This window comes from Podarcis muralis, chromosome 1 (assembly GCF_964188315.1).
Source record: "Podarcis muralis chromosome 1, rPodMur119.hap1.1, whole genome shotgun sequence".
In the NCBI taxonomy this organism is placed as follows: Eukaryota; Metazoa; Chordata; class Lepidosauria; order Squamata; family Lacertidae; genus Podarcis; species Podarcis muralis.
The window spans coordinates 54,989,579-55,061,667 of record NC_135655.1 but is presented as its reverse complement, the minus strand read 5'-3'; the positions used below and the strand labels follow the sequence as shown (position 1 = coordinate 55,061,667).

General features: G+C 42.6%; 1 long non-coding RNA gene across 1 annotated transcript; it reads right to left on the bottom strand.

Annotated features, from left to right (window-relative positions):
• Positions 1–29,609: 29,609 nt before the first annotated feature.
• Positions 29,610–41,724, bottom strand: LOC144327494 (uncharacterized). Its single transcript, XR_013392561.1, has 3 exons — positions 41,598–41,724; positions 29,996–30,071; positions 29,610–29,703 (listed from the first exon to the last, which is right to left on the bottom strand). It is a non-coding gene; the product is annotated as an uncharacterized LOC144327494 (long non-coding RNA).
• Positions 41,725–72,089: the final 30,365 nt, after the last annotated feature.

The window sequence follows — 72,089 nt, the reverse complement described above, 5'->3', positions numbered from 1 at the left end:
ATCTTGGGCCACCAAAAGTCTCTGGCTACGAGTTCGACAGTCTTTTCTTTGCCAAAGTGCCCTGCGGTGGGAGCGTCGTGTAGCTGCTGCAGGACCCTTGCGCGGAGGTCGTCTCCCGGCACGTAGAGTGCTCCCTTGTGGAGGAGCAACCCATCGCGGATCTGGAACTCGTCGGCCCTCGCTGTGCCCCTGTGCACCTCCTCCATCTTGGCCCGTGCGAAGGGGTCTTCCCGCAGCGCGCGACGTACGGCGTCCAGGTCCACGGTTGCCGACGCGCATGCCCACGCTTCCGGTGCGAAAATGTGTTTGGCCGCCGACGGTGCCGCCTCCTCCAGGTATTGCGGCTTTCTGGACAATGCATCCGCCATCACGTTGTTGTCGCCTGGGATGTACTCTATCTTGAAGTCGAAGTCCGCGAAGAACTCTGCCCATCTAATGTGTCTCTGGTTGAGGAACCTAGCCGTGCGCCAGTACTCCAGATTCTTGTGGTCCGTGTGGACCTGCACTGTATGTCTGGCTCCGATGAGGAAGTGCCTCCATGCCTTGAATGCTGCATGTATGGCTAGCAACTCCCTGTCCCAGATAGTGTAATTCTGCTCCGACTTGCTGAGCTTCCTCGAGTAGAAGGCGCACGGCCTCCAGTCCCCCTGCTGGTCTTGTTGCAACAGGACAGCTCCCACGGCTCTGTCTGAGGCGTCCGTCTCCACCCTCATGGGTCTGCTGGGATTCACATGCAGCAGCTGCTCTTCGGACGCGAAGAGACGCTTGAGTTTCTGAAAGGACTGCTCCGCTTGCTCCGTCCAGATGAATTTCTTCTTCTTGGAGCTGAGCGTGTCGGTGATGGCCGCTGTCTGCATGGCAAATCCCTTGATGAACTTGCGGTAAAAGTTGGCAAAGCCGACAAACCGCTGGACTTCCTTCCGATTGCGTGGGCTCTTCCAGTCCAAAACTGCGCGAACCTTGGCGCTGTCCATGGCGAGCCCCTTGTCCGACAACTTGTAGCCCAGGAAATCCACCTCCGTCACGTCGAACTGGCACTTCTCCAGTTTGGCGTACAGCCTGTGCTCCTTCAGTCTCTGCAGAACTTCCCTGACATCCCTCTCGTGCGCCTCTCGCGATTCTGAAAAAATCAGGATGTCGTCCAGGAAGCATACGCACTTCTTGTAAAGGAGCCCCGCCAGCACGTGATGCATAAAGGCTTGGAAAGTGTGAGAGCCATTTTGTAATCCGAAGGGCATAACTCTGTATTCGTAGGTGCCCAGTGGCGTGAACATGGCCGTCTTCCACTCGTCTCCGTCGCGCATGCGAATCAGGTTGTACGCGCCACGTAGATCCAGCTTGGTGAAAACGCGTCCTTTCCGCACCGTCGCGAGCAAGTCGTCTATCTTGGGCATGGGGAAAGCTGAGGGCTTGGTTTTCGAATTCAAGATTCTGAAGTCCACCACCAGTCTTTTTTGGGGCGTATCCCGCTTCTTCACAAAGAATACTGGGCTGCCTCCCACCGCTTTCGACTCCCGGATGAACCCACGCTTCAAATTGTGATCTATGAACTCCCTGAGTTCTTGCAGTTCATCCTCAGACATGGAGTACAGTTTCCCAGTTGGCAGCGTCGCCCCCGGCAGGAGGTCAATCTTGCAATCATAGGGTCTGTGAGGGGGTAGCTTGTCCGCCTCCTTCTCGCAGAACACCTCCAAAAACTCCGCATACTTGTGGGGTACTGCTTGCAGCGTGCCCAACTGCAACTGCGGGTCCTCCTCTTCCCCTTCCGGGCTGGGTATAATGCAGTGTTCTGCACAGTAGGAGGAGCCAAAAGTCAGGTGGCGCTGGTACCACGCCAATGCTGGGCTGTGCCTGTGCAGCCAACTCATGCCTAATACTATAGGCGTGTCGGACAGCTGGGTGACATTGAAACTGATGACTTCCCGGTGATTCCCAATTTGCATCACCATAGGCGGCGTCTGCTGCACCACCTGCCCCCCTAGCAGTTCCCTGCCATCCACCGTGACAACCTTCAGGGGCAGTGTGGCTGGCAGTAATGCTACGTTGTGTTGTTGAATGAACTCCAATCCTATAAAGTCTGCGTTACTGCCAGAGTCAATTGTAATAGGCACTTCTAAGGTGAGTCCATTGGGCAGCTGAAGGGATGCGGTTAGCTGCACCACTGGCTTGGGCGGGAGGGGGTCTGTGGGCTGCAAAATCTCTGGGGACTTCCTCACTGACTCGTCTGGCTGGGCCCCAGTGCCTCCTCTTCCAGCCAGACCTGGTCGTTTCCCTGCTGTGGTGCTCTCTGCTGAGTTGTTTCCAATACTGTCACTGAAGCTGCAGTGTGCTTGAAACTCCTCTGGGGACACTCTTTCGCCATGTGCTCTGCACTCTCACATATATAACACTTCCTGTTCCTTCTAGGCAGCTTCGATTTTACTGCTCCCGGCGTTAAGGCTCTGGTAGCTGAGTGAGCCCTAGCACCGCCAATCTCCATCTGCTCCTCGCCCCCTCCCTGTGGAGGCGTGGACTGCGCACGCGCTGCCTCTCTGGGCAAGAGGGAGGGCACTCTCGCTGGTGAACGTCCCCAACGCCCTTCTTCTTTGCTCCACGGACGTTCTTCCTGCCTCACCCCAATAGACAACGCTCTTTCAACCACTTGCTGAGTGGTGGTGGGTCTCTCACCCCTTGCCATCTCATCCTTGATCTGTGCATTCAGACCCTCCCAAAAAAGGTCTCTAACCGGCGGAGAATCCTTATCCCAATTCAGCGCGTTGACCAATGCAAAAAACCGGGAATGATACTGCCTTACGCTGGCTTTCCCTTGTCTTAGCCCAAATATGTCCCTCCGGGCAATGTCCAGGTCTATTTTGGATAAGAAACAGGAGTCCATCGCCTTAATGAACGCATCTGCGCTTTGGAGCGCTGGATCCTTATCTCTCCACAGGTTGCGCAGCCATGATTTCGCGTCCCCATGCAAATGAGACAAAATAAACCCCACTTTTTCCCGCTCATCTCTAAAGTCTCTTTCCAGCAGCTGCAGCGCAAACAGCACATCTGCTCGGAAATTGGGGTACTGCTGCAAATTCCCATCAAAATGAGATACAATGCTGCCTCCTCTCTTCCCCAAACCGATCCCCTCTGACCTGGGTGCTGGGATCCCCTGCTTTACAAGCCCTTCCAACCTGGCTTGAAGATCTCTGCATGCAGCTGCCGCTTCTTCCTCTCTCTTCCTGGATGCGATTATTTCAGCGTTGAGTAGCGTCACCGCTTCTTGCAGGGAAGCTATTTTCTGTTCTGTAGTCATCTTGCCTGACTCTTGTGAGCTCGCAAGGCACCAGTCTTCCACCCTCCCTGCCTCGCTTCCTTAGCGATGCTTGAGGCGAAGAAAACCGATGGTAACTGTGAGACGAGGCTTACTGTCAGAGACTGCCTCCCGGTCTCAGCTCACAGAAGACCAACGCTAGCCATTAGAACTGTACAGAAGTCTTTATTGGCATTTAGTTTCCATTTCCAAACACTAGCGTGCGTCTCTACGTCTAAACCCTAGACCAGCGAAGCCTCGTCTGAGTCTCCGCCCCCTGTACACCAGCTTAAGACTCTAGCCTTACTCCACCTTCTACGTTTCTCCTTCCTCCTCTGGGTCCTACTACCCCCCTGGGTGCCTTCTTTCCGGGATGCCTCGGAAGCGGACCCTTCGGACTCCTCCCCTTCTCTCCGGCGGGCTTTGGGACCCGGCTCTCTCTCCGGACTGCCCATAGCGCCCCCCTCCTGTACATTTGAACTTGGCGCGCGCGCGCTGCCCCTGACCTTCCTTTTGACCGTTACCTCGCTCTCTGATGCAGGCGTGGCTAACCCTGACTCATGTCCTTCCGCTGACGGAAGGCTGCCTGCTGCCGATGTTTGGGACTCCTCCCCCTTACTGCTCTCCGGTGGGAAAGTTGGTCCCGATTTCCAGCTGCTGCTCTCTGAGTCCCCTCTGGCCCCTCCTTCCTGGGGTGTTCCCTCTGGCAACCCCCTGGCTCTGACCACTGGGGCCCCTTTCTGTGAATCCTCTGATTCACTGGAGAGACTTAGAGACCTCGGATGGCTACCCTCGCTGACTTCTCCCTCAGATTCCTCTCCCTCGGTCTCTACTTCCTCCCTCTCCTGTCCCTCTGCTCCTGAACCCCTGACAGATATGAAATAGTATTGTGTGTGATGTCTGTTGAGGCAAATGATCTTACAAAATAAAGAATATCCAGTGATCTTATCAGTTACAAGTTGATAGGATGGCATCCCATATCAAAATATGACAAGGCCTTGTTATTTAAACGAGGTCCCTCACCAAAGGCTCTTGAGCAAAGTTAGCCATTACAGGATGTGAGGAGAGGGTTCCTGGTGGATGAGCAACCACCTAACAACAGGGAGCAGTGCCACCATTTGTCCTTGTCTACATGTGCATTCCGCAACACACATTCATCTGGCTTCTTTTCTGTGAGTCAAGGTCTCCACAACACTCAGATGTTGTGAGTGTTCAGCTAACTAGGGGCAAGTTCCCTTCACCCCCCCCCCAATAAAATATTTGAGGGAGCCAGGCCACCCCAAAGTTGATGGGCATTGCCATTCAAATGGTGTGTGTGTTGCGTCTTGTGATCAATTATGCAGGACGGGGCTTATCTGCCCCCCCCCCCATATTTTATTCATGTTAGCAACCCTGCATCTGAGGAAGACACCTTAACATCTTTAGGCTAGAGCAGTGGAAGGGGAAACCATTTTCAGCCTGATATTCCTCAGGAATCACATGCCAAGGGTGGGTTGGGCTGAATGCATATGTGGGCAGGGCAATGGATGTGACCCTTACCTTTATACAGTAGCCTACATTCCAGACATTCAAAAGTCATCTTCTATTCTCCATCCAGGTGAGCAAGACAAATTATTCCAGTTAAAGAGCACATTCCTGCCCAGCAAATGCTTTAAAGGAAAGTTCAGACTTGAGCTAGAAAGGAGGTGTGGCCTGGGGAGGAGTATCCTGAGAAAAGTCAGGTCTAGAGGGTCAGATTCAGGGCACAGCACTGAGGTTTCCCACCCCTGACAAGGGGACCCTGTTTGTGTGGTTTCTCTTCCCTTTTTAAGGGTTGTAAAATGTGCAAATACAATTTCCACATCTGAGTGTTGTGGAGACCTTGACTCACAGAAGAGAAGCCATTTGCATGGTGGTGGAGTGGGAACATACTGTACATCCTTCATCCAACGTGCTAGTATACCATTATACCATCAAGTCACACCAAACGCATAAAGCAAAGATCCAAGGCAACTCTGAAGACATAGGGACAGTGAAGCAGGGAAGCCAAGAAGTCAACACAGGGTGATATAAGGGAGAATCATGGTTTGAAATCACCAGGAAAATGTTGGTAAGGTCTCAGCTAGATAACCGAACACACTATGCAAAATTCTATTAGTGTGAGGCACAGATGGCTCATAAAACTGACCACTGCACAGCAGAATGTACATAAAATAAAATTATACTGCATTATGAGTATAATTGTATGAGAAAAAATGTATTCTACATTAGATTTTTTAAAAAATAAAATATACAATAGTTTCAAATCTAATTCAGAACCTTCCCCCTCCTGTACTAAGTTGTCCTAAGTGATGATAAGAGGCTGCAAGGCTAGAAATCTCTCGCCCTCCTCACCCCACCCTATAAAACAAAACTTCCTTTTGAAAAGTCACCAGCCAACAGCCCAGCCTCAAAATGACAAGGTTAAAATATCAGCCATAATCTTGAATTCAGCAGATGAGGTTATCTGCAAAGTAATTTCTAACAGAAGGTGCATAGCAAATCTCTTGATCAGAAAAGGAAATTAAAGTACAATGTACTGCATTATGGCTATGATGAAACCTTCCGCACATCATCTCAGATTCATCACATTGTACTATGCTTCAGTCATCCAGCTCTGAAACACCACTGGAAAGTTTTTGTGTTCTTGGATCCCTGGCTGAAACAAAGAGGACTGTGATAGATTTTCCCATTTGCAGCAGAACATTTGGCTATGTGGGGCTGGGTTGTGGAGAACACCATGTCCACTCTCTGGTAGGGATGGATGGTTCTATCAACATCAGTTTCTCATCTTCCTGCCCCACCTCCCACAATCATATGTTAAGTTCTCCATGGCTTTTTTTGCAGCTGGAACTTGGCAAAACTCAGTTCCGGCATCTCTTAGGTGGCTGCCATTGCCATTATAAGAGAACAAGGGAGGTGTTCTTTGGGAGGTCCAGCACCTCCTTTCTAGGAAAATAGCACTGAGCTCTCCACATTTCCATGGGCATTTTTTTATAAAGTAGATCTTATGAAAATTCCAAAACATTTTTGTTACTCCTATATATATATATATATATATAGAGAGAGAGAGAGAGAGAGAATTGAAAGCAAATTTTCCTACTGCAATGCATGTTTGCATATTCTTTTCATTAATATGTGAGCTTATGTACATTTTACCTTAATAGCTGCATTTTTAGACACACTATTTGGTTGGAGAACTGTTTCGGAGAAGTGCAAATTTTGAAGGATGGTTGCATTTCAGGGCAGGAGGGTTGTTCTTTGGTTTATGACAGTCCTGAGCACATGCACCACTGGCCTAAATATGGAGACCTAGTAGCCTCCTGATTGGTGAATCCCCAGCTTGGTGGGCTATCTCACCCTTCTTTGTAGTTGGCTGTGGAAAAGCCTAGAGGCGGGTCACAAAATGGAGAAGTCTTTCTTATGTTGAGGGAGGGGATCCTGTGCAATGGGCTGCAATCACCGCCCAATCTAATATTGGGTAAGTGGTCATTATGGGGTTAAAGGCACTCTCCCCCCCCCCATGCTGCCTTGGCCTTGGGTCCTTTGGAGTGCCCTTTAGGTTTGGGAGACACATCAGGTTGAACACCAAAACAGTGGGGCAACAGTGTGCTTGTTAGGTTAACATATCCATAGCGAGGAGGAAGAATATATGAAACTAGCCTCTCAGAGAAAAGCCTAGATGCATAATCTTTGGAAGTAGTTTGGCAGAGCAGAATATGCATGCCAGCGTAACATCAGAGGACACATGTTTCCCGCACTGTGATTATCCTGTTAGCATACCAGCAATTTTATAGAAACACAAGCTTTTATCAGCAAGGATTTCATCAACTTATACACAACACTGACAAGCTTGTGAGGTAGTCCATAGGACTACATTAATAAAATTGATTTTCTGCACATCTGAAATGACTCAGTTAATCACACTGATCAGAACTACTGATGAGGTAAAAATATACCATTGGGAGGTAACGACAACAACATGTAATCTACTCAAAGCTAAGGTCCCATTAATGCATATGTGAAATATATAAGCATTTTAACTCTGCCACTAATATCAGCAAGGGTTAAAATTTCTTAACTTCAGCTAGACGAAAGCCAGCGAGTCTTAAAATGTGTAACTTTGAAAGGATCCTCTTCAATAAATTTGTTCAAACAGAAATACAGCAGGATCAGGAGTAGAAAGGTGAGGTTAAACCGAACAGACAAACTCACTCTCTTGGATATTTCTCTTTTACCATCTACTTTTATCCATTACACGGGTAAAGGACAATCCAATAGGGATAGGCAAGACTAAGGGCGCATTCAGATGTGGAGAATATTCTGTTCTCAGATGTGGAGAATATCCTGGTCATAATGCCCGCATTTCTGTTCTAGTTCCTAACATTTCTTTTATAGTGCATTCCTTGTTGCAATATGGAACTGTAGCTTTCTGAACAATATACCACCATTTTGTGCTAAATTTCATTTGTAACAGTGTGTGTGTGGTGTGACACAACACGTTATTGAACATGTCACCATCCTTTATGTGCATACATGCTTCTGTTCCTCTATGATTCACCCAGGAAAGAACTGCCAGAACACAGCTCCAGATTTCATCATATGCCATGATTCATCCCTAGACTGGATGGATGGGAAGTGCCTGCTCTTGATGGGGTTACACTCCCTCTGATACGCAGCTCGGGGGTACTTGTGGATCCCTTTCTGTCACTTTCAGCTGAAGTAGCCTCAGTAGTGTGGAGTCCCTTCCATCAGCTTTGGCCGGTGGCCCAGCTGTGCCCTTATTTGGACAGGGAAAGCCTAACTACTGTTGTCTATGCTCTGGTAACCTCTAGGTTAGATTACTGCAGCACATTATATGTAGGGCTGCCTCTGAATAGTTCGGAAACTTCAGCTAGTGCAGAATTCAATGGCCAGGTTGCTCATCAGAGCAAGACTGTTTGAACATATTACACCAATCATGGCCTGACTGCAATGGCTACCAATTAGTTTCTGGTTTTGACCTATGAAGCCTTAAATGTCTCAGAACCGCAATGCCATATGAACATAGCTGGATTGTCTTTGCTCTTATTTCTATGTTGTATTTTTTAATGTTGTGAACTGCCCTGAAATCTACAGGTACAGGGCGGTATACAAATATATTAATATTGATACTATTATTAACAACAACAAGAGGAAAATTACAGCACAACAGGGCATCAATGAGGTTGTAAAAAGGTATTTTTCTGGAAACAATTAACATGGGAATTATCACTAAACACTTGCCACATTTCACTAGATTTCCAGAAGTGGCTTTTACAACTTGTGACAGATCACATAAAACACAGAAATTGTGAGGCAAGAAAACATCACAGAAATGGAATAAAGTGTTGTCTGAATGCAGGTCAAGTAATCCTTTTGATACAATCCAATCCATTGTATTTCAGTGCTAAATTTTTAAGTGCTAAGCTTCCACTAGATCCTGTTAGATTTCCAGGATAGATTTTTACATCATGTGAAAGATCACATAAAACGTGAACACGATCAGGTAAGGAAAGGAAACAAAATGGTCAGAAAATGGAATAAAGTGCTGCCCGAATATAGCCACAATCTAAAGAAGGGGATGGGAAATGTCCTGAGTGCAGTTAGCTCTATTCTGGACTGTGTCCTTATTTTATGGTCAGTTTGGATTATATGTAAGGTGATAACTTCACTTTGTCCGCATCCCATGAGATTGCCAATCTGTTCTTTCACCAATAGTTGTCATCGCCGATTCTCTAGAAACAGTATTTCATTATGCCCTAATCCAGGGATGAGAAACCAGTGACCCTCCAAAAGTTGTTGGATTCCAGTTCCTATCAGTTCCATCTTGTATTGTCAATGGCCAGGGTTGGTGGGAGTTTTAGTCCACCAACATATAAAGGATGAGTTTTCCCATCCTTGATTCCTTATATTTTCTGGAATGTGAGCAGAGCCAAAATAATAAAAATCTTGGCTCTGACCTGCATCCAAAACTGTTTAGTATTCTTTTCATGCAGAAGTTGTTGTCTGGTCATTAATCATGTTTAGTTGCACCTGCAATTATTTTTTCATATCCTTAATATGCCAATTTTATTACAGTGAATGCTCTCAGGAGGTTTATAACAGTGATTAAAGCTCTGTTAATTGTTGCATGCATTTCTGGATTGCTTCAAAGTCGCCGTGATCAAAGAGTAGATGGGAACTAGGTAAACGACAAGGTTACTACTGACTGTAGAAAGTTTTGATTTATATTTCTAAACATGTTTTCAGTGCAGTACACAGGGGGTCTGTCTCCACATTTCCCAAGACTGGGAAATTTATGTTTTTCACGTTAATACCTTTCACTCCAGATGATACCCAATCAGTCTTGTATATGTAGATAAATATGGGAAGTGGGTGGATGAGTGGGAGAGAGGCAGTTTCCAGAACATGCTGTGCTATCCCCAAGTGCGTGATAATATCTAGCACAGCGCTCTCTGTTATTTGTCCTTTTACAAGCAGCAGGTAATTTTAGACCAGGCAGAATGATTAATTTGATAAAATCATTGATCCTAGATGAAAGTAAACCAATCTTTGTGGAGAAAACTAAATAAAAAATGTGTGTGTGTGTGTGTGAGAGAGAGAGAGAATATTAAAAATACAGCTGTCTATTGTTGTATATCCCAACACCTGTCTTTCACTTTTCTCGGCTGTTGATCTCAAATGATGTCTCTGCCTTACCTTAAGTCAGGAGTGGGGTATCTGTGGCCCTCCAGATATTGTTAGACTACAACTCCCATCATCTCTTACCATTGCTCCTGCAGGCTTGGTATGATGGGAAATGGAATTGAACATCTTCTAGGGTGTCATTGGTTCCCCACCTGTGTTTCCTTACGTTAACTTAGGCCTCCTATATGTGATGCAAATAAAAGGTTCTTCACTGAGAACCTTTGAAGCACAGACATTCCAAGTGTCTCTATTTTCCAGGGACAGTCCCAGATTTACAGAAGCCACCCGGGTTTCTGATTTGATCCCAGAATGCCCCACTTTTCCTTCGGACATGCCTATTTTCATCAGAGAAATGTTGGAGGCTGTGGAGTTATACAACCCCCTGAGCCAAGAAGATAACTATACAACCTTTAGAAGACATCTGAAGGTAGCCCTGTATAACAAAGCTTTTTAAAATGTTTTATTATGTTTTTATATATGTTGGAAGCCACCCAGAGTGGCTGGGGCAACCCAGTCAGATCTGCAGAATATAAATAATAAAATTATTATAATTATGGAATAGGACATCCTTATTTTCATCAGAGAAATGTTGGAGAGTATGGAGGGTGATTTCACTTCCACTTTATACCAATGGTGGTGTCTACCTTCATAGAATCATAGAACTGTAGGGTTGAAAAGGGACTATAAGTGTCATCTAGTTCAATCTCTAGAAATGCAGGAATATTTTTGCCCCATGTGGGGCCCAAACCCATGACTCTGACATTAAGAGTCTGATGCTCTACCAACAGAATGAACTCTTGAGATACACATGTAAACTTCAAATGACATATTTACTATGACTTTCTCCCTGCCCCCTAGTTAGTCAGTCATTGTGCTAGCTTTTCCACATCAAAAATGTAACATAAGAATTGGGCCTTGTTCCTTTTCCTGACACTAGAATTTTTCTGTGCTTTGAGGTTGCCCAATATAACTACAAGAAATAAAATGTCATCACTGGATACGTGTCTTAAATGAAAGCGTGTGTAAAACAAAAAGGAACTCATTCCTTTTCATTATTAAATAAATACAACAGAAATAAAGTAGTTCAAAATGAGTTCCTATGCATTCATTTCCACATGTTTCTTAATTTTGCATTGTTTTCTATTCCTCTAGGAGCAGCAGTCAGTTTGAGGTCAAGAGGGGGCAGGAGGAAAGTGACACGGTAAATTGTTCGAACTTTACTTCAAAAAATGTTGCACTATTAGTATTCAGAAAACAGGTCTTCTCTGCACATTAAACTTCCTTTCACAGAAGATAGGGAGGGGGTTGCTTTTTTCCTTCCTAGTGGTGTGCATGTGAGAAAAATTCATCTCAGTCACTTAGTCCATTGTGTCATTTGTTTTCCCATGTATTTCAGTAGAAGATGCAGATGATCTTGAGTTGTCTGTACTTTGACCTTCATCCAATTGGCACACCCCTTTCAAGCACTATAGTACCCCTTGAAGGGATCATATCTGCCAGATTTCAGAGAGGAGCACAGGAGCACCTGTTTTATAGACCATTAAAAAAAGCAATATAGACACAGATGGATTTAAGATCCAGAGGCTTCACCTTTCCTTCCTTGGAAGAATGGTTTTGGCACCAGTATTTCTGGCTTTTCAGTGTAGTAGAGCTGGCCAAGCCAACACTTTTTTTTTTAAAGCTTTTAGTAAGAAATCTTATATATTTCTAGAGTCTGAATCAAGTTCCGATTTCTGCTTCTGATAGATTAAAACACTACTGGCAAATAGCAGTCAGTTTAAGTCTTGGTCTCTTGACTCTGCCAATTCCAGGTGGGGTTGACCCAAGAGTTTCATCTGAACTGGTCATTTGACCTGGTGAGATATAAATTGGTTTTTCTACCTGGAGACAGATGGGAGAGACCTGCTGGCCATCGAAGTCCATTTGGATTGATATTGGCAGATGTTGCAGTGAAATGAGGATTTAAAGAAAAAGATCCAGGTATCTGTCTACATTGAAACGAAATATGGAAAATTGAGTGGGACAGACAAGAGTGCGGCTTTGAGATTTGGGACGGGGGGTGAGGCTTAAAAAATTGCTCACCAATTCACTTGGTAGTGATGCACCAGGCATCACTGACTGGACATACTAGTAAAGTGGTGAAATTCAATTAAACAGTGGTCATGCACTTTGCATGGTTTCCTTCCTGCCAGCATTGCTGTAGACGTGAGAAGGGCTCTGGGTAGAACATAAAGCTGCCATATACACCATACCATCCAACATTCCTCAGATGAAAATAGGGTCATCTCATATTTTAACTAAATGCCAGGAGTTGAAAATGTGACCTTCTGCATGCAATGTATGTGCCTTAAAGGTAAAAGTAAAGGGACCCCTGACCATTAGGTCCAGTTGCGAATGACTGGGGTTGCGGTGCTCATCTCGCTTTAATGGCCGAGGGAGCCAGCGTACAGCTTCCGGGTCATGTGACCAGCATGACTAAGCCACTTCTGGTGAACCAGAGCAGCGCACGGAAACACCGTTTATCTTCCCGCCAGAGTGGTACCTATTTATCTACTTGCACTTGGACGTGCTTTTGAACTGCTAGGTTGGCAGGGGCAGGGACCGAGCAATGGGAGCTCACCCTTTCGTGGGGATTATTATTATTATTATGATGATGATTATTGCCTTACCAGTAAGCAATAGTTTCTCCCATAAAAAGTTAGCAAGAAGTTGGCTCTTGCTCTTTCATTCTGGAGTCAACTCAGTCTGGCTGCCCTGTGAACTGTAATGAGCTATGGAGAAACCACAGTGGGCTGGGCTGAATTTGCAAAGTCACATTATCTGAGCCCACTAACTGACAGACCCAGATGCAGGAAACAGCCGGGTTCGGGTGAATATGAAGGTGTTCTCTCTCTCTCTCTCTCTCTCTCTCTCTCTCTCTCTGTGTGTGTGTGTGTGTGAGAGAGAGAGAGAGAGAGAGAGTGCATGTATGTGTCAGAAAGAGGGGATGTGTGCATGTGTGTGTAAGGCTATGAGTAGCATTTTCTACAGACTTAATTGGTTGAGTTTAAATAAATACAATGCCTATTGTATAATTTGTGGCTAACGTGGCTCACTTCCTTGAATACATTTTGAAAAGATATGCTTTGAAAGGATTCATGCTGTGGCTTGGCTCATGTCCTGAGTGAAATTTATGCATGTACTTACTGATTGTCCTTCCAAGCTGACTCTTGTTAAGACTTAGCATCATCTCAGGGTGAAAAAGGAAGGATAGAAGATTTGGAATAGACACAATCCTGTGTCTGGATGAGTTATTTTTAAATAAAGCATGTGAGTCTCTGTAAAAGATGTGTGTGGAAAGATCCCCCCCAAAAGTGAACAAGCTTGCAGACTTCCTGTAGGTAGCAGGTAGCAGGTTGGCCACTGTGAGAAGAGTCCTTTGCTCAGATCCAGCAGGGCTCTCCTTATGCTCTTAAGCAGAAAGTGTCAGCTACTACATCCTACTGCTATGCTAATACAATCACGCTAAAAGCTTGAGTGACTGAATGGAAAGGCAATATCAAGATGACCTTATTATGATGGTGTATACATATGGTATGCATAGCATTTCCCCATATGACTTTTTAAAAAAAGAGTTGGTGGTGAATACTGATTTCCAATAGAGCTTTGATATCATTTTCCACCGCAACTAAAGCACCCCACTTAGTGTCTCAATATCAACAAATATGTTTCTCCCCTTTTCTTTTCTTTGGTAATGGGTATAAGTGCTAATTGTTCCTAATTTGGTTTTGATGGGTTCTTACCTAATTAGCACTTAAGGCATTTTTACAGACTTAAAGAGATGTCCTAATGAAGAAGACTAATTACCTTTCTTCATAACAGCACAAAAGATTTCAAATGACAGGGAAATCATTTTCATATTCCTGCCTGTCCCATCAAGCACTGTGATTTTCAGATCTCATTTAAGACATCTATCCCTTTGTGAGCTCATGGATGATGCTTTGTTTGTTTGTTTCTCTATGTGTGTGTATGGTGGGGGTTTTATGGGTGTGTGTGTGTGTCATTTTTCTAATCTGAAGAGCTGTGCCTTGATTGCTCTGAGTCCTAATGAATGTCTGTAATTATAGCATTTCCCTAAAATAATAGAGATCTGTGGAAGGGCAATAGTGCTTAAAAGGAGAGAAACATGCAGATTCAAACATTCTGTTGGATGCTGGTGATACAGGAAGTTCTGTTTTGTAATATATTCCTTTCACAGATTTCAATGCAATTTAACCCCCTTTCATTATTTTGATTAAAAAGATTAATTAAGATGGACCCCCCCCCCCCCACATACCCATTCATGGGAATTGAAACCTGTATTTGTGCTTGGGAGTGCAGAATATGGAACCATGGAAGGAATTCAATCTATCACTAATGAAACTGTTTCATCAGGCAAGCAGAAATGTTTGCCCATGTGGATCAATGTCCCCTCTTCTCCCTCTGTGCATTGTCTTGGGGGTTCTCCTTATTATGACTTGTAGAAGTCAGTTGGCCCATAAGCTGTTAGACTTGGGCCCACCATCTGTTGTTGATACTACACCACACATCATCCAGTGTCACCAGCAGAGTGTGCACAGCTCCAGCAGAGTCTTACAGCTGAAAATCAGTTTTCCTGCTTTCTAGCTGTTGGCCTATTCCACAGTTTCCAGTTAAGAAAACTCCTTTCCCACTCAGTTCTGCCAAGTGTTTATTGGCTCATGCCACAAGACAAGCATAAACACACAAGCTACTTAAACTTTAAGAGATGTTGGTGCATCTACTATAACACAGTTCTTCTGTTCTTAGAAGTGAACCTTGTAAAGATATACAGAGAGATCCACCAGCATTTTACCATGTGACCTCACCATGCTCAACTGAACCATAGGACATGTAACTTTCAGCCTCTCTGCCGATACCTTGCGTTGAGCAAAACCTCTTTTTGGAGAATGCCTCATACTCCTCCCATTGCTGTTGAATGCAGCCTTGGCTTTATTCCTGCTTCTGTGTGTGTTCATATTCCTTAGAGAAAGGGAGGGTTGCCGATTCATGTTACAGACAACATTTATGCTTGGACTGTTTCTAAGCCACCCAATTCAGCTGGTGTGCTAGTTCTAAATAGAATCCAGATGCAAAGGATGGGCTGCTCAAGACATTTGGCATAATTTGGTAAAATTGCACTAACACTCCTGAGCTCACAAGCCAATATGTGTGTGGGGGGGGGGGGGCCCTGTCGTGCTAGCAGAAACTTGTGTATAGGTGAAACCCCCATTTTCCTCACAAAATATATTGCTATGGCTTTTAAAAACAGTTTTCAGTGAACAGGATTATCACTGTGGGTTGCCTTATGGCAATACTTTGACTAAGACAACTGTATGTTAGCATTCATGCAGTCTGCTTCTATGGGACCTAATAGTTCACAGTGCCTGTCCTCTTCTGTCTCTGAACTAAATATTTTACACCTGAGGTTTGCATATATTTCACTTTATTGAAATATGTTGATTTGGCTCACCTACTTTAAGCCAACTGGAGTTTTCCTACTAATATCACTTGGAAGGGCCAGAGTTCTTGTACCTTTTTCAGTTGTGTATCAGGCAGATAACAGATAACACTTTCCATGACTGCATTGCTATGTTAGGAGAAACATCATGCAGTTCCTAAGGACAGAGACTTCCATTTGTATAAGGCTTACTTTCAGAAAAAGACAGATCACTCTTAATCATTTAAAGAGTGATCTGTCTTTTTCTGAAAGTTACTTTGTTTTTTGTTAGCTCCCCATGCAAGAAACCTGGAGCCTCAACTTGGACATCTGACCTCATGACTCCCCACTTATACATCTGAAATGCAACAAAACATATTAAAATGGGAAATAAATAATAATAGCATGGAAAAATTGTCTGCTTTGTCAAACACAGGTAGTGGTGCTCCACAAATGGATAAATAGGTGAGTAGAGTCTAATCTATTTATCTAGTATCTCTGCAGTAGTGGCTTGCAGGATGGAGCAGGGTAAGGCAGTGGTGCTTACCTAGCTACCCAGTGCAGAGGTAACCAAGAAGAGAAGGACTACAAGGCAGAAAGGTTGGCACAGTGTAAGCACATTAGCAGAACCAATATGATCCTCCCCCCACTGCACCCACATCATGACAATACTCCTGCTGCTTCCCATTCTCTGTTTTTAAACCTTGGCCTACCTGGCAGCAAGTCAGTATGCCAAATCCAAAGTCCAGAACTCAGTTCACACAAGTGAAGTCCAAAATCCAGGAAACACAGTCCAGGGTCAATCTAAGTAGCCATGTCTGAAGTCCAGGAATCAGGATACAGCCCAGAGTGAAACCCAAAGCATAGTACAGTCCTGTAGAGGTCTAGGAGCATCCAAGTCAGGGTGCATCAACATGGGCAGTTGTGCAGACCCAGCACCTCAACTCCGCTTCCCTTGTATATTTCGCATAAAGATTGCAGCGTCAGGGACTTGATGAGGCATGTGACCCTCACCTGTTCCAAGCCTACTCCAGCTGACGAATCACACACCTCCTTCCAGAGCTACCAAGCACCACCCGGCCAGCTAGTGAGCTGGGCTGTGAGTTTCTGCATGCTTCAGCTTCCTAGAGGGCCCCCCCATTGTTCCCTACACCTCAGAGTCCACTGTGTTCATGGAGATGGGCCTCTCTAGCTCCTGGCATGGGTTCTGCAGCTCAGGTTCCTATGCACTGACCTCCATTGCCTCACCATCTTCCATCACCCTGTGAGTACTTCCTTCCCTATCCCCTCCTTGCCCCAGGGTGTCCCAGCCCCAGCTTCACCTCTCACTGGGATCCTCTTCCTCTTCCCTGTCGTCCTGCAATTTCATGACATTTCCCTCTTGGTTACCTCTGCACTGGAAAGCCGGGTAATTAATGTCCCTCACCCTGACCACTACTGCATCTATCACCTGCAATTCCCCAGTGTCAGTAAAGGTTCCGTTTGGTGCTGCCAAGTGCCATCCTAATTTCTCCTCAGTAACTCGAACCATCTTGTGTTGGTATTTATTTTTGGACAGTGATTTCTTGCTTTTAAAAAAGAAAACTTATTAGATAAATGTCAACAATTCTACTATCACAACAGTTAGCATGTGTTGCTAATTAATTCTTAAGCAGTTAATCAGCTACAAGTGTATTGTGAAACCAGATGGCCTAAGATTTTCAAGATATCTGGCAGGTTGATTTTTATTTTTTTTAAACCACCCTCATTATAAATTCTGTCCTCAGTCCAGGTCTGCTAATAGGCATTCAGTGTGTGTTCTGATTCAAGGTGAATTAAATAACTTTAAAATAGGGGAAATGGGGCTAAATTGCTTGGCTGTGATGATACACCGGCAAGGACAGATTGAAAATCAGGAGTCCTGGTTCACAGGCTAATCTTAGGAAGATCACTTTGCCCTTCAGGTCTGCATATATCTGTCCTTGTAATGGGCGAAGACCAGTAAAATACAGGTAGTTTTGCTTTCAGAGGAGAATTGAATAGTCGCAGAGAAATTCAAGCCTTTCACTTTGGCTGCATCATATGCCCTAGAATGGAATGGTGAGCCATCCTGGTGGTTCACAAGTAAAGTTTTGATGGATGCCTGCTACAGGTGTCAGTCAAACAAAATGGGTCACATGACTGAACACATGAGCTAAGATGGCCAAAATGCATCCGTTTGCCCATTCTTTAGTAATGTTACTTACATGGCTTGGTCATGCATGATACCACAATAGTATCATTGGGGAAATCCAGCCAGATGGATAATAATAAAATTATGATGTTGATGTTAATCATAGTAGATGAACAAAGAAGAAGAAGAAGAAAGGATGAATTCAAGAGGGGGCAGTCTTCTAATGAATTTTAAAATGGGAATATTATTATTAGTGATAGGCAGAATGCCCTCAGATGAATTTGAAATCAGCTTAGCACTTATGAGCTTTACATATATTTGGAAGTTCTCTCACTAGATATGTTGACTAAAATGGAAAAGGCTGTAGCTCAGTAGTAGAACATCTATTCAGCACACAGAAAGTTCCAGATTCAATCCCTGGCATCTCTAGGTTTGCCTCAGAGAGACCCCAGGTTGAAACTCTGGAGAGCTGCTGCTACTTACTGCTTAAAGTACTGGGTTAAATGGACCTATTATCTCACTCAGTATAAAGTAGATCCCGACATTCCTTTGGAAATTGTAATTCCCACGGTTGAGAAATTGAAAATCAGTCTTCCTACCAAAATAAAGCTAACAGGGGCAAAGCAAAGGTTTACAATTCAGGGTGTAGGAACAAGGAACAATCAAGAGAATGGACTCAAGAGTTTTTTCACCCAACAAAAGGCTGCTTGATCAAGTGGTCTGTTCACATAGCATCAATAAGCATTTCACTGAGGGTGAGAGTATAATTTATGTGTGCATGCTGGCATTGGCTACCTTGCTTTGCTGACTACATGAGCAGAATCTCATTTTATATTCCAAGCCAACAAAGAATCTCTAGTGAAAATAACACTCAGTTTGGAATACATCCAAGCATTTCAAGCAGGTGATATTTGTATTTCAAACCAGGTAATTTAAAAAATTGGTGACATCTCTAATTATTACTGAAGCAATTTGAAAAAAACACTGCTTATTTCTAGTCGAGGGCTGTTTTCAGACATGCGGTTCCTTACATTACCCTTCTGCTGTAAGCTGCAAATGGGATTGCAGCTGACTTTTAAGACTATCAATATTATTGCACTTTCCCCCATATATATTGTCCTGCCATGTTCCACCCACACTAGTGGGCATGACACAGCTGCTGTTCAGGAGGCCGTCTTTGGCTTAGCACTCATTCATTATAACTAGTAGCTCATGAGCTGTGCAGGTTCATGGGCCATAAACTGAATGAGCAGGCTGAATGTCCAATCAGCAGAGATGTTTTGAGTGCCTGTCATTTTATGAACCACTTAAAAATCATTCTTTCAATTATCTCTTAACCCGCTCCCCTCTCTCACACGCACAGAGGAGAGAGAGGGGAACAGGGAGGCAATGTTCTCCTCCCCAACCATCCTTCCTCATTGTGTGAGTTATAAGAATGCTTGAACTGCGCTAGTGCAGTGGTTCTCAAAGGTTATGGCACACCACAGTGGAGTGGCAGGAGAAGATGACAAGTGGTGGGAAGATTCAAGGACAATCAAGGAAACATTTAAACATTTCAGTGTAGTGTAGTACAGTATAGTATAGTATAGTATCAAAATAACCCCAATGTTGTCTACAGAAAAAGTCAACTGAGTTAGAGATCCCTTTGTGAATTGCAGCTGTTCAGGACTGACATTGGATGATGATGAGAAAATGGCCTGCATTTCAAGTGATCACACCTTGAAAATGAAACATGGGAGCATGCCACTGGACTCTTTTTGAATATACAACCTGAAACAGTATCCTTGCCTCTCTTCAAGAACATTAGCTATTCTTCTACAGTTCTCCATGACATATTGTCATCAACCGGGATTTTCTACTCTGACAAATATGAAAGATCAGAAAGGAGAAAGGCTTCTTTGTGATGATGAGGAGATGAGTTTGTTTGTCTCACATTAGACCAAATATAAATGAGATTGCCTGACAAAATGAAGCTCACACCTCTCATAGAGATTATATACAATGTACATATTTAAGGTATATATGTAAGAGGCTGGTTTATAATTATAGTTTGGGAATGAGTCATGTTCTTATGTAGCTTTTTTATATTTTTGGATGTCCCATGGTCATATTACAAAGTAGTTGTGTTCTATGTTATAAATCAAGCACTGCTAGGAGTTGTTTCTTTTTGTTTTCCAATGTACCAATAAAAAAATTAGTGTGGCACAAGCCATTTTTTATTCTGAAAGTGTAGCCCAGAGAAAAAAGTTTGAGAACTACTGAGATGGTGTCTCTCTTGATAGTGGAGTACTGTTTCATTAGCACTGAAACAGATTGTTTAAATTCTCCAAGCTACCGTAGCTAGTTCAGAGCAACATAGATCTGGTGGATCTGTCTGTTGAGAGCAATGTAGTGGATCCAGATGGTTTACTTTTCTTAAAATGCTTTCAAGGGACAATACATCTTAATGAGCAAATTATGGGGAGATGGCTTGATTACTGTTCTGAGATCCAGAGCTAAATCCCTACCACATCTTTGTTTTAATGAGACTGCTATATGCTCAAACACCTGTTCCTGTTGGACATTCGGTTTGCTCATTAGCATGTCATGATATAGGAGTTTTTGATCTATGACTTTAGACCTGCAAAGCACATGTTCTACCAGTGAACTATGTCCCTTGTGGCAATTACATTTTGACATCCAGCTCTTAATAGAGAATGGCGGCTCAGTGGTGGAACACATGCTGTGTATGCTTAAAGCGGTAGGATTAATTCCATACCTTTAGATTAAAATGGCCCTGCAGTAAAAAGAAAAAGAGCTTATGTGAGACCTTAGAGAGCCAATACCAGTTAGAGTAAGCAATATTGGGCTTGAGAAACAAATGGTCCAACTTTGTATACAGCAGCTTTTTGTGTTCATATAAGTTGAACTTTTTCTAAGCATGTTCCATGTTGCATTATTAGAGTGATGACTAGAGCAAAATAGAAATATTGAGAAATCAGATCACAGAAAACCAGCGGGGTGTTCTATTACAATAAAGAGAGGGGCAGCTGATTGTACCTGCCCTAAAGATATTTGGTAGCAAAATATTTACTCAAATGTTCTATGATGTTGAAATCCGGGGCTCTGATTCATACTCACTCCATTAAAGTTTTGGAAACTGTTCCGTCCTGAGATTTCTCTCAATCTGGATAGCATGAACAAAACTCCACAAAGCTCTCCAAACATGCATTTTATTGAAGTTCACAAGGCACATGTAGAGATATTTACTCATTGCAGTAGGTTGTTTTTTGGCTCTGAATGAATGTGTTTAGGAAGCTCTCTATGGAGTTTTCTACTGAGTTCTGTAAGAACAAGTGAGTTTACCCCTCTTCCTAGACATGCAAGAACTAAAACAGAACTAGGTTGCAAAGGGGAGAGGAAGGTTTTTCCTACCCTGGGAAAACTAGAATATTACCGTACTTTGCCTTCATTTCCCAGCCTGCCTTGAGGTCTGGAAAAGGTAAAGACACTACCTTGTCTTAAAGGAGCAGCATTATTATTCTACATAATACTAATACAGTGGTACCTTGGGTTACAGGCGCTTCAGGTTACAGACGCTTCAGGTTACAGACTCCACTAACCCAGAAATAGCACCTCGGATTAAGAACTTTGCTTCAGGATGAGAAGCAAAAATTGTGTGGCGGCAGTGGGAGGCCCCATTAGCTAAAGTGGTGCCTCAGGTTAAGAACAGTTTCAGGTTAAGAACGGACCTCCAGAACAAATTTAGTTCTTAACCTGAGGTACCACTGTACACCAGCTTCCTCAACCTCGGCCCTCCAGATGTTTTGTGACTACAATTCCCATGATCCCTGACCATTGGTCCCGCTAGCTAGGGATCATGGGAGTTGTAGGCCAAAATATCTGGAGGGCCGAGGTTGAGGAAGCCTGTAATACATTGATTTGCTATCACTAAATAACTGAATCCGGGGGTGGGGTGGGGTGGGGCAGAACAGAAACTGCACAATAATTTCTTTTCCCCAAAAGCTATTCTCTCTACCATCAGGAATATCAGAAGCTCTTCTTCACATAGAATCTGGGTGGCCAACAATTAAGGCAAGAGCAGACTGCACTTCAGTTAAAGTATATTAGAAGAATTGCTACTTTGCCAATTGAGCGTTCTCTGTTTAGGAAGGTATTCAATGGTCAGAGCTAAGTAATTTATAAGACCACTGTCTCACGCCAGTGGTGGGGAACCCTTTTCAACCTGAGGGCTACATTTCATCATGGGCAATCTTCCAGGTGTTGCATACCAGTGGCACTCATGGGCAGAGTCAAAAAGTGGGCTGGGCATCTGATGTGCCTCTTCCTTTGCGCTGTATAATAATAATAATAATAATAATAATAATAATAATAATAATAATAATTTATATATACTCCACCCATCTGGCTGAGTTTCCCCAGCCACTCTGGGCGGCTCCCAATTGAGTGTTCAAAACAATACAGCATTAAATAGTAAAAACTTCCCTAAACAGGGCTGCCTTCAGATGTCTTTTAAAGAGAAGAAAGCTGCTTATTTCCTTCACATCTGAAGGGAGGGTGTTTCACAGGGCGAGAAGGCCCTCTGTCTGGTTCCCTGTAACCTCACTTCTCGCAATGAGGGAACCGCCAGAAGGCCCTCGGTGCTGGATCTCACTGTCCGGGCAGAATGATGGGGGCGGAGACGCTCCTTCAGGTATACAGGACCGAGGCCGTTTAGGGCTTTAAAGGTCAGCACCAACACTTTGAATTGTGCTTTGAAACATACTGGTAGCCAATGCAGATCTCTCAGGACTGGTGTTATGTGATCTCGGTGGCCACTCCCAGTCACCAGTCTAGCTGCCACATTCTGGATTAATTGCAGTTTCCGGGTCACCTTCAAAGGTAGCCCCACGTAGAGCGCATTGCAGTAGTCTAAGCGGGAGATAACTAGAGCATGCACCACTCTGGCAAGACAGTCCGCAGGCAGGTAGGGTCTCAGCCTGCGTACCAGGTGGAGCTGGTAGGCAGCTGCCCTGGACACAGAATTGACCTGCACTTCCATGGACAGCTGTGAGTCCAAAATGACTCCCAGGCTGTGCACCTGGTCCTTCAGGGGCACAGTCGCCCCTTTCAGGACCAGGGAGTCCCCCACACCCGCCCGCCCCCTTTTCCCCCAAAACAGGACTTCTGTCTTGTCAGGATTCAATCTCCATCTGTTAGACGCCATCCATCCTCCAACCGCTCTAGGTTTCTACACATACCTCTCTCCATCCAGTCAAGTAAAAGGCATGGTCACAATTCAGGGACACATTCTAGGCAGGCCAAAGCAATCAAGGGTGGAGCAAGACCAGTGAAGGGTATGGCCTGGGATAGGGTGGGTCCTGGAGGCCAGTTAGAGATAGCTGGATGGCCACATTTGGTCACTGGACCTAAGTCTGCCAACTGCTGATATACACACTTAGCTGAGGTCAGCAACACTTAAGAAAGTGGATCTTCCAAATTGGGGAGCAATACTACTTTGTCGATTTTCTGCACAACCTATGTTCTGCAAAGGTTAGTTGGTAACTCTGGAAAGTATGATTCTTCTTAACAATAACATGCACCCACACTGGCAAAGCTGGGATATATATGTAAATGCATACAATTAATTAATTTACCAAGTTTTGGCCTGCACATTTTTATTTTTAACAATTCCTTCATTTCCCTACCAATTTTCAGAATCCATCATTCTTATGTGTGCCATATAAAATTAACTGAAGTAAAAATGGTCCTAATCTATACATAAAAAAATGAACAAAACTGAAGCCCCCTTTTAAAATAATGAAAAAAACCAAGCTAATCAGGATGAAAGGACAAAAGAAGCACATTTCTATCTATTTGACTCTGTCAACAAATCCTCAGTGAAATTCAATCATTATTTGCAGCATGCAATTTAATACTGATAGTTTAGTGTTTTGCTCTATTTGAAAGATAATTAATCTGGAGTGTGTTGACACACAAATATGACTTTCTGAATGTTTCTTGAACACAATATGGTAGTATTGCATTTAGAAAAAGAAAAAGAAGAAAGCTATCCATCAGAGAGTTGTTTAGATAGAAATTTGAAAAATGTACTAAGTCTTAAGACGTCATTTTTTGGTGTTGGTTGGTAGTGTAGGAAGAAAACCAAAATCCCAGCCAGAGAGCAGTGGCACTGAAGAGAGTGGCAGAGCTGCCACCACATCTGCTCATGCTGGCCAGGGAATGAGGACAGGGAAGCAATTTTCCCCTCAATTTTTCCTGTGACAGCTCCAGGCTGCATAGCAGAGATCTGGATCATGCCCCTCTCAAGGTGCTGGACAGGCTTGGGATCCAGGGGATCCTCAGCTGATCCAATCACTATTACTGCCCCTAAAATGCACTTCTGGTAGCTTTCTGTCCACGAGGTAACAGGACTGTAACAGAGGCCTCGATGGGGTCAGAGTCTCCCACTTTCTGGTGAACGCCAAGAGAACAAGAAAAAGGAAAACTCCTGTTGCACAGCCAGTGTGGTGTAGTGGTTAAGAGTGGTAGACTTGTAATCTGGTGAACCGGGTTCATGTCTCTGCTCCTCCACATGCAGCTGCTGGGTGACCTTGGGCTAGTCACACTTATTTGAAGTCTCTCAACCCCACTCACCTCACAGTGTTTGTTGTGGGGGAGGAAGGGAAAGGAGAATGTTAGCCACTTTGAGACTCCTTCGGGTAGTGATAAAGCGGGATATCAAATCCAAACTACTACTACTACTACTCTTCTTCTTCTTCTTCTTCTTCTTCTTTCAGCCATGGCTAGGATTGCTCTGCCCAAGGCTATTTTATTATAATTTAATAATATTTTCCTTTAGTAGTCTTAAGGTGGGCGAAAAGCATTCATTCTGTGAGTGCAACATATGTTACCAGTGCTTTTTTTCTGGGTGTACGCAGGGAGACGCATACTCCTAAACATTTTGTGAATTTTTGTACTTTTGTCCATTTACTGTATTTATTTTCCCCGATTTGAACTATAAAATAGTGATTTTCTTGAATCAAAATGAGCGTACCCCTAAACATTTTTTATTAGGAAAAAAAGCACTGGAACAACTATACCACTATGTGACTTTAGATACATTGGAAATAACCCCATGTTAGTAAGCCATTTGAGGGTTTCTAAATGGTTGGACAGATATACTTGGAATGCACCACTGAATGGCAGGGGGTTGTGGGGTAGACCAAAACAGAAGGGCCCCAGATTGGTTCATCTTCTCTACAGCCTCACTAAGTATGTTAGGTTGAGAGAAAGCAACTTGTCCGATTAAATTCAAAATGCAAGAATGAACTTGGGGATTCAATGTCCAAATTGAAGGCTATATCCATGGTTGCCTTTTCAGTATTAATTCAGAATGTAATTGATTTCTAGTTAACATATCAACTGTCAATCCCCCAAACAATTCCCTTTTAGCAGATTTTTGCATTTGTGGTGAAGTTTTCCATACCTAAGGTTATATCTGCCTATAGTTAGCTACCTGTTTCCCTATTTCAGCTTATCTTTCATAGTTAGTTAAAGGAGGCCACATGACAGTGTTTGTGAGCATTGTCACTTTTTCAATGTAGATAACTTGATCCTGAAGCTTTCGCATTTGAAAGATGTAATTTTATTTTATTTTTTGCAAATCCTCTCTTTGGAGACAAACCCCATTTATATCCAGATATAGAAGCTCTTTGCACATTCAGCATTTTATGTGTTGCAGCACAGATATGCCTTGCTATCAATTAATAACATGGATTTTGATGTATTAATGCCTTCATTCATGTGCTTTATTGGAAGCAAAGGTCTTTATTGGCAATTATATAAGAAAGGAAAAGAATAAAAACAGATGAAGCGAATTTAACATAAGAATAAAATGTAAATGGAATTACTGTAGCAAGGATATATTCCATTATTTCTACACTTCAATTATCTCCCATTAGTTTATTATTAAAATAAAATGACTGATTTGCCAGTGGTGGATCGCATCAACCGAAGATTAACTATTATTAATATTCTATCAATCAGGGATGCATTAACAATGGGTGCCTAGGTATGCATGGAACATTTGCGTTTTAGGCAAGCAATATTTTATCTTTCTTCAAGGACACCATGTAACAACAGGGGAGGGGGAGGGGAGTAACCAAGCTGTACAACTTGCAAGGGACCAAATCTAGCATTTCCAAAAGCAATCTAAGAGGTTGAAACCAAGTACCCCAAATAGAGGTCTCAACCTTTTCTAGAAAGAAACCCTAGCTTTATTCAACAAATCTCTACTCTGAATAGACCTGCTGACTAACATAAGGCCATTAATTTGAATGGATTCAGTCTGCATGAAAGTTAGTTTAATATAGCCGTCTATGCTGCATCATATAAAGTAATTTACAGTGGAATCCTATACATGCAAACACAAATTTAACTCCTATTGGCTTCAATGGAAATTACACCCAAGTTAGCATGACTACATCTCAGGACTATGTATATTTATGACCAGTTCATTGGTTCTACACACTGAATGACTTTTATTACAAAAAAATAAAATAAAAGAAAATTAGATGGGCTAACATGCCATAGCAACAAATGTTTTTATTTCCCTTTTTCTTTTTTGAAAAATAAGCTGTTTGACTTGTGCTAGAGTTATTATGAAGTAAAGAAAGCTAAGCAAACAAGTGCTTTTATAATGTGTTAAGTTGTTTCTAATTCAATGTTGAATGTATCCAAGAGCAGGCTTTTAAACTGTCTCACGTCCAAAAAATGGAAAACGGCATCAATGAGCAAACTCCTCCTCCCTCAATTCCTTCCTTCCTTCCTTTAATTTCTATGCTATTCTTGCCTCTGGGCTCTGGTAAGTTTCAACATTTTTAATATAAAGCAGAAGGAATTACTCCAAAAAAATGCCACACAGAGAAGCAGACTCATATATCCTAGTTGTTAATCAAGATTTTAATATGCTGCACTTGCCTGTTATGACTTTTATATAAAATATACAAACAAAATAGACAAATAATAAGTTTTGCCCCATTTCCTACACTGCATCAGATATTTCACAGTGACAATGCATAGAAAATAATTATTGTTATCCTCCCTAGATTAAACAGATTCTGAAGGTGTAAGAATATATGCAAAACATAAAAAGTTACATACATTTAAGCCCCGTATAGAAAGGGGGTCATAGCTAAATGATCAGTGCCAGTACAAAGAACTTGCCCTCAGCCAAATCCAATGCTTTTAAACAGTCTTCATCAGTTTGGTGCATTTCAGATACTTTTGGACTCCAGTTCCCACCAACCCCAGCCAGCATGACCATTGGCCAGGACTGATGGGAATTGTAGTCCAAAAGGAGGACACCTGGCTGGGAAAGTCTTGCTGTCCCAATTCCTGCCTTCATCTATTCCTCCATCATGGTGCTGCAGGAAGCTGGTCCTTTCACTCAAGCCCCATTAGTGGTCAAGCCCCATTAGTGACAAACCTGAACATTTCTTGTGTAGAAGGTCCCCAAATTCATTCCCAGCTCCTCCAAAGATGTGCTGTAAAAAACTTTCACTTTGCAGGCCCATGGTCAGAATAAACCAATACTGTGACTTAGTATAAGGCAGCTTCATATCCTTATTAAAATTTTGAGTACAGTGGTAGCTCGTGTTAAGAACTTAATTCATTCTGGAGGTCTGTTCTTAACCTGAAACTGTTCTTAACCTGAAGCACCACTTCCGCTGCTGCCGCGCTGCCGGAGTACGATTTCTGTTCTCATCCTGAAGCAAAGTTCTTAACCTGAGGTACTATTTCTGGGTTAGTGGAGTCTGTAACCTGAAGCGTCTGTAACCCGAGGTACCACTGTACATTAAAAGCTTTTGCCCCTTTTGATTTCAATGAGCACCATGAATTTTTCATAGGCATCCAATAGCTCTACATCAATTTGAGAACTCACATTATGTTATAACTGGAAATCATTAGTTTTCAACAGCATGGTTAAAAGTTGTACATATTAGGTGATATCCAACATTTGTATCCTGTTAGTGCAAGGATTTCTGCTATGGATAAAGCCCATATCATGTCAAATGCATATCAAACATCTGATGTGAGAAGAGATGTGTGAGAACCGTTAGCCAGCTGAGAATAATAAGGATGGCAACAGTAGCATCCTTGTGTTTTATCTGAAACATTATAAAATTGCGTCAGCACTACCCTTAGATTCTCGTTTTGTGGGGGAGGGGGATCTGTGACTATGGCCAACCCACCGGCAACCATTTACTTTCTTGAGCCCTTGTAAAACCTTTCTTAGGAAACAGCAAGTAAATCCTTTCACAAGGTCTCAGAATTGTGGGTTCATTTGTTAATTAAGGGTCATTTTTATTCTGTGATCTTGATAAGTGGTTCCAGCTTTTGGCCCGCTTTGTGGCTCCAGAACTCCCTAGGCCTCATTATTGTGCCATTAAACACATTGCGTTTCTGGACCACTGACACTGCTGGGCATTTGTGCTGCTTCAATTATGACAATGATTTACAACTACTTGACCTTTTCAAGAGAGACAAAAAACTTGGTTTCTGAAAGCTCTGCTGCTTATATTCATTTCAAATTCCATTTCTTAACAGAATATGAAATTATCTCTGACACAGAGACTAATGACATTAGCACTGCTGAATTGGAAGCAGATGAAATCTAAGGCCAGGGTGACAATAGTAATGATAATGGTGACATATGGCTGATGCTCATACAAGTGAAAAAAGGAGTGGATAAATTCTTGACACGTTTATGTGTTTCTCCAAGAACAACTAGAAATATGGGAGGCAAATGTAAAAACAATTATTATGGTGCAGAAGCAGTGGTGGCTGGTGTCCATTGGGAGTGATAGGGCAGAAGGCAAGGAGACTAATAGCAGACAGGCTCTAATTTAGGTATGGTTGTAAGTAAGAAGGCAGGCAGACAGGGCTGGCTGAGGGCAGATTGCTATTGGTTGGGCCCCAATGGGCTGGCCTCTGTTTTGCAGAAGGAACTCTAAAGAACATTTTTGATAGTATTAATGAACTTTTTCTAGATTTCTCTTGAGATTTCTCCTCAGGCAGAATGCTCAAATCTGTTTGTAGGTTTATCTTTGGTTGAATTTGTACAGTAACCAGCCTCACATAGCCAGTGTGCTTGATTCTAATTAGTAATGAAAGGGTTACAACCATAGAGTAAGCTGTCCTGCCAGCCTTAGCCTATGCCACTTCCCCTTAACTTGGGAAGAAACAGGTAACCAAGTCTTTTGTTACTTCTCTTTTCCCATTTGAATTCAGTATGTAAGGAGTTCTGAGCTGGTCACTTTAACTATCTTCTTTTGTTTCAGAGCAGAATGGAGTCTGAAAGCAGCATTATTATTATTTTAACTAAGCAACCTTTTAAACTGTCTGTGCATCGATTCTGACTGAATCTGACCTTTGAAGAGTTTTGTAAGTAAAACATTTTATGACTTATCAAATGTGTGGTCTATCTCTGTGCTACAGCTGTGGGAAAGCTTTGGAAAGAACTTTTAAAAAGGGACAGTTTGGGGCTTACTGGAAGGTTTAACAGTCTATATTTCCATACTTTTTTGATGCATGTTTTTATTTTAAATCTTTGTTCGGATTCTCTCACCAAAGAGTACTTGTCCCAAACTTGCATCTTGGCTTCCAGGACCACTCTTGCCCTTTATAGCAAGGTTGAATTTGCCATACATTCCTTTCTTGGGAGAAGACATGTTGGTGTCTCCCATGGGGAGGGGAACTTACGGATCACATGGGCACGAATGCTGCTCTTTAAGCCTACTCTGCCTTCTCCCTCTCTTCCTCTGCAGTTTGGGTTTTTTCTAGTCACCCTTTGGAATTTGGAGACGAACCCATAAGTGACCCATGAAACTCTCCCCCCCCCACTGCAAGGTCCTTTGATTCACTCCTGGTCTATTCCCATTGCCCGGCAAAGGAAATGAGGATTTCTGAGTGTATAGACCACTTGCCTTTTCTGTAGTTATGATCTTCTGGATCAAGGTCTAGGGGCAGTATCAGTAAGGAGATACTTTTCTCCTTTACTACTATGCAGAGCCAGTGGATCTGCAAATGGAACAGAGGAAGACCAACTCACAGCATGTCTCTCTGCACCAGGGGAGAATTTCCCCAACAAAGAACTGGCACACCACAAATAAACAAAACACAACAAAACAAAATCTGTTCTCATGAATATTTGTGAATAACAAATATAAAAGAGGCAGGAATTTGGTCAAGCAGAGCAGCTGTTCGGAATTCAAATGGCTGCTCATAAATACTTTTCCTTTACACTTTTGATGGTAGGCATATTTGTTAAAAGGCATCTAGGGGAGAGAGAAAAGAAAAAAATCTCACAAACCGAAAGAGAACATTGGTGTCTGTCCATCATCTTCTTGGCTGCAGTAGTGACCAGTTCAACAAAACAAGCATGGTTCCTATGTTGGATGCAATGAAGGAACATTCTCAATTATATTTAATTTTAAATTCCCCCTTCCACTTGTTGTCCTGTGCTGGCAAAGTCTCCGTAGCTTGATTTTGCTACTAGAGGTGGCCCCTGTATCACCAAGGGAAAATCTGGCATCTAAACTACAGAGGGACAGAGGGACAAAAAGAATGTGGTACTACATATAGCAACTTTTGAGGTATCAAAACACATCTTTTAGAGCCCCTCAGCTGCCGAAACTCCATTCCAGTCACATGTGGGGGGTGACATATATTATCCACACCCCACTGTGAATGCAATGGGGCAGCATTTCACAATTCCTCTGCCTATTTGAATTCTCATTTCACCTGTCCTTCTCCAGAAAAAATGTGATTGTTCTCTCACACACTTATGGACACATATACTTGAGCAGGATTTCTGGGTCTACAAAGAGTATGATTCTACATGTGGAAGTTTTGTTCTTGCATATGCGAATAGGCAAATATAAACTTACGTGTGTGTGTGTATGCAAAAGTCATTCTTGCTCCTTGGAAGCCTGGCTCGATCCTCTTTCTGCTTTCAAAGATATTTGCACGTAATCCTGAAGCCTTTACATTTATATGCATTCGCAGTACATTTGGACTCTCATGAGTGATTGGCCCAATAATGCAATCTATTTACCATAAAATAAGGATGGTAGAAAGGTATACCAGTTAACGGGGCCAATCATGCAAAGGAGCTGAGCCTGGCTTGCTTGAACCACCATGGATGGATAATGGTTGGCATCTGTATGTCTCAGAATAAAATGGAGGAGTGTGCCTTCAGAGGTGAAATTAAACCATTAGAAATTAAACCACGGTGTCTGCTGTGGCTGTGGAGACTGAAATGGGAGAGACATGTTTTGTTGCAGCTGGGGCAGATGAAAGTGCCCAGTTGTGTTGATGCAAGTGCATCATAGTGTTTCTTCTTTCTGCTCTCTTCCCAGTGCATTCTCCCACTTAAACCTTTGAAAAAATCAGGGATTCTTCACTCCCCCAAACCCTTCTATCCTTCTGCCCAATACATATATACACTTCCTCAGACTTTTCTGTTGCCTGAACACTGGGAGTGTGGTGCATAAAATTGCTTAATGGTTTGATTCTATCCATAAGACTTATAAAATTCTTTATCTTTTGATATTTCAAACTTCAGTCATTGACTTTGGTAATGACAGAGACATTTGAAACTTGGACAATAGTTTACTTAAATATCATTGCTTGCTATTCATTAACCTTGTTCTTCAGATTGTAACCTATTCAAGTATGATGAGATGACTAATATTTTAAAAGGCCTCATTGTGAAAAATAGAATGTTTGGGTCAATTGACTCCAGTTATGGCCAAAGTCTGCAGAGTGTATGTCTTATCCAGACCCTTATAAAAGCAAAAGGATAAATCACTTAACACCCCAAAAGATTCATTTGCCATGGAGCAAACTAATTCACATTGCATCAGCCAAATCCATATCCTGTAGTCCGCAAGGGAGCTCAGAGCTAACTGAGTTACTCTCAGGTGATATAAATGTTCTTTGTGCAGTAGATGTTGCAGTCATGAAATAATGAATTGCACATGTCAATCAAGTCCATGAAGCTTCATGGTTCTTCCTGTTTCCTCATCAGATGAATGATTCAAAGAAGACCATGGTAACTCTGTTGCCTCTCTGCCCTACCCATTCCATGTCCAATTCTGTATATGTGGAGAAGCTAATCAGGACAGAAGATCAATGGCATGATCAGTAGTAGATGGTGGAATAGGGTGGCAGTGTTCACCTCCAATCACCTGTGTTGGTGTTGCATACAAGGATGTTGAACGGAGGGGAGAAATGGCAGCAAGGTCGGTGTACTACAAACACACTAGTGGAGCCGGTCCAATGCTCCTGCTGGTGTTTGGGTGCCTCATCATCACATTGCCCTCTCTCTCCTGGTATGCAGCAACTATGAGTTTAACCACAGGTTTGGTGAGCATCCTGCCCCATCATCCACTACTGGAACCAAATGCTGGTGTTAAATTAGGACACATAACTAATGTAAAACATTTGCCTTCAGCTATTGGGACAATTTAAATAGTGCAAAATGCCACCACCAGAATACCTGAGTTGGCCAATTGGAGCATATTACTCTGGTCTTTTTTTTAAATCTGCACTAACTAGCTGTTTGTCGCTGGGCTCAGTTTGGTTTTGTGTTTGCCCTTCAATGCGCTAAACGGCTTGGGCTCCGGCTATTTTGGGGGCTGCTATCATTCATAATTGTCGCCTTGTATGCTACATTCAAGGACACGGGTGGCGCTGTGGGTAAAAGCCTCGGCGCCTAGGGCTTGCCAATCGAAAGATCGGCGGTTCGAATCCCCACGGCGGGGTGCGCTCCCGTTGTTCGGTCCCAGCGCCTGACAACCTAGCAGTCCGAAAGCACCCCCGGGTGCAAGTAGATAAATAGGGACCGCTTACTGGCTCGCCAGAGCAGCGATGTCATGCTGGCCACGTGACCCGGAAGTGTCTCCGGACAGCGCTGGCCCCCGGCCTCTTAAGTGAGATGGGCGCACAACCCTAGAGTCTGTCAAGACTGGCCCGTACGGGCAGGGGTACCTTTACCTTTATGCTACATTCAAGGGACGCTGGTGGCGCTGTGGGTTAAACCACAGAGCCTAGGACTTGCCAATCAGAAGGTCGGTGGTTCGAATCCCCGCGACGGGGTGAGCTCCCGTTGCTCGGTCCCTGCTCCTGCCAACCCAGCAGTTTGAAAGCACGTCAAAGTGCAAGTAGATAAATAGGTACCACTCCAGCGGGAAGATAACCAGCATTTCCGTGCACTGCTCTGGTTCACCAGAAGTGGCTTAGTCATGCAACCCCAGAGTCGGTCATGACTGGACCTAATGGTCAGGGGTCCCTTTACCCCTTTACCTTTATGCTACATTCAGTTCTGAATCCTTGCATTGTGTTCTGCTGCTTGGAATAGGGAGGTTGGAGAATTCCATTAGAAATGGAAACCGGAGTAGAAATAGCCACATTTTGCATAGAAATCAGATAGAATAATGAGAGTGGCATTTGCTATTATTGGATGGGGTTTTTTAGTCCACATATGTTTTAGTCCACATATCTAAATACTTACAGGCAATTCCTGATTTGTGCATTCTGGGTCATTGCACACTTTGACTCTTTTAAGTTTAATGCTGCTGTTTAGTGTTGTGCGTCCTGTGTCTCAACCTGTTGAGAAGGGATGTTATTATTATTGTTATTATTGATTAACTTCCCTGAAATTTTGTATTTTGTTTTGTTTTTATTCTTCTTGTTTAGAAACTTTGTTTTGATTTTATTCTGTACCTGCTTTTGGTGATCACTGACCTAGAAAAGCAGGTGTATATTATTAAAGTAAGCAATACATGTTCATACAAACTATCAGATATAATTGGAAAGTGATTTTGCATTTGAAACACTAAGTTGCTTTGTTTGGAAAAAAAAAAAAACACTCCTCTTGATAGCATAAATAATTTCTCTCTTTTTCTTGTGGCATTCCCCCACTGAGTGTCTCTCCCCCTTGCCATTACTGGTTATTAGTAGCAAGTGATTAAATGCTGATTTTATTCAAAACTGTGTGTGGGTTTATTTTGACTAGAAATCGACAGGCATCAATATGGCAAGACTGTGCGGGGGGGCAGAGATCCTAATGTAAATTATTGAGCTGTAATTACGGTACTTCTTTCTAACAGGTCTCCCCCCGCCCCAAAGGAAAGTTGCTTTTATAAAATGCTAACACACTTCAACCTACATGACAGTTTTTAATATCAGAGGCATTTTATTGGAACAGAAAGGTGGCAACTTCATATTTCTGGTAACCAAGCAGTTCACCTCACACAGGCATTGTAGGAAACTAAATATGTCCATCTCTCTCAAAATGTCCTTTTCCCCTTGAAATATATTGCTGTTGCTCAGAGCACTGAAGGTCACTGTCCTCCACCCCCAAAACCCACCCAAAATTTCTGAAAAATGAGTGTCTTACATCACACTATGAATAGATCAGGCTCCTCACTTCAAACATTCTCCCACAGAGCTGTGGAGAGTTGTAAACTGGTTAAGCAGCACAAATGCTTTGTTTGCCCAAATAAAGGGAGGAAAAAAGATGGCAGTCTACAGAAATCACAAAGCCTGTTGGGCTAACCGGTAACATGTTAACTAAAATATTTTATTCTTCCTGCCTATTTAGGCTCCCCGTGCTTTTTGTTTCAGTTTGCCCATTATTGCTATGTTACATTTAACAGATTAAGTTAAGAGTTTAGCAGCCTGACTATGCATTTGCTTCACCGACCACATTTTGGTGTCATTCCTAAATAAATCCCCATTTATTTCCAAATCTGCTAAACTGCATTATACAATACCATATCAAACTTGACAAACTCCCACCCCTCATGTGAAAGTGTCAGTGGATATTTTGCTATTCTCTCCTTTGAATCTAGGGTTTTCAATTAGTGCATTTTTCAATTACTCTCTGCTACTTTTCACACTCTTTCCACTCTTGTGGCTTGGAGGGATGGGTATGTTAGTATTATCTCCTGGGTCAGGACCACCGTAAGGCTCCCCAAGAAAACTGGAGGCATTTGTTTCTTTAAAGGTTATTTGTTTTTCTCACAATTTAGTGACCTTTAGCAAAAGTGTAAAACAAAGAAAGAAAAGTAACACATCCAGGACCTTGTTTAAACTAAGCCTCACAGTCTGAATAACTTTTGGCTTCCATTCAACTTCTTAAAGTGCCAGGAATAACTCAGAGGAGGAGTCATAGCCAAGCATTTGGTACATGAAGACAACTCTTGTAGAATTACCGAGCAATCTTCTGGTCCATGATGCTGGTGGTGTAAGAATGCAGAGGAGGACCCAACAGTACTGACCCAAAGCACAGAGAAATGGTAGTCCAGTACTACCATTGGTGTTTCTGCTGCTGGTATCCTGTCACAGGGCCACAAAGCAGGGCATTAATTGGGTGGGACAAGTATGGAGGACGGCTGGTGAAAAATATGCTGAATCTAATGCCTCCTGGATCTAAAGCCTGCCTATTTCCCATTGAGATGCCCAATTTGGGTCTGCCAGTTGCTGGTTTCCTAGGCTTTATAGACTTGTCTACCTATGTACTTTCTGAAACCAAAGTGGTGCATTGGTTGCCAGATGTTTCAGCTCTCCTACCATACCACAAGAGCATTCTCCCAATCACAATCTCAAGCAACTGGTACCCCAGTGTATATTGTCTTTGATACTGGAGAAAATATAGCCATAAAGATTAGTAGTCACTGATTTCCAGAATATTATAGAATAGTGCCTACCATGTTCTACCATGTCATTGGCTTGCATTGCCTTTTGCTATGCTGAAGGACTCTGTTCATTCACAGTAAATGGTTTCAGTTATTCCAGGACCCTCTTTTGATTTCAGTTCAAGTCAAGACGGGAATCTTTGCACTTCTGTCTTATCTGTGGTGGTTCAGAATGAAGTAACAAGAGCTAGCCTTAGCTAGACTAGGGTAATGCACTAAAGCAAATGAAGATCTTTCTCATGTACCAATCATAATAAAATGCCAGGCTGTACACTTGGCTCTTAGAAGTCTAGACAAAGTTTTCAATAATGTGATCAGGGTCTGTGGTGCATATTATAGTGAGAGTCACCTAAAAAATCTCTTGCACTCATAATGGAACGGGATAAAAATGCCAAACTAAGAAAAACAACAACTAAAGGTGCTAATTTAATCTGGTCTGAGACATCTGACATCTGTTGGCAGCTTTTGGCTGGCATATCATCCCAGTTGGCACCAATTCAGGGCTGAAGTTCTTTGGAACTTTAATTGAGTTCATATTGTAAGAAATTACTGCACTTTTTCTTCTATTGGTTTTCAGCTGAGACTCAGGTGGAAGATCTGTGATAAAAAAAATTAAAACAGAAACAAGAACCTCCCAATTTTCTTCCAGTGTTACAGAAATATATTTATGCATCTCCTCCGAGAGCCAGGCAAGTGTCTGATAAGGCTCTCAGTGGACTTTTCTGTCTGATATTTTCAACCACACTAGAATGTAGCAATGCTACGGTTATTACTTTTCTTTCTTTATCTCCCCTCAGCCCCCTTCCAGCTTAACACTACTTAGAAAGCTAACACATTCATTGCTGAGCTGGGCTTGTAGCTTACTTGGATAGGTGTTCAACAGACAACATTTATTTATTGGTCTGGTCCAGAGCTCCATAAGGAAAATATTTGTGTATGTGTGGCCCCTTTTTATAATGAATGTGCGAGCTTTGAGGGAGAGGCACCATGTTTCACGTGACATTGGGGGGGGGGGCTTGTTGTGTGCACGTGATGTCACACGTGCATATTGTCATGTGCATTGGGAGAAGGCCGTGAGGCCCGGAAACGCATGCTGCCGCCACAGGGAGGCCTGGCGAGGCTCTCCACCACTGCAGGGAGGCCTGGTGGGGCCTGGCCCCTCAATATTGCCCCATTCTCACATACTTTGGGGTGGATGAGCTGTCCTCAGCCCCATGAAGTTGGCACCTATGCTTTGAGGATATGGGATTCACATGCATCTTGGGCTCCTCTACAGAAAACAAAGACGGAGATTAAGAAGCACACGTTTTATTCAGCTTTGTAAATTCAGGCTAACCAAGCTGCATGGAGTTTCCCTTCATCAAACCTGTTTATCCTCAAATTACTTAAACAATTTAATGAATTCTTGCTTAAATCACTGTTAACAGCTCTAGTACAGCCAAGAGGCCACTTTTGCTTGATAGTTCTATTGTCAAAAAAAGAGATGTGTACTGAAGCTTGAGAGAGCCAGTTCAGACCTTAGAACACCAGTGTGACCTCTGATGATCTGTCAAGGATTCTTTAGCTGTGATTCCTGCATTCTAGGGGGTTGGAGTAGATGACCTTTTGGATTTCTTCCAACTGTACAATTCTACAATTATTTGAGTAACCAGTAGGGATGGGGGAGAAATTTGTTCATTTTATATTCTAATGCAAATCAACCTAATTCAATTTTCCTGAACCAACACACAACCCAAAACATACATGTTATTTAAAACGTGTGCTTCTCAAAATTGACAATACGGCTTTCCAAACAAATGATGTGTACAGAATAGCATAGAACAGGGGAAAGGGTGCCCCAGAATGCATAGATTAGTGAAAAGAGCATACAAAAATGTGTTGTATTATGGAGAGTTGCAAAATTCCTTGCAAAAATGTATATTAGGAGAAATGCACACAAAATGCATATGGATTTTCATGTATACTTTAAAAAAAGCAAGCTGATGTGAAAATGGGACAAACTGGAGATTGGAGGGAAAATGAGAAGCTGACAGAAACTGATTTGTCCATCCCTTGCAACTAGAATTCCTCAGCAAGCAAGCCTCTGATGCCTTTCCATTTACTCCACAATCTGCAGGCTGCTTTGCACATGCAAACTGGGAGATGCAGCTGGAGAGTCACAAGGAGAAAGCTCAGTCTGAAGTGCATTGCCCCTAGTGACAGTCTGCAGCTCTTTCTATAATCTGGATGGCACCTTTGAGGTGTCAACTTCATGGAAAGTGCTGTAGGCAGTGTACATCAGAAGGCCGGCTTCGCAACCATGCCGTTCTGCATGCTATCTCTTGCATAGGAAAAATGATGCAGAGAACAAAAGAGGTTAGTTTGAAATAGAGTGGTTCTACATCATCTGAGCCCTCATTAAATGCAACCCTATGTAGAGCACATGACAACGATTGAACCTTGAAGTTATGAAAGAAAGAAGCTCTGAGTTTCCACCGAAGCTGTGGGCTCTGTTGACAAGAGTTTGGAAGAGATGTGCTGCCTAGCAAATGCCCTTTGTGCATACAGCCCATGCACAGTGTAAAAATAGTTACCGTATTTTTCCGTGTATAAGATGAGCTTTTTTGACCCAAAAATGAGGCTCGTCTTATACACGGGTAGCGAGAATGGTTTTTTTCGTGCGAGCCCAAGATTGTAAGCGGCGATTGACCTCTGAATTGTTGAAACCACTCACCCACCAGAATGCAGCCCACAAAGACTAGCGTCGCTTACGATTGTTGCTTAAAATTTCGGGTTTGCACTTCATTCTGACGGGTGAGCAATTTTTGGCATCTGCCCCCCCCAACAATCAAGCAGCTTAAAAACTGCTTAAAAACTCAGGCTTGCGCTTCATTCTGGCGGGTGAGCGATTTTCGACATTGGGTCGCTTGATTGTTGCGGGGGGGATCCCGAAAATCGCTCACCCTCCAGAATGCAGCACACAACCGCTCACACTGCAGCCATTAGTCCTGTTTGCCGCTGCGGCAGCCAATAGTCAGCTGCCCTTGTTGCAGCAAGTGGGAGCATGATTGGTGCCGCTGGCGGCGATCAGGGAGCTGATAGGTGGTTTCAGACCGATGAATCCAGCGTTTTTCCGCAGACAGCTTTTCTGGGTTATGTGGCCAACATGACTAAACTGCTTCTGGCACAACGGGACACTGTGATAGAAACCAAACCACATGGAAATGACGTTTACCTTCCTGTCGCAGTGTTACCTATTTATCTACTTGCACTGGCATGTTTTTGAACTACTAGGTTGGCAGGAGCTGGGACAGAGCAATGTGAGCTCTCACCTCTGAAGCCCTTTCCCACATGAACAACACTTCCCATTTTTCAAACAGGCCCCACTCCTCCCTTCTCTCCCACTGAAGGTTCAGTTGCAGGATATTTGGATCAGCCTCAATAATTATCTAATACACTTAGGAAATAGTCTGTCTCACTTCTGTCTGAAAATCAGTGGTACTAGTCATCCCCTCTCTCTGATGATACCCAAGGTGTTTAGTGAGCTGGTAAAGGTAAAGGTATAGGGACCCCTGACCATTAGGTCCAGTCGTGGCTGACTCTGGGGTTGCAGCGCACATCTCGCTTTATTGGCCGAGGGAGCCGGCTGCAGTTGCCCAGTAATTATCTCCTGTTGCAGATGTAGCAGCTTTAGTAGCTGCATTGTCAAACAACGTTGACTAATGTGTTTTCCTTTTTCTGATCTGGATTCTTGTTTCCAATTGTACGGTTTCCTTAACCCTTTAGCTGATGTGTGTCATTGCTCCACAAAATGCACCACGACTATTGCATCTGTGCAGGATGTTTCTTTTTTTTAAGTGGCTCCAGCTTTCATCAATTATAGTTAAGTATATTTTTGTCACTTCTGAAAACTGAAGGTCCAGCTGCAGTGTCTGGAAGGAGCGATATTACCAAGTGTCGAGATACAAGTAAGCAATTGTCAATTTCCAAGGTGTTACGCAGTCCTAAAATCAGGATAAACCTTTATCTCGTATCACTGCTAGCCAAATTGACAAGATAAAAGCTAACACTTTTAGAAATTGAAACAGCAAGTTTCAAGGGAAAATTTGCTGCATCACAATGATGCAGTTTGAGAGAGCCACTGAAGGTACATTACAGATCCATAGTTTGGCAGAAATTGGAAATTAATTCATATCTTCTAAAGACAACCCTGGCTCAGTTAGATATGGGCTCTTTTTATTCTACAGGGTCAGGGCATGTTCTGTTGAATACAAAGAATGCAGAGGAACAACAAGGGTGTAAATTAAGTGTCTCAAGTGGACTTTTCAGGAAAAGTCACCAACACAGTGGCGTAGCGTGGGGGGTGCAGGGGGGGCCGGCCGCACCGGGCGCAACATCTGGGGTTAGGGCAAATCCACGGGTTAGGGGGCGCAAATCCATGGGTTAGGGGGCGCAAATCCACGGGTTAGGGGGCGCAAATTACTTGCCTTGCCCCAGGTGACAACCCACGCTACGCCACTGCACCAACATTAAACATATGAAGAATTTTATGATTATGAAATAATATCCTCATTGAATAACATTACATATATTTTGAATGTGATAGTCAAGAGTAATATATTTTGAAATTGCAACTTGGAAATGGACAATATTCAAAGCTTTTGTTTCTTTAAACTTCCATGTTCCATGACTAAATTAAAGTATGTTTAAGTTCCAGCATTAGTTCTGCAGTTATGTAGTCACTGAGATGCGTATGTCAGTCTACATATCCTTCCAGTTTTTATGTTCTTAGGCAAATCTTCATTGTTCATCTCACCTTTGGCAATAAAGTTGCCCCCTCTTCTACCTTTGCTCTGTTTTCAATTCTTTCTCAGTTATTGTAACGTCTCCTCCTTGCTGCTGGCCTGAAGGTTTCATTGCATTAAAAATAGAGTTGTACAAAATTTAGATTATCTGGACAGAACTCATAGGCAATGTTTGGGGGTGCAAAGCGGTAGGTTGCTGGGGCCAGGGAATAAAGCCCATTGGGGTCAAGGGGCAGAGTATATTGTATGATTTATATTGTAAGCTATATTGATATATTTTATGAAAAATGTAGATTATAAATACACAGAAAATAAACAAATGGCAGTAAAGAGATAGAGAGTGCAGGTAAATTGGCATTATATGAGACCTGGGAGACCAGGGTTCAAATCCCCACTTAGCACATACCAGTCCTGAAAGATCTTCATTGGCTCCCAGTAAGTTTCCAACCACAATTCAAAGTGTTGGTGCTGACCTTTAAAGCCCTAAACAGCCTCAGCCCAGCATACCTGAAGGAGCGTCTCCACCCCATCGTTCGGTCCAGACACTGAGATCCAGCTCTGAGGGCCATGAAACCCACTGGGTGACCTTGGGCCAGTTGCTCGCTCTCAGCCCAACCAACCTAACAGGGTTGCTTTGAGGGTAAAATGGGGAGGAGGAGAATTATGCATGCCACCTTGAGCTCCTTGGAAGGAAGGTGAGTTATATATGTAAAAACAAACAAACAAATAAACAAACAATGGATATCTGCCACTGTGAAATACCAGCCACTCATGAAATGTAAGGCCACCATAGATTAACCTTAAATAACTTATAACATAGTTACCTTATGTTATGAAAACGATGCTAGAACTAGAAGTGCATGCAGAGTTAATTCAATTAGTCACACATGCAGTCTCACACATTAAACCCAAGAGATCAAAATTACTGGAATTGCCATTAGAGCACAGATAGGTAGTGAGTAGAGTCAGGTTTATGTTTGCCAGTATTTTCATATAGGATCCAGCCAGTAGCCCAATAGTGCCAAAGGCTCTGAGACTAACATAGCCCCTCATGGTGCTATTGCATCATTGGCCTAGTCCTACAAGGAAGGTGCATGTGTATTCCATATGTGATTACATTAGAAGGAACATGGGTGGCGCTGTGGTCTAAACCACTGAGCCACTTGGGCTTGCCAATCAGAAGGTCGGCAGTTCAAATCCATACAATGGAGCTCCTGTTGCTCTTTCCCAGCTTCTGCCAACCTAGGAGTTTGAAAACACACCAATGCAAGTAGCTAAATAGGTACTGCTGCGGTGGGAAGGTAAACAGCATTTCTATGTGCTCTGGCTTTTGTTATGGTGTTCCGTCACTCCAGAAGCGGTTTAGTCATGCTGGCCACATGACCCGGAAAACTGTCTGTAGACAAACGCCAGCTCCCATACTTACCTGGCAGGGGAGACACCTTGATCATGACAAACGCCAGCTCCCTCAGCCTGAAGCAAGATGAGTGCCGCAGCCCATGGTCGCCTTTGACTGGACTTAACTGTCCAGGGGTCCTTTACCTTTACCTACCTACATTAGAAGTCAACAAGAATATTTTTTTTCTGGCATACTAAAGAAGCATGAATGCAATGCAATATTAGTTTGTTATATGACAGAGAGAAAGAGATGCCAATTTGCATTAAAATTCTGTTCCATTTCCAATCCATTTCAGTATCTGTGATTAATAATAATGTAAAAAAGCTTCCTACTGTGGAAATTCTGAGAACACGGTGCTGACATACCATAGATTATTTCCTCCTAATTCATGTATATTAGTGTCAGATGACTTAATAGATAGCCTGCTCCCTTGGTCAGCCAGTCATACAACTCATTCACATGTTAAATACTGTGTCCGATATAAAAATAGTAAAAGGAACCTTCTGAGATGCTCTGCTTTCTTGTGTCTTACTATGGCTTTTGAGTGGGAACTGCTGATTAAAAAAGAAGACTGCACTTACTCAATTCATGTAGCTGTGGAGAATAGTATTCAAAGAAAACTATTTGTTCTTATGGGCCAAGATGTCATTTGACAAATTCATAGTTATTTATGGTTGAAAAACTCAGTGCCATGCTTTGTCACAGACTAAGTGGTGAATTTATATTTTCATGTGTTGTGTGAATTACAGCTTCCAGGCAATTTTACTTTCTCAGAAAATATTGTTCCTTTGGCGAGAGAGCATTAACAAAGTGTTGCGGCTATACATTCAAACAATAATTTATATTCAGAGAAAGAATCTTATTCCTTGTTTCTTAAAGATGTCCTCAATGCAATACCTTTGAAACAGCCAAATTCCTCATTCAAGAAAGCAGAATTTTGTGACCTGAAAACACAGACGATCAACAATTATAGGACCACAGTCATTGCCCTATGTTAAGAGTGAATTGAGTGCCTCACATTCTACCATTATGAGAACTTGGCTGGATAACAACACTACAAAATTGAGAGAAGTGCAATTTTTTGACAGGTGGACATGGACACCCACCTGTCAATCACATGGTATTATGGGGTTGACAGGTAGGCAGCCACACAACGCCAACCCTGGTAAGTGAAGATTAGGTCCTGCTGCTTCTGGAACCAGAAGTGTTACCATGCCTACATATTTTCAAGCCTAAATCTATAACTAGAGAAGTGTGAGACTGGCCCTGGATCTAGACATGTCAAAGAAGCAATTCAGTTAAATGCAGTGTAAACTCACACAGGGAAATCCTGTAGGGAAAGATGGGACTCTACAGCACCATCTGGTGTCACAGTGTTACAACACATATAAAACACTTTTTCTTTACCAATCTAGCTGAGTCCTGGGCTTCCCAGTCTGGTGAATCCTGAGCCATTTACCAAATTCAATCCCATGCTTCCCGTCATGTAATCACAGCAATATACAATACACACAGTCTTCTTCATAAGTTGGTTGTATTGAACCAAGGAGATGCATGAGCTTCAAGACTTGCCTTTGGTAATATTTAGCCAGAACTTGCTTCAGTGGCTAAATCCTACATGAATATGCCGGCAAACATAATCCTATCACTTCTTACTGCACATCCATGTTCTAGCAATAAATCGAGTAATAACCCTCCGTTTTAGTCCATTTGTTCTCATTACAAGCATAAATGCAAAGTTATTCATATAAACCCTTATTCTTTGTGCAGTTTGTGGGAGGACTACATTGTTCATCAAAGATTTCATCCGTCACCTAATGGAAGTAGAGCTATAACCACAACTCAGCAATTAGAAGTTAACATATGATATTAAACAATTACGCTTCAGCAAACCCAAATGTGTTCAAATGCTTTGGGCCAAGCCACTTTCATTAAAATATCACATCCGTGAAACTTGCTGCATCCAGTTTTGAATCCATAATTGTTTTCAGAAACAAAGCCACACTTCTGAAAATAACTGATTAATTAGGCCACATAGAAAATGTTAATATCCATTTCTGAGCATATGCCAGCAAAGACATATCATTACTGTATTCTGTTTGTATTTATGATATCTGCATGTCATTTCAAAATGGAAAGCACAACATTTTATTTTTTTAAAAAAATGTTTTCTCACTAATAGTTCTATTTTGTTATTATGACTATAATGGAACTATAACCTAAAGTGGCAAAAGAGACTACAATTTTTCATGTGCCTTTAAAAGCCATGTTCTCCCCCTCCTTGGTTCATTGAGTGATCTCCTGGAATCAACTCAGATATTTGGGAAGGAAGTGTTTTACTCACGCGAGGTGAAACAGGCAGAGGTACAGGGGTGTGTGGTTGTGTGTTGAGAGCTTAATGTGCATAGCAACTGGCCATTGTGTGCATTCACCAAGCCTCATGAAGAATGGACACTTCAACCATTCATGAAGAGGGAATTGTGCACATTTCCTAGTCAATATACGTAATCTCAAATTCAAAACTCCACTGTTGCTTAAAACCACCATTTTCCTCTCACATTTTCCTCTTAGTACCCCTCTACCCCCACTTTACTCAAATGTCTGTTGTTTAAAAGGAATGATAAATCCTCCAATGGGGATTGTGCTCCAACTTCATGCAAATCCAGGATTGTGCTACAAATCCTCCAATGGGAAATGTGTGATGACAGCCTTATGTTTTATGTATATGTGGGGGAGGCAATTATTCACTGTATGTTAGGGATGTGCATCAGCCCTGTGTATATTCCAAATTAAAAGGCCACTCTTCTTTGGCGATCACTTGTAAGTAAGATTGTCTTCTATGATCACGGTCTTAACAGTGATTCCGTAAGTGGAGGCCAATTCTGGATCCACACATCCTTCCACAGTGGGGACATAGGTTTCCGGGCTGGAGTTGATCACGGTGAGGGTTTGTCAAACGTGCCTTCCTCTTAGCTCGTTTCTCCTTTTGCCCTGAGTTTGTGCTTCTTCAAAGACCATGACACCTTTGGTAAAGGCTGTTTCATTTTGTTCCTTGGTTTCCTTCCTGGAAGCATGGGTTGAGGTATAATCTCAATAGCCATTGTGGAACGTAATAATCCGTGATCTGTCCAGCAGTCATCAGCACTTGTCATAGCTCTGATAAGGAGCAGATCACAGCAATCTGACTTGAAAATGTGAGAACCTCTCCCGCCCCCCCCCAAAAAAAAAAGTATGAGGAGACAGAGCTGAGCCTCCCCCAATCTTGAGGGGTTGGACTCCACCACGCCTCCCCGCGGTGGCGGAGGACCTCTCTAGGCCTCACAGCCTCCTCCCGATGCACATGATCTCACACGTGTGTGTCACACTTATGATATCATACGTGCATGATGAGCCCCTCCTCATGTCTCCCAGAACTCAGTGCCTCTGTACACACCCTTATCATGTAACCTTACTGTGAAGAAGACGAAGAGTTTAGATTTGATATCCCACTTTATCACTACCCAAAGGAGTCTCAAAGTAGCTAACATTCTCCTTTCCCTTCCTCCCCCACAACAAACACTCTGTGAGGTGAGTGGGGCTGAGAGACTTCAAAGAAGTGTGACTAGCCCAAGGTCACCCAGCAGCTGCATGTGGAGGAGCGAAGATGCGAACCCGGTTCACCAGATTACGAGCCTATCGCTCTTAACCACTACACCACACTGGCTCTCTTCAGTCTCTTTGGCCCAAAGCAGCCTCTTTTCTAGGAAGGTAGCTGTTGGGAAGCACCTTCTAAAGTACAGTGGTACCTTGGTTTAAGAACTTAAACCATTCCGGAAGTCCGTTCTTAAACCAAAACCGTTCTTAAACTGAGGGGTACTTTCCTAAATGAGGCCTCCCGCTGCCGGTGCCCTTCCACCGTTCGGATTCCATTCTTAGACCGAGGTAAAGTTCACAAACCGGGACACTACTACCAGTAGTAGTAGTTGCAGAGTTCGTAAACTGAATAGTTTGTAAACAGGGCTGTTCTTAAACCGAGGTACCACTGTACCTGTCATAAACTGTAGAGGTCCATGAGTACCTGTGTTACCTCCCAGTTGTTCCATGGGATTATTCTGCCTTTTAAACAAGGCCACTTCACTGTTACGAGGTATCGTATTGCTGCCTGAAAATGATACAGTCTGCAGCGAGCAATGGGCAGAAGCTATGCAAAAAGCCACCGCGATTATCACTGTCAGAGATACCATAATAATAACAATTTAACTCTGTATTACAAGGCGCACAGCACGTCTTTATCACAGCATGCTCAGAGATCCTGGCAATCCCTTTGGCATCAGGACCGCATGAGGTAAAGACAGAAGGGCCATGCGAATAAACATGCAAGAGCAGCAGGTGGAAGAAGGGAAGGGAGGAGTATTTGTTGCTACCTACCCCACACAGTATGTCATAATGCTGGAGCAAGCAGTCTGTGTGTACAGGGGGAGGAGAGCTCTGCCTTCACCGCCCTGCTTCAGTATGCGTCACCTCAACAAGTACAAAGTGTCCGCCGTATTTATAGAAATGGCAGCTCTCAAGCAAGCAAGCAAACCATTCACAAAGTGCATTACTAGAAGATTTATCTTGATTTTCTTTAGGGATTTGAGAAATCTATAGCCCTATAGCCCACTTTTCTTTCAAAAAGAAACTCAAAGCAGTTTAGTAATCTGCTGCAGCACACATAGTCCCTGTAACTAAATTAAGTTTCATACACTTGAAGCAACAATTCAGCGAGTGGGGGAGAGACAGCTTTAACCCACACAAAAAGCTATGCAAAATAATAATAATAATAATTTAAAGGTATTCACAGCTTGCAGGAAGATTTAAAGGCAGAAGGTAAACGGGACTGCTCTAGGGAGGGAGTTCTACAACCTGAGTGTCACAACAGAAAAAAAACACCCTGCTGTCTCACGTCTCAACCAATTTCTAGATAAGAACCAGATGTTGAGTTGCATCCAGAAATGAGCTGCTGAAAGAAAACTGGAGTGATATGTTCAGCAAGGCAGGCTCCAGAAATCAAACTGGTTTCTTCAGTTTGCACTTAATGATGTTTCTGAGTGCTTTGCAGGGACTGTTCAAATATACCATGTTACAGTTAGGGTATACCATTGGGATTGGGGTATTGTTTAGGATTTGGGGGGATTCTGTTGCTGTTATTATTGCCCTAATTGTTTAAAATGCTTTAAATCATTTTTAACTGCTTGGTTTTTTTAAATGTAGTGTTTCTGGGTTTTGTTTTGTTTTTAATTAAGGAAAGTAAGATGTTCCTGAGAAGAGAGGAGCTGGGGAGAGCAGGAGTTCCCCCAGTCACAGTGGTTCTGCACAAGGAGAGGGATGAGGTGGAGTGGGGCCGGCAGGGTAAGGGACACACAAAACAGGCAGAATTTGTGAAAGACCGCCTCCCCACATATGAACCGACCCAGAACCTGCAATCAACCTCTGAAGTCCTTCTTTGTGTGTCTCCTCCATGAGATGTCCAGAGGGTGGCAACACCGCAAGGGGCCTTTTATGCAGTAGCTTCCTGTTTGTGGAATGCTCTCCCCAGGGAAGCTTGCCTAGCACCTTCTTTACATATATTTAGGCACCAGGCAAAAATATTTCTCTACAACCAGACTTTTGTCTAATTAGCATTCTATAGCCTTTAAAATGTGTTTGTGGAAGCGGGGTTATTGGGCTTTTTGATTTTTGTGTTATTATGTATTTTGTGTTCTCATTTTGTATTTTTATGTTGTGATCAGCCTGTGATCTTCGGATGAAGGGCAGTATACAAATTTAAGAAATAATAATAATAATAATAATAATAATAATAATAATAATAATAATAATACAATACAGTAACCCAATCTGGATTTGGCCATGGCACGTGTGTCAGTAACATGATAGAGTGGGACCTTGGTTTACATACATTTTGGATTACAAACACATCAAACCCGGAAGTGTGTGTCTCGGTTTACAATCTTTTTTTGGACTACAACCCATTTTTTTTTGGATTACGAACAAATTTTTTCCGGAGGCCCCATTGGCGAAAGCATGCCTTGGGTTACAAACGGACCTCCGGAATGGATTATGGTTGTAAACCAAGGTACCACTGTATGTTTTATCTGGGAAGGGATATATCTGGTGCACCAAGCAGTTTTGTGTAATAGTCTTCACTTGAACACCTAGGAGTAAGGCTAGGTCCAGAAGCAGTCCTAATCTGCAGGCCTTGTTTTTCAAGGGAATGCAACCTCATCCACTACAGCACTCAACAACTTCAAAGCTTCTATTACTTCATTGGTGTTGAATGGAAATGAAAAAGGTGTCAGACTGATGTCATCCAGTCCCAAATCCCCAGATAATCTCTCACAGAATTTGCCTGCAAATCAGGGTGGACAACATGTGGCCCTCCAGATGTTTCTCAACTACAGGGCCCATCATCATCTACTGGCCATACAAGCTGGGGCTGATGGGAGTTGGGGTCAAACAAATCTGGACAGCCCTAGATGTAGATGTATTTCCCACAGAATTTGCACTATTTTGAAGCGCCGATTTTCTGTGAAAGAATTAAATTATTGTAGCTGACGGAAATCAAGCCTTTATCGGGAGAAACTCTCCCAGGCACCCGGCTTGGTCTCCTGTTGACCTCCCTTGGCTGCATTCCCCAGCAAGCACAGGCAAGGTCTCGATAGGTGATTCTTCCCAAACGTGGGAAGAACACACCCCCTCCCTCCTGCTCCCCCGGCAGGGAAAGGAGATAGACAGAAACGTATTTACATGCTTTTATTTCTGTCTTTGCAGCATTACAGAAAACATGTCTGTTTTCTTCTGTGTGTTACTTGTGGCTGATTAACTGCTCTCCCTGTGCAAAGGTCAGAGGGGGCAGGGCTTCTGTTGAGGTAGGTGATTAGCTGTGGGAGGAGCTTATCAGAGTTTGCAGGGCAGCAGCTGAAGAAGGTGCCAAAAAGGGTTTTCTTCTGTGTGTTACTTGTGGCTGATTAACTGCTCTCCCTGTGCAAAGGTCAGAGGGGGCAGGGCTTCTGTTGAGGTAGGTGATTAGCTGTGGGAGGAGCTTATCAGAGTTTGCAGGGCAGCAGCTGAAGAAGGTGCCAAAAAGGGTTTTCTTCTGTGTGTTACTTGTGGCTGATTAACTGCTCTCCCTGTGCAAAGGTCAGAGGGGGCAGGGCTTCTGTTGAGGTAGGTGATTAGCTGTGGGAGGAGCTTATCAGAGTTTGCAGGGCAGCAGCTGAAGAAGGTGCCAAAAAGGGTTTTCTTCTGTGTGTTACTTGTGGCTGATTAACTGCTCTCCCTGTGCAAAGGTCAGAGGGGGCAGGGCTTCTGTTGAGGTAGGTGATTAGCTGTGGGAGGAGCTTATCAGAGTTTGCAGGGCAGCAGCTGAAGAAGGTGCCAAAAAGGGTTTTCTTCTGTGTGTTACTTGTGGCTGATTAACTGCTCTCCCTGTGCAAAGGTCAGAGGGGGCAGGGCTTCTGTTGAGGTAGGTGATTAGCTGTGGGAGGAGCTTATCAGAGTTTGCAGGGCAGCAGCTGAAGAAGGTGCCAAAAAGGGTTTTCTTCTGTGTGTTACTTGTGGCTGATTAACTGCTCTCCCTGTGCAAAGGTCAGAGGGGGCAGGGCTTCTGTTGAGGTAGGTGATTAGCTGTGGGAGGAGCTTATCAGAGTTTGCAGGGCAGCGGCGCGCGCCTAGCGGCGCGCGCAGTTTGGTCCATCTTTTAGATTTAGGGGAGCTAGTCTCACACGTTTGTTGGCGGAGAACTAGGGGTTTTTTTTTGGCGGGGAGTTATTTGTCCTGTCTTCACGCTTTTTATGATGGAGGACCGCCCTAGTCACCCCCAACAACATGTTCTCAAGATGGAGGGTGAGGGAACAGCTGCAGTCGCCTGTGATTCCTGCGCAATGTTTGCCATCTTGCCAAAGGTTGCAGGCAGCTTTACTTGCAGCAATTGCATGTTGATTGCACTCTTACAAGACAAAGTCCAGCAACTGGAGGAACGTGTAGCTACGCTCCAAAGAATTAGAGAGCTAGAGCTCTTCTTGGAAGCAACAGAGCACACCGTCTCCACCAAGGAAGAGACAGGGGACTCCCCTGAGAAGGTGGCTAGTTCACCAACACAGGAGCCAGATATATGGAGAAACGTGACTCAAAGAAGTAGGAGGCCCAGGGTTCACTCTGATTGTTTAGAAATACACAATCGCTTTGAGGTCCTCTCCCCTAACATGGAAGACGAAGAGCAGACTCCATTTGAGGATCTCTCCCTCACTACAGTCGATCAGGTATATGAAGACGAGCAGCAAAGTCAGTCCTCAGGGAATGTGCAGGCGACCTTGGAACGGACAGCTCACGGAAGAACCCCGACCAGACCTAAGAGGAGGCGTGTAGTGGTGATAGGGGATTCCCTACTGAGGGGAACAGAAGCAGTGATCTGTGGGCCTGACAAGATGTCTCGGGAAGTGTGCTGTCTCCCCGGGGCTAAGATCCAAGATGTAACTGAACGACTGCAAGAAATCATAAAACCCACTGACAAATACCCCTTCCTCTTGGTTCATGTGGGAACCAATGACACTGCAAGCAATAGCCTCCAGAGGATCAAAAGAGACTATGAGGCTCTGGGCAGGAAATTGAAGCAATTAAATGCACAAATTGTCATCTCATCTGTCCTCCCAGTTGAACGATGTGGCCCAGGGAGAGAGGGGAAAATAGTGGAAGTGAACAACTGGCTTCGCAAATGGTGTAAACAGGAACGGTTTGGATTCTTAGATCATGGGCTGCAGTTTCTTAAAGATGGACTTCTGGCAAGCGATGGGCTGCACCTCACAACGGTTGGGAGGAATGTTTTTGCCAAAAATCTCAGAAACCTCATCAGGAGGGCTTTAAACTGACTAATGTGGGGGAGGGAGACAGTGCTCCTGAAGGTAGGAGTCTATCAATTGATGAAGATGATCATCCAAATGTCATAGACCAAATGGAGCAAACAGCACACAGACCTAGTGGTGGGAGGAAAAAATCCTTAAATAAGAGACACGGGGGAATGATTAATGGACTTCAATGTCTGTACACTAATGCGCAAAGCATGGGAAATAAACAAGATGAGCTTGAGCTCTTGGTACAGCAAACTAAATATGACATAATAGGCATCACTGAAACCTGGTGGGATAAGTCCCACGATTGGAATGTAATAATGGAGGGATACAATCTATTTCAGAGAAACAGACCAGACAAGAAAGGAGGAGGAGTGGCGTTATATGTCAGGGATGTGTATACCTGTGAAGAGATCCAAGATTTAGAACCTCAAAGCCAAAGTGAGAGCATTTGGGTCAAAATTAAGGGAGAGAAGAATAATAGAGACCTCATTGTGGGAGTTTACTATAGATCCCCAAGCCAAACGGAGGACATAGATGATGCCTTCCTGGAACAGATGGCCAAGCATGCAAAAGGAAGGGAGATAGTAGTAATGGGGGACTTCAATTACCCGGATATTTGTTGGATGTCAAACTCAGCCAAGAGCATAAGGTCAAACAGATTCCTCACTGGACTTGCAGACAACTTCATTGTCCAGAAAGTGGGAGAAGCAACAAGAGGAACAGCCATTTTAGATCTGGTCCTAACCAATGTTGAGGACCTGGTTAGTGGGGTAGAAGTGGAAGGATCATTAGGCGCGAGTGATCATGCTCTTCTGAAGTTTACTATACAGCGGAAAGGAGCAGCCAAGCATACTAGGACTCAATTTCTTGACTTTAAGAAAGCCGACTTCATAAAACTTAGGGAAGTGCTGGGTGAGATCCCATGGACAGTAATACTAAAAGGAAAGGGAGTTCATGATGGCTGGGAGTTTGTTAAGAGGGAGATAGTAAAAGCACAACTTCAGGCAATACCAATGAGACGGAAACATGGAAGGTGCCTAAAGAAGCCAGGGTGGCTATCTAAAGAACTTTTAACTGAGTTAAGATTTAAAAAGGATGTGTACAAAAAATGGAAAAGGGGGGAAACCACCAAAGAGGAATTCAAACAAATAGCCAGCACGTGTAGACACAAAGTCAGAAAAGCTAAAGCACAGAATGAACTCAGGCTTGCTAGAGAGGTTAAAAGCAACAAAAAAGGCTTTTATGGGTATGTTCGTAGCAAAAGGAAGAACAAAGAAACAGTGGGGTCACTCAGAGGAGAAGATGGTGAAATGCAAACAGGGGACACAGAAAGGGCTGAACTCCTCAATGCCTTCTTTGCCTCAGTCTTCTCCGATAAAGAAAACAATGCCCGACCTGAAGAATTTGGAGCAAATGATTCAGCAGAGGAAACACAGCCCAGAATAACTAAGGAGATAGTACAAGAATACTTGGCTAGTCTAGATGTATTCAAGTCTCCAGGGCCAGATGAACTGCATCCAAGAGTATTAAAAGAACTGGCAGATGTGATCTCAGAACCACTGGCAGTCATCTTTGAGAATTCCTGGAGAACAGGCGAAGTCCCGTCAGATTGGAGGAGGGCAAATGTTGTCCCTATTTTCAAAAAGGGGAAAAGAGAGGACCCAAATAATTACCGCCCAGTCAGTCTGACATCAATACCAGGGAAGATTCTGGAGCAGATCATTAAGCAAACAGTCTGTGAGCACCTAGAAAGGAATGCTGTGATCACCAATAGTCAGCATGGATTTCTGAAAAATAAGTCATGTCAGACTAACCTGATCTCGTTTTTTGACAGAATTACAAGCCTGGTAGATGAAGGGAATGCAGTGGATGTAGCCTACCTTGATTTCAGCAAGGCATTTGACAAGGTGCCCCATGATATTCTTGTAAACAAGCTGGTAAAATGCGGACTTGACTATGCTACCACTCAGTGGATTTGTAACTGGCTGACTGACCGAACCCAAAGGGTGCTCATCAATGGTTCCTATTCATCCTGGAGAAGAGTGACTAGTGGGGTGCCACAGGGTTCTGTCTTGGGCCCGGTCTTATTCAACATCTTTATCAACGACTTGGATGATGGACTCAAGGGCATCCTGATCAAATTTGCAGATGACACCAAACTGGGAGGGGTGGCTAACACCCCAGAGGACAGGATCACACTTCAAAACGACCTTGACAGATTAGAGAACTGGGCCAAAACAAACAAGATGAATTTTAACAGGGAGAAATGTAAAGTATTGCACTTGGGCAAAAAAAATGAGAGGCACAAATACAAGATGGGTGACACCTGGCTTGAGAGCAGTACATGTGAAAAGGATCTAGGAGTCTTGGTTGACCACAAACTTGACATGAGCCAACAGTGTGATGCGGCAGCTAAAAAAGCCAATGCAATTCTGGGCCTCATCAATAGGAGTATAGCATCTAGATCAAGGGAAGTAATAGTGCCACTGTATTCTGCTCTGGTCAGACCTCACCTGGAGTACTGTGTCCAGTTCTGGGCACCACAGTTCAAGAAGGACACTGACAAACTGGAACGTGTCCAGAGGAGGGCAACCAAAATGGTCAAAGGTCTGGAAACGATGCCTTATGAGGAACGGCTAAGGGAGCTGGGCATGTTTAGCCTGGAGAAGAGGAGGTTAAGGGGTGACATGATAGCCATGTTCAAATATATAAAAGGATGTCACATAGAGGAGGGAGAAAGGTTGTTTTCTGCTGCTCCAGAGAAGCGGACACGGAGCAATGGATCCAAACTACAAGAAAGAAGATTCCACCTAAACATTAGGAAGAACTTCCTGACAGTAAGAGCTGTTCGACAGTGGAATTTGCTGCCATGGAGTGTGGTGGAGTCTCCTTCTTTGGAGGTCTTTAAGCAGAGGCTTGACAACCATATGTCAGGAGTGCTCTGATGGTGTTTCCTGCTTGGCAGGGGGTTGGACTCAATGGCCCTTGTGGTCTCTTCCAACTCTATGATTCTATGATTCTATGATTCTATGATTCTATTCTATGTCTGTACTCTTCAAACTCCAGCAATCAAGTGACAAAGACTTCCTGTACTTCCTGTACATACGCAAGAGGAAGAGCTCATATTACACTCTGAGCTAATTCTGGTGCATCGCCCTGTGAACTGACTGTCCCACTGTTTCCCACGGACAGTCCCAACATTCCCATCATGTTTTGTTTTCAAGCTACTAGTTTGCAGCTGCATTGCTTCTATATCGTAACAGTAGCAACACACTTTTCTTCTTTTATTAAAGAGTTCTTGGTTTACAAAAGTATGTGCAATGTCTCTTTTTTCAAGTTACATTTTCTACATCTCAGTTTCATTTGTTGAGACATTAGTGTTACATTAGGAAGAAAAGGGGGGATGAGGTGGAGGGGGCATGATGAGTGGGGGTGGGGTTGAGTGGCGATGTTTTTATATTAATGTATGTGTGGGGTTTTGTGTCAGCATCGCTTGTGCAGGTTCTCTTTGCTATTCACTTGTGTAGCTTTGGTGGTAAGAGAGGTTGGGGTTGGCCTGGGGTGTGGTTATTTGTTTGTGACTGGCTGTAGTGAACTTTGTTTTTATGTGTGAGTGGGGTGGGCGGCTGTTTTTGTATCAGGTTAGCCATATTGATTCGTATTCTGTTGATGGCTTCTTGTCATTGTCTTGTTGGGCTGTGTATGTGATAAAGGGGAGCCATACCAGGGTGAAGGCGTCTTCTTCCATTTGTCCCCATGTCAGTTTCAGTTCATTGGTTAGTTTTTCTAATAAGGCTGTTTCCCATACTATTTGATACCATTGGTCCATGCTTACTCCTGACAGGTCTTTCCAGCGTCTGGCTATGATGTTTCTAGCTGCTGAGGGTTGGTGGGTTATGAGTTCTTTATGGTGTGAGTGGGCATTATTATCTCGGAAGGTGTTTAGTCAGTTCTGGGGTGACTTCTAAAAATTGCTTACTTATTTTGCATATTTCTTTCATGATTGCTGTCCAGAAGAGTTGGACTTTAGGGCATTCCCACCACATGTGGAAGTATGTGCCTGTGGAGGTGCATCATATCCAGTATTTTTGTGAGGTTCCTGAGCATATTAGCGCTAGTTTCCGTGGTGTTAGGTACCATTTGTAAGTGAGTTTCAGAGTGAGTTCTTTCCTTTTCTCTGATATGGATTTAAAGGGAAGTTTAGACCATATTGTGGTCCATTGGGTGGGCAACACACATTTATTAACCATTTGACCCAGGAGTTAGATTTGAATCTATGTGTGGATGAGATGTGTCACACTGATTTCAACAATATGTTAATCTTTCTGGCACTCAGCAGTATGTAGAGTGATCCAGACAGAGATACAGATAAGCAACTTGTTGGCAGTTTCTGAGAGAGGCCCAGACTCCCAGGAATGAGTCATCTATTAACATAACATTGAAACAGGAGCCACCCTCTTTTTGCAGCTTTAGCAGCACAAGCACCCCTTGCACTAGCGAGAGCTCTCTGCAAAACAGACACTCTGCAAATGCACACCTCCACCAAGTGCCATTCACAATGCACACAAACACAGCATTTTATGCACATTAAACATCTCTTTTACACCATCCTCCTGAGCTTTGTGCCTGTAACATAATGGCTTATAGGAAGATTCTAACCACATTCAGATGCAATTAAAATCCTTCTGTTGCTCATGCACAGGGCTTCTGATAGAAGGAATATTTTATGGCCAAAGAAGGCTAAAGATGTGTGTGTATTAGTGTGGGATTGCAGCCAAAAACTCAGTCATTGAACATTGCCAGCGTCTGTGAATGGTGTCAGAAATACAATACATTCAAGGAAATGACTGCGTCTTGCCTTAACTTTCTAATATTTTTCCTTAATGCGTTATTGTAAGCTGCCTTAGGTACAGGGGAAAGTGGACTGGAAATATTTTAAATAAATGTATACTGAGATTTTAAAATATCCAAACCTGGCTCCTGAAAATTTCAGTGACTTACATCTTGGCTACAATTATATGTCTTACTGAAGACATAACTTACTCATACATGTGGGGGGGGGGGGGCGGGGGGCAGGGAGAGATATAGCTTTTACCTGTGAGCCAAAACTGAAACTTCCTAGTTAATAAATGGGGATCAATTGACATGGTGAAACCACTAAAGCTCCACTGACTCTAAAAAGGACTCTGCTAAATTGACTGTAAAAGCTTCTATAGAATTTATGCAAAAGATAGAAACTTCTACAGAATGCTTAAGCCACCCCATAGAATCTAATAAAAAAGCACGCCAACTATAGATTTCTGCAGACTGGTTTTTATCGTTATTATTGAGAGGATATACACAAGAAAGAATGAGAATAATTCTATATTGAAATTTTAAAGGACTTTTCTATAAAGGTTAGCTTGATTATACTGGAGATAAAATATTTCCAGCATGCCTTATCAAAAATAAGGGAGGAGAGGTTCTGGCTGATCCCTTCCCGCATGAATATTATTTTATTCCATTTATTACCAACTGTAACAAGATAAAAACAAGGAGTAACTTTAACTATTCAACTTCCCAGTCTTCAATGCAAACCATTTCTTTAAAAAAAATGAAAGGAAGGCAACTTTTGATAGAATCTAGTAAGGCTGCAAATCAAAGTAAAAAAATGGGGGGATAATAAATACCAGTATCAGTATCAGATAAATATCAGTATCAGTGGATGTTACTTTCTGGTAAACACATTAGAATTTGAGTATTATCAAATAAATGCTTTCCAACTATTTTGTATGCTGATTTTCTTATTAATCCTTTGTACAGGTCATAAAATTTGAAAATGAAATAACTTCCCTCCATCCCATTCCATTAAGATGTTATTAACGTGGATGGCGCTGTGGTCAAAACCACCTAGCCTCTTGAGCTTGCTGATTGTAAGTTTGGCAGTTTGAATCGGCCTGATGGAGGGAGCTCCCAATGCTTTGTCCCAGATCCTGCCAACCTAGCAGTTTGAAAGCATACCAGCACAAGTCATGGTGTTCTGTGCGCTAGAAGTGGTTTGGACGTGCTGGCCACATGACCCAGAAAAGCTGTCTGTGGATGAACGCCGGCTTCCTTGGCCTGAAAGCGGAGATAAGCACCACACCCCATAGTCGAATTTGACTGGACTTAACTGTCCAGGGGTCCTTTACCTTTTACATCTTAAAAGGTCATTAGCTTTTAATGGGAGAAGGCAGTCCTTCAGGTTCCTGCTCCTGCACTTTGAATTGAGTCTGGAAACAAACTGGAAGCCAGTGTGGCTGTTTCAGCGAGGGAGTAACATGTTCCCTGTGCTGCCACAACAGAAATGCCATTTGCCTCCATCCTTTGAAAGCGTCCTCAACCTTTTTCAGCCAGTGGACACACTTGGAATGTTGAGACAGGGCTGTTGTCTGGGGACTGCCATTGGGACAGGGAGGGATGCAGGGGGATACAGAGAGCCTCCGACACTTCTGAGGAGCAGCCCCTCATTGAGTGATGGGGAAAGCCACACCTCCAGTGGAGTGGAGGGGGAAGGGGGTAGCCAGGCGAGGGGAGGGTTTGAAGATGCTACTGAGAGCCCAAGTGTCTCACCTAGCCCAGCTGGCCAGGAGACAGGCACGCTGTTTCCATTGCCCAGCTTGCACAGAGGGGTGAAATGTAAGGAGGGGAGGTGGCGATTTGGGGTGTCTAAGTTCTTATGTTGGAGGAGAAACCAGAAGGTGCCACTCCCGGAATCAGCAAGCGACTAAGACGGACATGAACTTTGTGGTTCTGCACTGTATTTAGTTTGCGCCAATAAAACCTGTAAATAACAGGTCGGAGTCCTGTCTGGTTACTCACGAGCAACCACCACCAGCACCTGAAAGCTGTGGGTGCCAGTCACAATATGGCTACCATTGGACAGGGGAATAGAAAAGAGAGACAGTGTCACAAAATGTTATGGGGGTGCTCCCCATCAGCCACCTCAACAATGGGGGAAAGGATGCCTACATCAGCATGTTCTATGTATGAGAGGCTGAGGCAGTGTAAACAGGAAATGAGCAGGAAGAGCAAACTGTCTCTTGTGTGTTATGGATTTTTGAGGGCTTTTGTGGGTGCCATAGGAAGTATTGGTGGGCACACTGACACCCACAGGCACTGCTTTGGAAACCTCATCATGGACCTATCTGGGTGTTCTGCTCATAAGTGAAACTTACACATCAGCTGGGAAAACAAGGATAAGTTCTGTGAAGCCCACTCCTATCTCAATCCATGTTCTCTTCCAATACTTGAAGTATGAAGATCTGGAGTGGAGAACCTCCTGTACTCTGGGTGTCTCCTTGCTCAATCTAGAACAGTTAAGACCTTTCTCCTCCTGAGTTGGAGATCAATGGGGGTTGAGCTTTTGTATTGTTTATCACATTCCCTGCTCAGAGGTATGTTCTACACTCAAATAGGGAATCTCAAAATTTATGAACATTTTTAATTCTTTTCTTTAAAAAACAAAACAAAGAACTTAAGCTGGTTAGTAGATAAGTGGAAACTTGAAGAGGCTAAATGCACAGGGTATTTTGTGGGCCTGCTTTCAGCTTTTAAAAATCCATCTATCTGGCACCATCTATAAAAGCTCTTCAAATCAATGTCAAACATGTCAGTCAGTGAGCAATGAAATAGGGGAACAAGTGATATATATATCCTCTAAAATGATCTTTTCATCAGACGAAGTGCAACACAACAGCATTCGATAAGCAAAATGTAGTTTATTGACAGCAAATTAAGATATAGCCATTGAACTGATGGTAATGAAACTCCAAAGCCTGCTAAGCTTATAGCTGGACTCATTTTATAGCTTATGCCTTATAGGTGGACTCTTCTTCCAAGCTTTTTGCTCTTTTCAGTATATATGTTTTTATTTCCCTTTGGCCGATCCCAGCTAACTTTTTTTTCCCTACACAAAATGCTGTTAGTTAATAGCATAAAGTTTAACAAGAACTAATTTTGTGTCTGGAGAAAACAAAGGGGTTTAGTGTTCCATTATGTCTCTGGAGAAACATCAAGATGCTTAAACAAAAATTACACTATGCAATCCCTATAGGGTTTTGGTACCTTAATCAGAAGCACCACAAAACAGAGCACCACAAAATTGCCTCCACTATACTGAGTTAACCCTTCTAAATGCAACCTCTTTCAACGCATTTCTAGAGTGAAATAAAATATCTGGTTCAGCCCTCTTTTTACTAGAGATCCAGCTCTGAGGGCCTTCTGGAGGTTCTCTCACTGTGAGAAGTGAAGTTACAGGGAACAAGGCAAAGGATCTTCTTAGTAGTTATGCTCACCCTGTGGAACACCCTCCCATTAGATGTCAAGTAGATGAGTAACTATGCTATGATGAATAACTAAGCCACCCAGAGTGGTTGGGACAACCCAGTTAGATGGGCAGGATACCAAGAAAAAAAAAGAAAAAAAAGATTATTATTATTTATTAGGCTGCTCAAGCACAATGTTGTCATTGTGTATTTAAGGATGGTAGTAGGAAAAAGATTTGAAGTCTTATTTGTCAAGTCAGAATATGTTTTTTCGGGCCTCATGTGCACTAGACATTTAAAGCATACCACTTTAAACAGTCCTGGCTTACCCCTAAGAATCCTGGAAAGTACAGTGGTACCTCCAGTTACCTACTTTAATTCGTTCCGGAGGTCCGTTCTTAACTCGAAACTGTTCTTAACACGAGGTGCACTTTCGCTAATGGGGCCTCCTGCTGCTGCGCCACTGGCGTGCGACTTCCGCTCACATCTTGGGGCAAAATTCGTAACCAGGAGCATCTACTTCCAGGTTAGCAGAGTTCATTACCCTAAGTGTTTGTAAGGAGGACAGTACGTAACCCGATGTTCCGCTGTATAAAGCTGCTGAGAGCTACAATTCTCAGAATGGTTTATCAATCACACCCTCTTTCTAGGGAACTGGGATTTATAGTTCTGTGGTTAACCACAACCCTCCAGAGTATATTTAGGGAGCATGGATGAAGGAGGGAGGGGGAGTCCCAATGCATGGGTCAACCTTGTTCCATACATGCAACCATTTACTTAAATCCCACCCTTTGTATTTTTGACTGTCAAATATCAAAACAAAACAAATAAAGCTCCATGAAGCTCTGACCCAGAAGATTATATTTGCAACACATGGGTGGCAGCTATGATGCCTTCAGACCTGAACAATCAATTAATTTTTATTTCCATTAATTTAATTCATTTTGTTTTCCATTTATCTGAGTTGCATTCGATTAATTTTTAATTCAATATTACTTTCCATTCAGTTCTGTTCTTAATTCATTTTTGCTTTTTTCCCCCCCATTAAAAATGTTGAGACCCACACAGCATTCTGGTGCCTGTAGCTTTGCCATCCAAACGGCATGACATAGTCAGGATTTCTGCTGTTACTCCAAGGCATAAGATCTGTAAAATTGCAGTCAGATTGGACAAAACGCCCCCATTTTGCCAGCAGTTAAAAAGAACACATGTTCTGTCATCATCCCTTTGCATTCAGTGGGAGACCCAGCTGCATTTCTCTGGCTTGTAACTTGTGTTTTACATCCTATTGGTATGAAATTCAGATCTGCCAAATTGTAAGTAGATAGGACAATGAGCTCCATTTTGTGTGCAACTGAAAAAGTAGTGTATAGACACAGTCCAACTGCCAGCTATACTGCTTTCCAATCTTTCTGTTTCACTCTTCTTCCCCCCCCCCACTTCACGTGACCTTTCTGTGAACTGTACACTGTGTTGCAAACTACATATCCAATGCAAAATTGTCTCCAATTGCACATGAATAAAACCAATGGGGAAATGAAACAAATGTATTTCATTCATTTTCCTATTCTTTCTCATTCTTTCCATTTGTTTTCATTATAAAAAGAAATAAAACACTCCCCCTCCCCCCGAAATCCATGCATACACCTCATTAAGAATGAAACTCACATAATCATCATTGTAAGCATGTTCTTCCAGGAGACAGTGGAGGGGGGGGGGGATAAGGTAATTTATGTAGCGACGCTTGAAGAATTCAATCTGGGGAAATCCCTATCACCTGATCTGCACCTCTTGGATTAATATGTGAATCAGAGTTTAGCTAGCTAGGAGATTTGGCTCTTCTCTGACTGTTGCAATGCAGTTCTTGTTAGTTTTAAGATCTGTCATGCATTTAAATGTACATTTTGAGAAAAGATACAAATTTGAATACTAATTTTGAAAAGAATAGCATATTAAAATATTATTAATATACTAGGGAGTACTCTGCTTGCCTATCTCCATGCCTCTGTCTGCTTCTTGCCTACATTATCCCTCAGGACCACAACATTTCTCAGCTCCCTGGTTCAGTTTTCCTCCTGAAATGTTTCTCTCTGCATCTTTCCACCCCATGCCTCTATTTCCCTCCCCAAGACCACAGTGTGTGTTTTTCTTTGCAGCTTCTGAACCTATAAAAGGGTCACAATATCTCCCTACCCCTACCACCATCTTCTCTCCCTCTCAGAGCTTCCCAGCAAAAGGATTATATTCCTCTTCCTCCCTGGTTCCCTTCTTCTCCATTGCTCCCCTGCCAGAAAAAGTCTCCCTCAGAGTCAGGGAGAAAGAGAGATGGGGAGGGGACTTGTCTCCCCAAAAGCAGGTAATGATGACCTCCACCTAAGGTGACCTATTTAGGCACTGAGGTGGATTCTTCCACACGCTGGATTCAAAGTCTCATTTCAGCCTCTCAGTCCTCTTCCACCCCAGGTGGCTCAGACTGTTGTAACAGTGTGTGACAACAGACCAGCACAAATATGAGAGAGAGAGAGAGAGAGAGAGAGAGAGAGAGAGAGAGAGAGAGAGAGAGAGAGATTGCATTCAGCTAGATCGGTAAAGAAAAAGCATTTTAAATGTGTTGTATATGCAATATAACACTGTGACACCAAATACCACTGTGGAGCCCCACCTTTCCCAACTGGATTTCCCAGGATGAGGATCAGAACAGATTTGTGGGCAGAGAGCAGTGAGAGGAGAGGGAGATTAAGTTCTGTTGTGCAGGTGGAATTCCTTGCAATAACAGGATGACTTTGTTGGATACAACCTATGTTTTATTTATGGTTATGTTGTATGTTTTAATTTGTAAAATCTTGTTGATTGGTGGCTTCAGTATTGCATGTATTCCAAACCTGGGTCCATTTGGTGAAGGCAGGGTTATAAACAGTATACAGCATCTTAATAAATTTTAACAGGAACTTTAAAAAAAAATCACAAGAAAATATGAAAATAAAATAGGACAGAATTATTGGTATAAACCTGCTTCTCTAAATTTAGAGGCATACAAAATATTGAAAATCCTTCCTAATAATTCAGGATATCTGGTTAGTCACTTTTGAATATTATCTCATACAGATAATTGACTGGATGTTGATTAGAAATGAATATCACTTTCTAAATATATGAACCCATGATTCCCCCCCCCCCCAGGTAATTCACAAATCTTCCTTAATTGGAATTCTAAAATAGCATAATGGATCACCACAGAGTGAAGAATGATGCCATGTGAGAAGAAGGTATATGAAGAGAGCCCAATGGGGCACCCTGTCTCCTCTCCTGCACCCTCCCAATCAGTTCTGGGGGTGGGAGAAACCCCAAAACTGAGGGGGTGGGAGATTGTTCCACCTGGCAAGCAGAAATGCTTGTGCCAATGAATCATAATAGTGTGACACTAAATTCCTCCCAAAAATTTGTTTTGATTTTCCCCAACAAAATTGTGAACTTTCATTGGATCTGTGCTAGCAAAGATATGTAATGACAAAGGTGTTTCTGATTTCATTTTCACTCCAGTATTAGAGAGCTTTTAAATCTTGTGTAAGGATGTTTTGTACTTTTTACTAGGAGACTTTCAAGCAGAGATGGAGAGCCTGTAACCCTGCAGATATTGTTGGACTCCAGTGACCACCAACTTTGGCTAGCATAGCCAATGGTCAAGGATATTAGGAATTGTAATTCTGAAGGCCCAAAGGTTAGTCACCCCTCCTTTAAAGTTTCTTTCTTTCTTTTATTTTTATTTTTAACAAAAGTCAACTTTATATTTATAAAAGTTTTGCTTTGCTGCACTTGCTAGGTTCTGTATATTTTTCAAAAATACCTTGGTTTAAAGCTTATCAGAAGGACACCTGGGAGCGCTTACTGTGGTCTTTAAGAGAGATCACATTTGCAACCCACAAATCTTCAATGCGTTCCTTTGATAGGATGTCACTCATGCTCAATAGATCTTATCCTTTGCCTTTTTACCTGAACTGCAAGGATTTCTATATCCTATATAAGTTATCTATTAAGAAAGCAGTAGTGGTGTACTGTAGTGCCTAGCTTTTCCCATTTTAATTTTCTAGAGCTGCAATCCTATACATGTTTACATGGAAGTAAATCCCATTAACCTCAATTGAGTTTACTTCTGAATAGACCTACAGCTTTGCACTTCCGGGCTGTGCACAGACATGTGGATTGACATAGTTTTTAAAATTATTATTATCACTTCATAGTAGAAGAAACAGCCTCCCCTGGATATCACAGAGCCCAGGCAAGTTCATATGTTGGAATACAGTCTTTCAGATAGCCTGGACCTAAGCCATATAGGATGTAGCTAAGATGTGTTTCACTGTGGGCAAAACAGACATCTCAAGGAACAGATGCAGCCAGCATAGTAGCTTTAACCGTGCAACTATACTCCTGGCTCCTGCAGAGACATGGGCATCCATGCTCAGGGCTGAGACCAGGAGCATGGCCAAATTACAAACCTGTGTCTTCAGTGGGAGTGTTACCCCATCCAGTACAGGCTGAATAACTATTTCCAGTTCTGCCTTCCAACTGACCAAGAGCACCTCTGTCTTTTATCATATGTGGTGGTCTTGTAGTCTTGTAGTAAGGTTAAAGCTTACTGGGAAATGATATATAATCAATTGAAAAGGATGTTCAAGGTAACATTTGTTTAAAAAAACCAGAAGCTTTTCTTTTGGGAATTATAGGGACAGAACTACCTAAATTGTATAGAAATTTATTTATGTATACTGCTACAGCAGCAAGAATGCTACTCACCCCAAAATGGAAAGAAGCAAAAATCAAAGCAAATCAAGAATGGATACAAAAACTTATGTAATATGCAGAAATTGTGAGACTTACCGGAATAATAATAAATCAAGAAAACAAACATTTTATAAAAGAATGGAAATGGTTCATTGAATATTTACAGATCAATTGCAAATAGATAAAAATATTGGCAGGATTATTGTAATAACCTGCAGTTTCACAAGAGTTTATATTTAAAGTAGATAATTAAATGAGCAAATTAAATGAATTTGGATATGCAGAAGATATCTAAAAATAAATTTAAGAAACTACAGAAAGAGGGGGAAGCAAGTCAAACTTGTAATGTTAAAATGATTGTAAAATTAATGAAAGGTATAAATAAAACCTTTTTTAAAAAAAAAAAAAAAAAAAAAAGCACCTCTGTCTTGTCTGGATTAAGCTTCAATTTGTTCACCCTCACCCAGTCCATTCCTGACAACAGGTATCGGTTTAGAACCAAAACCACCTCATTGGAAATGGCAGATAAGGGGGCATCATATACCATTAACAGTTTCCACCAGACCAAAACTATGCCTCGCTTGCTTTGGCTGTAAAATAATTACTCTGATTCTTTGAATATGCCACTGCTAAGGGTGAAAGTCATAAATCAATGTTCACAATTTCATTCAGCCATCTGTTGTCTTTTTTTGTTCTCAGAGCTCATGGAGATGACAGGATTTCAGATAATCTCCAAAGTGATTAAAAAATTAGCAAGTGTACTTGTCATTTCTAAGCAGGTGTTGTTTTCAAGCCCACGACCCTTTGCTGTCCTCTTTAAGTATGATATTACCTCCAAACAAAAACAGTGCTCAAGAATTTTTCTTAAACAGAAGAACTGGGTTGCAATGACGGACTCCAACATAAGCTCTGTTATCCAGCCATTCAATAACACGCGTAACCAAACATATGAGATGACATTGAGGTGCAATACCAAGGCCTGCCTCCTCTGGCGCATTATTATAGCTACACAGGTTAGAGCCTTCCATGGGTTTGAGGGAAACGATGTGAAGCAAGCAGCATACATGTGCATGAAGGATTCCTGTACTGTTCAACATGCTAAACAATCAGGGTTTTCAATTGTGCAAGGAACTTCATGAGTAGAAGAGCCTTCCTGCGTGAAACAATCACCTTAGGACCCAGGGAGGGCTCAAAGCCAGCCATGGAGAAACTCTGTTTTACAATGTCGTGCCACACAAAACATGGTTGCCTACCCCACATCTGACATCATATGTTTAAACTGTGCAACCTGTGCAATGATGGCATTCCAGAGGGGGGTGGGGCTTAGCACCCCAACTGTTGACTGCTGATATTTTTGATGGTGATTTTATGGAATTATTTTGTTTATTTTCTCCTTATATGTTATACACCACCTTGATAAATACTTTATGAAAGTGTGGATAAAGCAAGCGGAAAATGTAAGCTACAGTAGATCTGAAGTAACTAGAATGTGGCAGGTCAAGTTTGTTTTGAGAGCATGGAGACACACATTAATTATCACTTGCTAACTTTCTGCAGCTCAAATTGTGCTTAAAGGTACAAGAGCAAAAGTCAGTGAAAAAGAAGAAAAACGAAGATCAGATCAAGCTGAAACAGGTTGAGAATCAGAATTAAATAGGTGGGGTTGGGGAAGGGGCACTTGTAGGATGTCATACCCATTTTTCTAACAAAGGTTATCCTTCATAATTTCATCATATTCCTGAGGTTGAATGATGTACTTTCTAGAGCAAGAGAGCTCTTCACGAATGCAAAAGGCCTTCACTGTATGACAAAAGCTCTTCAGGCATTCAGAACACTATAACATGCAGCCAGTTCATTTTGATAGTCATGCAAATAGTCTCTGTTTTCACTGTGGGAATTGTGATAGAGCACACTGGTGAATGGAAATTAGGAGAAAGACAATTGAAACTTTAATTATTATCTGACATTTTTGGCATGCACTTCTTGTTTCCCCTTTCAATAGCCAGCTCTCAGTCTTCCATAGGTGCTGTCGAAACCAATATAATGTTTCTGCATCATGTGATACCATACAGACTGTTCATAGGTCTTAAGTGTTCTTTGTAAACATGGTTCAACAAAGAGGCAACTTAAAGTCTTTTTAGCCTACTAACTGTATATCATAACAAGATTGTGTCAAACTGCTATAAGGAGTTGTTGCCAGTATTAATCTGATGACTCTTGTAATGTAAGATGTAACACTAAGAAGTACTAATTCTGTGTTGTTGCTGTGTATGTGTCCTTTTTGATACCACAAAATCCTGTCAGAAGGAAGGATGGCAGAAACTTGTATCCTGGCTGGAGTGGGAAGGTGCTGAAAAAACGGGGAACAGGAAAAGCTTATTGTCTCCATTCCCTGCTTTTGTTATATATTTTATATATATTTATTTTTAACATCCAAGAAGTTGCACTGATTTCATTGAAGGTTTTTTTAGTTTACAAAAATATGTGCATTGTTCCCTTTTTTCAAGTTGTGCTATCTACAGACCAGTTTCATTTGTTGTGAGACATTAGTGTTGCATGCAGTATTAGTTTGGGAAGAAAAGAGGGAGAAAGAGGGGGAGGGTGGGGAGGGGGAGGGGGTGGGATGGCAATGCTTCTATCTTCTACTTAGTGTATGTGTGGGGTTTTGTGTCAGCGTCACTTGTATGGGTTCTCTTACTATTCGCTTGTTATATTTCCTTGGTGGTGAGAGAGGTTGAGGGTGGCCTAGGGTGTGGTTGGTTGTCTTTGGTTGGCTGTAGTGATATTTGTTTACGTGTGTGAGTGTGTGAGGGGGTGGATTATTGGATCAGGTTAGCCCTGCTTTTATTATAAGCCTCTAGCTGACTATTTGTGGGAGGTAAGAGCAGATGGATCTTTGATTGGATCTGATCCAACAGGCATTTTCTGAAGTTCTTAAGGCAGATCTGCTCTTCCTTATTCCTAGACAGCGATATATTCTGTTCGTGATTGAGCAATTTATATACAAAGACCTGTAAGGTCTTCACAAAGGATTATCTTACTAGTGCTGCCCTTTGCATTTGACTTCCTTCTCAGCCAGGGACGCGGACTTATAAAAAATATTGGGGGGGCCCGGGAAAGCTCATGAATAATAAATAAGCTCATGAATATGCAAATAAAGTGGCGCCGCCTCCTCGTGAGCGAATAGGGGAGAGCGTGCTGCGCCTATTAATCAGCTCCAAAGGAAATTGGGTGGAGCTTTTGCTCGGGAGGGAGGGCAGGAGGCATGCAGCCCGCCCCTCCCTGTGCATTTTGGGCTGGGGGAAGGGCGGCGATGGCGCTCTGCTGGAGGGGCGCCGGAGATTATTGGGGGGGCGGAGCCCCCCCAAACGAATTTTTGAGGGGGCTCGGGCCCCCTCAAGCCCCATGGAGTCGGCGCCTATGTTCTCAGCAATACATTGCACCGCAATAGCTTTTGGCAAAGTGCTTTTGGAATAAAAGAAAAATTAAGTCAGTATTATACAGTCAAAAGAAAAGAAAAGAAACTATTGGTTCAGCAGCCATATCCAGTTGTGGGTGTTACAAAACACAATAAATACAACACCACACCAAATATCTCCCTCTTTTCCCTCATCTTGGTCTTTTTGCTGCCATTTGTGCCAGCCCCAGTTTGAGAGTCATTATGGTATAATTGTCGGAGTGATGGAAACCAGGGCTCATATCCCCACTCAGCCATGAAGCTTACTGAGTGACTTTTGGCCACTCACGCTGTCTCAAACTAGGGTGTTTTTTGTGTGGATATAAACCAAGGAAGGGGAGACTCACATATGCCATCTTGAGCTCTGTGAAGGAAAAATAGGATATGAATGCAATACATCATGAAGCAAATAAGTGGAATTATAGTGAACTGGGTTTGGAGGTCCAGTGCATCAGTGGAAGTGAGTTAGTTGGGGACTTACAGCCTGGAAAGGATATTGATGAGGAATTATTTTCTGATTCAAGTTAAAATACAAGCCCTAGGAGGACATGAGGATTGTAATCTTACAGTTGAGGTATTATGACTTTCTCCCCTTAAACTTATACTTAGACCCTCCAAGTGTCCCTATTTTCCAGGGACGTCCCTGATTTAAAGAAGCCATCCCAGTTTCTGATTTGATCCTGGAATGTCCCAACTTTTCCTTAGGATGTACTATTTTCAATTGAGAAATGTTGGAGGGTATGGCGTTATCTGACCCTGAGCCATCTGAAGGCAATCCTGTATAGGGAAGGGTTTTTTAACATTTAATGTTTTATTTTGTTTTTACATACCGTATTTTTCACCCTATAGGACACACCGTCCCATAAGGCGCACCTAGTTTTTTTTTTGGGGGGGGGAATAAAGGGGGGGAAAATTATTTTTCCCCAAGCCTGAGCTTCCCCCGACTCCAGCCCCCAGAACAGGCAACTCTCCGCAAGCCTGGAGAGCCCGGCGCGGGCTCCCACGGCTTGCGGACATCTGCGCGAAGCCTGGAGAGCGAGAGGGGTCAGTGCGCACCGACCCCTCTCGCTCTCCAGGCTTCAGCAAAAGCCTGCATTCGCCCATAGGATGCACACCCCTTCATTTTTGGAGGGGAAAAAGTGTGTCCTATGGGGCGAAAAATACGGTATGTTGGAAGCTGCCCAGAGTGGCTGGGGCAACCCAGTAAGATGTGTGGAGTATAAATAGTAAAATTATCATTATGGAATGGGACGTCCCTATTTTCATCAGAGAAATGTTGGAGGGTATGTACTTCCAAGGTATGACCTTGTGACACCACTAGCAATAATAAGAGCCACTTACTTCCTGTCTTTTAGTGAGGAAATGGTCATTATGAATCCCAGCATAGGGAAATACCACTGTAGCAGGACAACTATATCTATTCCCAGCCTCCATGGGGAGTACTTGGCATAGTTTAAAATGGCCCTCTGTGTACATGTGGATGAAAGCTGTCTAATTTACAGGTGTTGCCCACAATTCCAAGTTGCAAGGCCTGTAATTTATAGTCTAGTTATATCTCTGGTCATTGCTACTCAAGTCAAAAGTTGCAAGGAAGGACATGTTCCCTCATACTGCCCAATGGCTGCAATTATGTAGATTTGAATTGGACACTAAACCAGAAAAGGGGCTATATGTCATTATCAAACCTCTCAACTGTAAAATTGCCTAGCCCTTTGATTCCAGAGGAGATGGAGTAGATGAGGACAGCCTAATAGGCAGGATGGAGAAAGAGCAGAAAATCTAATGGAATTAATACACAATATTCTGAGTGCATTTGTGGGTTCTCAGAGATAATGATAAATCTCTTTTATATTGCTTTCTCTTCTTCTTTTTCTTTTTTGGCTGAAAGCAAAGAGGAGAAGAAAGTGAAACTACCAGTTCCTATGTCCTTCCTATGCCTTTTACAAATACTGTACACAGAACACCTGACTAGCAGCTGAGGAGACCTCTCCCCTCCTAGCTATTGATTTCATGTTGGCAAGCAGCTCATTCACTATGGTGCAGAAGATGGGGAACACTGGAACAGTCAAAACTGAGCAACAGGAACGTATGAGGGGAAACTGGAATTTGAGAAGACTCAACTTATTCCAACAGAATAAGATAAATCCACTTACCCTTACAATCCTTTTATTGTGTATGTTTCATTTCCTTATTTCTGAATGGGACCTAAATGACCATTGGGACCAGATAGCATTTTAATCTTTTTACTGACTGTGCTTTTAACAGGTGCGTGACAAATGGAAATACAGCGGGTGATTCCACCCACAACTTACCTACAGGCCATGATGACACCTATATCAGGTAGCATGCTTATACCAAAATGAATTATTTCATCCAAATGGTGCCATTGAATTGCCCATTCTCCTTCCATGTAAAAGATTTCACTGTGAAGAATAACTGTAAGATGTACAGGTGGAATGAAAATCAGTGGAAACTCTGCCCTTGGAGAAATGCAGTAATGGCATTTGGCAGCAGAAGACATTTTGGCAGGTGGATAATACAGGGACATATGTTGCAGTGGGAGGACATGTTAGTTCTGCCATCTTTACTGTCTCCAAAACAATCCTAAATAGATTTCCTGGCAGGAGATGTGTAAAATAAAGCTCATCCATTATTTCAGGAGCCTCCCCTTTGTAGCAACTGTGGAATAAGGAAAGTGAAGGAGTGAAGAACTCAAATTTAAAATATCTTACATGCTAATGAGCAGCTAAGCATGTGAATGGGAAAGCAGAGCCTCTTTAAGGCAGGTATAAAACTGCAGATCTTTGAAAATTGCTTGACTGCTGTTCTACATCTAGTAAAAGGCGAGCCAAGCATTGGGTGACTGTCAAGCTTTTATAAAGTTTAGGATTTCACTGAGTTCTGGCATAGATTTTTAGCAATTACCATGCTCATTAATTTGTTGGATTGGGCAGCTCTGGAGATGATGATTTGTAATCCTGTGGTTTTCTTACTTCCATGGTCTCAAAGTACTTCATTAACATTAGACTCATAGAGACACTGAGTTGGAGGAACCCTGAAAGTCATTCTGTTGCCACAAACCAGAAAGAAAGGGGCTGCGTCAAACTGTAATAGGGAAATAATAGAGGGATAACCACACAGAATTCATAAGCTGTATTTTCCTGGCAGAACTCTTTGTAGCTTGCATAGACACACTCTTCTACAGGGAGAAAATAAACGCCAAAAATATGTTGCAGTTCCAAGTCTGCTATTTGTTCAAATGAGACTTGCCCAATAACTCACTAGCAGTGAGGTATGACTGTATACTCTCCACTGCCACCACCTTCCTGATTGATGCGAAGAAGAGATTGCACAAACACAGAAGGAAGGTGCAATGCAAAAAGGCACCATGTAGTGTTCAGATGGACCCACCAGAGCAGATGATTCAAGGAATGCAGGTTAGTACCTAAAAACAAAATAAATATGCACAGGAACAAAAAGGGACTTCCCAGCAGGAAAGTTGCTCATGAGTCAACAGACTTGAACCCTCCTTTTCTGGAACTGCTGCCTAGGGATGTCTATCTCACCTTCCTCTCTGGTGGCTTTCCATAAATTTAAATAAACAAAAACCCAATATATAAACATACACAGTTTATATATAATATATGCACAGGGCCACAGCTGAATGGTAGAGAGTCTGCATACAGAAGGTCCCAGATTCAATCTCCAGGTAGGGATGGGAAAGAACCTTGTCTGAAGTCCTGAAGAACCAGTCCCAGCTGTTGCCCTAACTCAAAATAAGGTAGCTTCTCATGTAAGGTATCAATTAGTTGACATCCTGGGCTGTGAGTGTCCTGTGCCAACGAGTTAGGGTTTAAGAGGAGGAAGTGCTTTCTTTCGTTCTACTTCTTCTGTATCTCCTTTTCTCATGAGGTTTGCTTGCATTACATGTGATTGGGGTACAACTGAAAGACAGATGCTTCCCATAGGAATTTGGTTGGCCAACCTGAAAACAGGATGAAGGACAAGATAAGCCATTGCCCCAATCCAGCAGGCTGTTCTTATGTTTATGTGACCATATTTCAGTGAAATAATTAGGAATTGCCCTGACAATATTCACACCCAACACACACAGAAAGAAAACAAAACAAAACAGAACAGAAAAAAACAATTAATTTCATTGACCAGTATGTTAGAAATCTGATAAATGTTCTTAAACCTTTAGCAAATCAGTGTGTTTTAACTATGTCAAACTACTTCTTACGTTTACCTTCCTCTTCTTCTGTAGATTTTTCTGCAATCAACATTTAAATTGTAAACTCCTTGGTACAGAGACCTATTTTGTCGATGTCATGCTGTTTAGAATAATAGTCACATAGAAGTAATAGTTTAAAGAGATTTATTGACTTTCCGCAAAATATTTTGGTGCTTTAGACATTTGAATTAAGCAGCATGTTTTCAAAACAGCAACACTAATATCAGCTTAAGCCTAGTAAGCGATTTATACTGTTGTCTTACATGATGCCTCAACTGTGCCAGAAAATTGTTCCCACTTCTTCTAGGGCAACATTTTGAAAGTCTTAGAAAACAACATAAAAGCTATTATATGGTTTTAAGGTCCACTTACGGAGAGAGGCAATATCTAATTCTACCACATGAAAAGCTACAAGGCACTGAACAAGAATTTGTGCTTCTTTGACTGTAATAACCTCTTTATGTTGGGAACTACTCAGATCTCTGGACAGTATGTAACACATTTTCTGTGAAAGGATGGTAATAAATGAACTTCTGCTAACAAACAGCAAAATATCATAACTTGTCACACACCAGCAAACCGAGTATCTTGGAGTTTAGGAAAAGCCAGAAGCCAGCTGGTGAATTTCACTGCTGGTCATTATGCTTTTTGACATCCCTATAAGACCTTACAATCATCTCACAAAGGACCTCATAAAGATCAGGTAGCAGGAACTCTTGGCAATGAGAAAGAGAGCATTAGGAGATGTTGAGAAGTGATAAAGACCTCTGCATCCAGTCTTGGATATGTGCTCAGGGCTAAAAGAACCAGATAAACAGGTACATACATTCAAACAGCAAGGGCATATTTACTCCTCATGGATTGAAATGCATTGTGTGTGTGTGTGTGTGTGTGTGT